This window comes from Macaca mulatta, chromosome 1, assembly GCF_049350105.2.
Source record: "Macaca mulatta isolate MMU2019108-1 chromosome 1, T2T-MMU8v2.0, whole genome shotgun sequence".
In the NCBI taxonomy this organism is placed as follows: Eukaryota; Metazoa; Chordata; class Mammalia; order Primates; family Cercopithecidae; genus Macaca; species Macaca mulatta.
In genome coordinates, this window is record NC_133406.1 from 114,331,560 (window position 1) to 114,389,136 (window position 57,577).

General features: G+C 41.5%; 5 protein-coding genes across 6 annotated transcripts; all 5 read right to left on the bottom strand.

Moving 5' to 3' along the window:
• Positions 1 to 4,445: 4,445 nt before the first annotated feature.
• Positions 4,446 to 4,815, bottom strand: LCE4A (late cornified envelope 4A). The gene has a single exon (XM_002801787.4). It carries the CDS (start codon positions 4,784 to 4,786, stop codon positions 4,505 to 4,507), a length of 282 nt encoding a protein of 93 aa, XP_002801833.2. The 5' UTR covers positions 4,787 to 4,815; the 3' UTR covers positions 4,446 to 4,504.
• Positions 4,816 to 14,464: 9,649 nt separating this feature from the next.
• LOC713212 (late cornified envelope protein 2A) lies at positions 14,465 to 15,549 on the bottom strand. The gene is made up of 2 exons (XM_001109444.5): positions 15,503 to 15,549; positions 14,465 to 15,001 (listed from the first exon to the last, which is right to left on the bottom strand). The coding sequence occupies exon 2, from the start codon at positions 14,979 to 14,981 to the stop codon at positions 14,685 to 14,687; it is 297 nt and encodes a 98-aa protein (XP_001109444.2). The 5' UTR covers positions 14,982 to 15,001; positions 15,503 to 15,549; the 3' UTR covers positions 14,465 to 14,684.
• Positions 15,550 to 25,242: 9,693 nt separating this feature from the next.
• LOC100424118 (late cornified envelope protein 2D) lies at positions 25,243 to 25,810 on the bottom strand. Its single transcript, XM_077987286.1, has one exon. It carries the CDS (start codon positions 25,792 to 25,794, stop codon positions 25,462 to 25,464), a length of 333 nt encoding a protein of 110 aa, XP_077843412.1. The 5' UTR covers positions 25,795 to 25,810; the 3' UTR covers positions 25,243 to 25,461.
• Positions 25,811 to 36,025: 10,215 nt separating this feature from the next.
• Positions 36,026 to 41,916, bottom strand: LOC107000957 (late cornified envelope protein 2B). 2 transcript variants are annotated; one of them, XR_013412464.1, is made up of 4 exons: positions 41,736 to 41,916; positions 40,166 to 40,278; positions 37,250 to 37,423; positions 36,026 to 36,580 (listed from the first exon to the last, which is right to left on the bottom strand). XR_013412464.1 is itself a non-coding variant. In XM_077987294.1 (2 exons), the coding sequence occupies exon 2, from the start codon at positions 36,557 to 36,559 to the stop codon at positions 36,251 to 36,253; it is 309 nt and encodes a 102-aa protein (XP_077843420.1). In that variant the 5' UTR covers positions 36,560 to 36,580; positions 37,250 to 37,372; the 3' UTR covers positions 36,026 to 36,250. The 2 variants fall into 2 exon arrangements, 1 of the variants encoding a protein (XP_077843420.1); XM_077987294.1 differs by lacking the exons at positions 40,166 to 40,278; positions 41,736 to 41,916 and having other exon boundaries at positions 37,250 to 37,372.
• Positions 41,917 to 47,833: 5,917 nt separating this feature from the next.
• On the bottom strand, positions 47,834 to 49,190 carry LOC100423831 (late cornified envelope protein 2D-like). Its single transcript, XM_002801786.4, has 2 exons — positions 49,062 to 49,190; positions 47,834 to 48,407 (listed from the first exon to the last, which is right to left on the bottom strand). The coding sequence occupies exon 2, from the start codon at positions 48,384 to 48,386 to the stop codon at positions 48,054 to 48,056; it is 333 nt and encodes a 110-aa protein (XP_002801832.2). The 5' UTR covers positions 48,387 to 48,407; positions 49,062 to 49,190; the 3' UTR covers positions 47,834 to 48,053.
• Positions 49,191 to 57,577: the final 8,387 nt, after the last annotated feature.

A 57,577-nucleotide genomic window follows, 5' to 3' on the forward strand; every position in this document is an offset into this window, starting at 1 on the left:
ATACAAGCTGATAGAATCAGAGACTTGTGGATTCATGGAAAACTGGTCCAGAGTAGTAGGCAGAGAGAATAATCTCCAAGGCAGAAAGTACTAAAATAGGTCATGGGGTCTGGCCCCTGCCAGAATGCAGTTGAATACCTATGTCATACAGCCTAATGGGCTGCTATTCTTAGAAAGATCGGCTAATCTTTGCAAGTTCTCTGAAAGTTAGGTACAGTGGCTCGTGCAATTCTAGTGACTCCAGAGGCTGAGGCAAGAGGATTGCTTGAGCGCATGAGTTCAAGGCTGCAGTGAGCTATGACGATGCCACTGCACTGGAGATCCTGTCTCCAGAAATTAAAATAAAATAAAATAATACAGGTCCTCTGTAGTGCCCCCGGTTAGCTTCTTTTGGGATTTACCATCAGGATAGTCAGGAACTGTATACTAGATTATCTCTGAGATCCCTTACAGCACCAATATCCATGAATCTTGGCATTCACTATACATTTGAAGCTGGGCCCCTTAGTGTGTGAACCAGACTCAGATTTTAACCCAGATCAGGGGATTAGACAGGGAGGTGCCCAAAAAGACATGTTGCTCTCTGACATCATGTTCTGGGTCTCTTCTCATCCTAGGAACTTTTCCTGATCAAAGAATGGGGACAATCTAAAGGTCAAATCTGGGTCCCTCCCCTTCTGGGGACAAGAAGGAGGAAGAAATGAGAAGCCATACACTGAAGAAAGGGAGTGCACAGGAATATTGGTACTTGGTGAGAAATCTCTCTACTGTGTCTGAGACCAGTGATCTCCACTCTTAGATTTTATGTCTATGTGTGTCTGCTTTAGGCTTAGCTCCAAGGCTTGCACCGGAGATCCCTTGCGATATTGCTGTGATAATTGGGGGTTCTTCCTAGACTATCAGGAGATTCTGTTGTAGAACCACAGAATGAAGGACAGAGGGCAGCCCCTATATTGTAACTGAGGCTCACAGAGAAGGGAAGAAACTTGCTTGAGGTCACACAGCCAGGCAGGAGCCGACTCTAGACAGAAATTTCTCAATCTCATCTAGGACATGTTCCGTAACCACACGTGGACACTGAGCTGGCTTTCTAGGGAGCTCCCTCACCTGCCTTCCTCCTTACCTCCATTCCCACTCACCACTTCCACCCAGACTACCACAAGAATAGCCAAGGAACATCTTGTAAAGGACATCCTCTATGGAGCAGAGAGGGTTTTCACATATGGAGGGGAAAAGTCATACAGGACTCCCACTGTGTGCAAATGTATGAGTCATCCAAACATGAGAATGCAAGCCCCACCTCGCTCAGAGTCACATGAGCTGTTTGCGCCGGGGACACGGCAAGACAGCACCAAACTCCTCTTGAGCACAGAGGTCAGTGAATATCAATGTCCAGATACTTCTCTTTCTCCTGGAATGGCCCACACTAGTGGGCCTCGAATGTCCACCAGCCTTTCCCTAACCCATTTATTCCTTTATAACATATACCAGGTAACTAGTCCCTCAGATTTACCTACAGTGTTGTAGAACTGTTTCATTGCATTTGATCTTACAACCACCTCCTGGATTTTCAGTGGAAGTTGTCTCTTCATCTTTTCATTTCAAGATGTAAAGGGATACAGAAAACTTTTACAGGTAGAACCCACTGGATTATGTCCCCTTGTGGACCCTTCTCAACTATTTTATCCATCCTCTCTGTGCAAATGGCCTATTCTGACCTTTATTTCAACCTCTTCAAGACCTTTACCCAAAAAGCCAGCTGAACTTTTCATATCTCCTTTCAGACAGTCCCAGTCCTAGTCATAGCTCTGCCAATTCCAAGATGTGTGACCTTAGATAATTAGCTATACATTCTGAAGCTGTTTTCTCATCTATAAAATGAAGACATTAATAGTAAGAGCATGTCATTCCTCTGCTCAAAAATGTTCGAATGAATTCTCATTCTGCTCATGGTAAAAACTAAAGTCCTTAAAAAGGCTTTCAAAAGGGATGCATGGACTGGACCCTATACCCTGTACTTCACTGATCTCGTGTCCCATCCTCTCCCCTCACTCTGACCCCACACCAGTCCGCTTGCAGTTTGTCTGATGCTCAGGCACAGTCCCACTGCAGGCCCTTTGCAGTTGCTTCTTCTCTACCCACACTGTTCCCCCAGATGCCCACATGGCTGACTTTGTCACTCAAATCTTTCCTCAAATGTGGCTCCTGTGAACCCTTCACTGGTGACCCAATTTAGCATTGTAATCCATACCTACTTGCCCTCCCTGTCCCTCTTCCAACCTTATTTCTCTCCTTAGAGTTTATCCTCATTTAATACATTATATATTTTACGTATGCATGTATTTTTCATTTTGTCCCATCAGAATGTGAACCCTATTGGGTGAGAACTTTCATTGCTTTTGTTCACTGCTCTGTCCACAGTGCCTTACTATACCTAATACTTGGTGCACTCAAAACATATTTGTCGGTTGCGTGAATAATACATATTTTTTAATTCATTTTGTTTGTCACCTGCCTTCTTTTCTTAGAATAAGTTCACTGAGGAAGAAATTTTTGGCTGTTTTGTTCACAAATATATTCTCAAATCTTAAAACTGCACTTGATAGATAGTAGGCACTTAATAAATACCGTTAGAATAAACAGACCAAGCAAATGTTAATATGAGATAAAGCAGGTGCCTAACATGAGTAAATGCTAACTGAATATTGGTTAGTTTTGCTGGTGTTGCTATTTCTTATCCCCCATCAACCATTTGTAGTCATTACAGTTGCATTTGGTTCTGAACAGCGACCAGAGCAGGGGAACAGGGTGAGGAGCAGGGCTCTTTCTTCACTTCAGATGGCCTATGTCCCAGAAAGCCTGTGACCTGCCACACCAGCCCCTGACCTCCAAAACCACTGGTCTCCACCCTTTCCCCCATCCCAATACGTCATTCTGGGGACTAGTGAACCAGAATTTCAAAGAGTGATCTTGGAGCTGTCACACCTGACTGCTGTCTGTGAGAATACGGCAAGAATGACAGTTTTGTTTCCGGTGCTCTCCTGAGCCAGCACAGCCATTTGGCAAGTCCTACGTCCTGCCCCAAATTCTTCCAGATCTCTGGTAATCCCTGAGTACCACTTTTACTTATTCGGCCCCTCCAAGACTTTTCTAACAAATTCCCTGCATTAGATCTTTCTGTGTTTAAACTAGTTCGACTGTGGCTCGAATGGTCTTTGTTTTCATGACCAGACAATGACATCTTGAAGCATATACATTATATATAATAAATAGTTTATAGTATAATCTTCTTCGGGGATAAGGTGAGAGGCACTTAACAACCAAAGAGAAATAAATATGTAATTTCAATTGGTGGTAAGTGCAAGAACAACAGCAGGAAAAACAACAAACCAAGTTTATTTCAACAGCGGTCTGCAAAGGCCCAAGGGTGCACACTGATGCCCACCTCAGTCTGCACTTTCTCCCAGTGAAATCATTTGAACTTCCTGCATGACCACAAGGCTAAGACAGGTCTGCAACTTGTGACCTATCATTACCAATGTGTCTGCCTCAGAGAAAGTCCTAAGTCAGCAGAGCTCTGTAACAAGGGGCTCCTTACCTTTAGGACAGAGTAGAGAGAACAAGGGAAATAGTACTTCATTGAATTCCAATTCTGACTTTTGGATACTGTAAATAGGCTTCTCGAAAAAGGAAACCTGGGACCCAATAGAACTTTATTTAACTAGACTCTTGTATGTGCACAACACAATTAGAACAGCTACAAAAATTAGTACACTTTTCTACATGGTTCCCAAATGGATGTGATGCTATTCTGCTTTCTTAATGTTAATCTTTTAAACACACACACACACACACACATACACACACACACACACAGAGAGAGAGAGACAGAGAGAAAGGGAATATTGCTTTAGAAAATGTATGGAGCAGTAAGTTCATTTTTTTAACTTAAGTAAATTAGATTTTTTCTGTCCAAACAACTTTAGTGACTTGGCTATTTCACCATTTTTTTTTTTTTAATTTAAGTTAGGCTTATCTTGGAATTCTAATCAATCCTTACTTACTGTTCTCACAAATACTGCAGAATTTTAGATTTTTGTGAAGTATGTGTACACAAATAAGTAATTCATTAAAGTTTAATTGGTTGATTTTTCTCTGTTCCAGTAAAAGCAATACATCTATCTATCTAGGGAAAAGGATTGGGTAAAAGTAAAGAAAAGTGGAATAAAAACCACCATCAAACTGGGACTTGAAAATTACTTGAAAGTAAATTTATTGTTGCAAAGCACGTCAGATAATTTTTCAATAATCTGAGAAATACAGATATTGACATAAAGCTAAAATAATGCAAATCCAAGGCCTGAAGTTGATGAGAAGCAAACCTGCATGTTTATTCAATTGATGGGGCTGCAAAAAGGAAAGGCAAGAGAGTGGAGGAGGTAAAACACCAGGCTGCAATGGGTCCTTCGCCCACTAATTCCTTCAGTGCTGCTCCTGGTCCAGGTCAGCAGCAGCCCTCTCTGGAGCAGCAGCCAGAACCCCCAGACTGCTGGCTGCTGCCACTGCCACAGCAATCGGAGCTCTGGGGTCTGTGGCAGTGGGGCCTGTGGCGTCTGTGGTGGCTCAGGCAGCAGCCACCTCCCCCAGAGCTGCAGCAGCCCCCAGAGCTGGAGCCACAGCAAGAAGGGATTGGAGGTGGGCATAGGGATGCACACTTTTGGGGGCATTTGAGGGGACACTTGGGGATAGGACACTTGGGAGGGGGCTGGCACTGCTGGCAGGACATCTTGGTGGGATTTCAATAAACCTGAATGACAAAATAGAAACATATACAGAAACTTAATATCAAGAGCCATTACATTTTTTCTATTTTAAAATCCTCTCCCAAGGTGATGAAGAGGAATATCTAAAATAAGGACATGTATAGAAACCTCTCTGAGACAGAGTATATCTTCATTACTTTTGTATCCCTAGAGCTTTCAATAATTCTTAGTATTTGTTAGGCAGTTTACAGGTGACTTCTGAACTAATAAAGCCAGCAAAATTTGAATGCCATCTCAAAGACATGTTAAATACATTGCAATTCTACCCACATGAATCTATCTAGAAATGGAATTTAGAAATTGGTAGAAAATCTGTTTAATAAATAATAATAAATTTGAGATCTGCACAGTTACAGAAAAGCTTCCTTCAGAGCAATGGGCTTAGCGCCAGCAGGCCAACCATTGTTAGGGCTGCAGCAATCCTAGGTCATTCATCATCTCCCTGTCTGATCACGGGGATAATCCTTCCCAGGTTGGTTCCTGCTTTGTTCAGAGTCAACTACTACTTCTGGCCTTCTGGCCTTGTCCACCATTTCTTCCTCCTACTCCTCCTCCACGCTTCACTCTTCCCCTTCCAGAATTACTCTCCATCTCCATCTTCATCCCGCTAGCGCCGCCCTCTGGATTCCTATAGAAACACTCATCCTGGGCCGAGACGCAGCCGCAGATGCGTCCCTTAGGAAGCAGAGCAGATGAGGAGCCAGCAGCAGGAACACACTTTATATGGATCCTGGGACTGGGCCTTGGATGAGCCATTCTAAGGGCAGGAGCAGGATGTGGTTGTTGCACATGTGCAGGGTCATGCCTGACATTCTCTTGCCTCCTGGTTTCACCTCCTCCTGAGCTGGATGATGAGCTTCCCAGGTAGCCTATTCAGCACTAGTGGGAGAGAGGGTGACTTTATGAGACTTTTTGTAAATCAGACCCTTTTCCCAGGCTAAAGTCTCAAGGTGTGGCAAGCAGAGGGGTTTAAGGCTATGGGTACTTACCTTTCAAGCCTCCCTCCTGAACACGCTTTACTCAGTCCCTCAGGAAGAACTTTGGCACCAAAGGCTCCAAGACTGCCCGAGATTTAGCCCCTAACATATTCCGGCCAAATTTCAGCCAGAGGCTGTGGACCTTTCCCAGGTCAGTCAATCCTGAGAGGCTGGTCTGGTACCTTAGGCCTCCTTACTCTTTCAGAGAGTATCCCCCATGCTTTTAGACCAGGCCAAGTCCCCAATCCTAACTGTGGAGAGAGATGCCCCTTGGTCAGTCACTCTTCTCTTTAGAATTTCTCTTCGAAGAACACTTCAGCCTGGAATTTAAAGGCTATCATATTTGTCTACTTCTCTTTGGGTTACCAAGGAACGTGTCACTATCAAGGGGCCTTTTGAGTAGGAGTTTCTGAGTTTTTCTGTGGTGTGTTGTGTATGTGATTCTGCCACATTTAAGTAGCTCATGAGCACAGGTCAGAGACTTGAGACTTCTACCAATTCAGGAACTTTTTGTGAAAGTATCTGTCAACCACACACACACACACACACACACACACACACACACACACAGAGACATGTTGCATTTATTGCAACTATATTTTTAAAAAAAGGACTGATTTTTTTTCCTCAACAAACATACAAGAAGATCATTACGAGGAAGGTAGTTTTCCTATCATAGAAAAAAATTCTTCCCTTTTACCCATCAAAACACTCTAAACCAACAAGAAAAAGAAATTTGGTGTGCGTTGCTCTAATTCTCAAAAGGTTTATATAGGATGCAACTCTTCATGCAACCCATTAAGATTGGTTTATTTCTCCTTACGTATATCATATATGATATATGTAGATACACATATAATCACGATGTACTTCTGGAAATACGTACTATGTAAAATAAATGCCTAACAATGACAAAGTTAGCTGATATGAATGAACATGAAGACATTGATAATGATGACAAGGAAGATGAGTAAATCTCCAGCCTATATTTCCCCTCTGTAAAGACAGAAATTACTTACTTTTATAGTAACTTCTGCTATTACTAACTCAGAAAATGAGCATTAGACAGCAGGAATGGAATTGTTGTGGAGGGCAGCTTTTCCAGCAAGTATTTTTGTAAGAATGTCCTCCCATTTTCCATCTCTCTCTCCCAGTCCAGTGCCCCATGTTGATGGTGTTTATGGCAAGCGAATCATCGCTACAGAGGGCTGTTGTAACAAGCAGTGACCTACCACATTTGAGCTCTTAATCTGGGACCAGCACTGCCTCAATTATGTGAGAAATACAGATGAATTAACCTTGTTCCTGTCCTCAGGACCTCACAGTAGAACTGGAGAAAGAAACAGAAACACCTAAGAAGTTAGATGGTGATGCTGAACCTCAACACAGAAGAAACACGGTGTGATTAAAGGAAAATTTCAGGGTTGACACCAGTGGTCTTAGTCGGCAGTCATAAAACAAAAAAATGCCAGGACTCAACTGTAGACTAATTAATTCAGAATTTCTGGGAATAGGGCCCCAGCACTGGTGTTTTTTAAAAGGTCCCAGTTGAATGTGTTGTGCAAACAGAGATGAAAACTATTGGTGTAGCCCTACTCTGTCCAATACAGTAGCCAATAATCACATGAGACAATAAAGCCCTTGAAATACAACTTGTCTGAATTGAGATGTGCCGTAGCATAATGCTGAGTTTGAAGACATAAAATTGCTTCAAATGTAAAATATCTCACTAATATTTTAGACTGATTACATGCTGAAATGCAAAATTATGGATATACTAGCCTAAATAAAATATAGTATTAAAATTAATTTTACCTAAATGACCTATAAATCAAAGATGAAGTCATAAGAAAAACTAGAAAATAGTTTTATTTGATTAAAAATGAAAACACAGACCATCAAAGCTTGTGGGATGCAGCTAAAGCAGTGCTTCCATCGCACTTAGAACAAAATCCATATCCTTACTGTGGTGTACAAGGCCCCGTCCAATCCTACTTCCATACTTGGGCATTATTGCCTAACTCACTTTATCTCAACCACTAGGCTCTGGCAGCTCTGCTCCACTTGCTAATCTTCTGATGTACCAAGCATACTTGTTACTCACAGCCTTTACACTTGTTCTTCCAGCTACCTGGAAGAATTCTCTTCATCTAAGTGGTAAATTGGTCCACTCTCTCATTTCACTGAGCCCTCTGCTTAAATGCCACCTCTCAACCCACCTTGACTATAATAGAAAACAAAACATAAACACCATTATTCTCCATCTCTACTCTGTTTGTTTACTTCATACCTGTCAACACGTTACAATTTATCTATTTGTAGTCTTTCTTTGAAATAGAATGAAGGCTCCATGAAAGCTGAGATTTAATCAGTTTTGGTCATTGCTCCACTCTCTTAATATGTTAATATGAAGAAATGTATTTTCTAATGATAAGCAAATCTTACATTCCTAGATTAATCAGTAATTGGACAAAATATATTCTTTTTTTCATACTGCTGATCTAATTACTTAGCATTTAGTTTGTAACTTTCATATATTTGTTTATAATTAATGTTAGTTTATCATTGTTTTGAGAAATTTGAGTTTAGGTGTGGTATAAATGTTGTATCTTCCAATCATTTATATGACTTGCAAGATTTTGTAAAGATAATTGATATGGTTTGGATATTTGTCCCCTCCCAATCTCATGTTGAAATGTGACTCCAAATATTGGAAGTTGGGACTGGTGGAAGGTGATGAGTTATGGGGTCAGATCCCTCATGAATGGTGTTCTGCACAAGGTAATGAGTGGTAATGAGATCTGGTTCATGGGATATCTATTTTTTTAAAGAGTATGACAACCCCCATGCACTTTTCTCCCCTTTCTCATCATGTGATATGCCAGCTTCCTCTTTGCCTTCCACCATGAGTGGGAGCTTTCTGAAGCTTCACCAGGAGCAGATGCCAGCACCATGCTTCTTGTGCAGCCTGCAAAACCATGAGCCAAATAAACCTTTTTTCTCTATAAATTACCCAGCCTCAGGTATTCCTTTATATCAATGTGGAACAAGCTAACACAATAATAATTATTTGTTCCTTGAGTTGGTATTAAAACTCTCTTTTTAATTCCTCTTAGTTTGATAATTACTGAGGCATAGTTTTTTAATTCTCTGTTTTAATACAAAATGGAAATCAATAAAGAAAGAAAACAAAAAAATCTCTAAACATATGGAAATTAAACAGTATACTCCTAGTCTAGGAGTTAAAGAGGAAATCTCAAAGAAAATTCTTAAAAATACTTAGAAATGAACAAAAATGAATATACAATATATAAATATGGGATTATTTATGGGCTGAATGTGTCCCTCACAAAAAAAAAGACTCATATATCCCCAATGTGATATTATTAAGAGAGGGACCTTTGGGATGTGACTAGATTATGAGGGTGGAGCCCTCATGAATGGGATTAGTGCCCTTATAAGAGGAAGTAGGAGAGAATTTTTCCCTGGCCATGTGAATATACAATGAGCAGATGGACATCTGCAAGCCAGAAAGAGTGCCCTCACCAGACACTGGATCTGCTATCACTTTGATTATGAACTTCCCAGCCCTCAGCACTGTAAGAAATAAATGTTTGTTGTTTAAGCCGCCCAGTCTATGATCCTTTGCTATTGTAACCAAAACTAACTAAGACAGAGAAACAGCCAAAGCAGTGTTAAGAGGAAAATTTTTAGCCCTAAGTGTTCACTGGAAACAAATAAATTCCACAAAACAGTAATCTAAGTCTCTGGCTCACGATACAAGACAAAGAGCAAAATACACCTGAAACAGATAGAAGAAAAAGTAAAGATGAAACAAAAATCAACCTAATTTAAACTAGAAAATAATATAAGAAATTATTGCAATAAGGCTCATTAACCAAAAATAAAATTTATAAACCTCTAGCAAGATTCACAAAAATAAAAAAAACGAAGACAAAAATCACCAATACCAGGAATAAAAAGTTTAGTATCACTACAGATCCTGCCGCCATTAAAAAGATAAGGGAATGCTACAAACACTTCTCTGCTCATGAATGCGACAGCTTTAAAAAAATGAGCCAATTTCTCTAAAACCACAAACTACTAAGACTAAGCTAAGATGAAATAAGTGATCTAGATAGTCCCAGAACCATTCAAGAAATTGAATTTATTGCTTAAAAGCTCTGGAAAAAAAATGTGTAAGCCCAGATGGATTCACTGGAGAATTCTACCAAACATGTTAAACAAAAATAACATTTGTTTTCCATACTTTCTTTCAGAAATTTCCACAATTTCTTTCAGAAAATAGAAGTAGGCAGAATATTCTCAACTCATTTAATGAGGCCCATCATTTCTCTGATATTATAATCAGATAAATATAGTACGAAAATAAAGAAAACTACAATATACCTTTTAAACTTAGACACTAAAATCATCAACAAAATACCAGCAGATCTCATCCAACAATATGTAAAAATAATTATACATAATGATCAACTGGGATTTATTTCAGGTATGCAAAGCAGGATCAGCATTTGAAAATTTATGAAACCCATTATATCAACAAGCTAAAACAGAAAAATCACACAATCATATCAATTGGTGCAGTTAAACACTTGACAAAATTCAGTACCAATTCATAATACAATCTCTTAGCAATTTAAAAATAGAGGGGAATTAGCTCCAATCGATAAAGACCATCTACGAAAACTCTACAGCTAACATCATACTTAGTTGTGAAAACCTGAATTCTTTCTCCCATGATTGAAAACAAGGCAAAAATGTCAGGTGTTCACTATCTCCATTTGCTGATGGCATATCTCAAGAAATCTAAGAAAAAACAAAAACTCTAGAACTAATAAATGAGTCAAAAAATGTTGCAAGGTACAAAGTCAACACAAGAAAACAAAACACATTTCTACAGGTTAACAGTGAACATGCCAAAAGTCTAATACCATTTATAATCCTTCCAAAAAAATGCTTAGGTATACACTGAGCAAAATATGGACAGAATTGGTATACTGAAAATCAGAAAACAATGATGAAAGAAATCAGGGAAGACCTAAATAAATGGAAAAATACACTGTGTTCAAGGATTGGAAGACAACAATAAAGATGCCAATTTTCCCCAAACTGAGCTAAAGGTTTAATACAATTCCCAATAAAATCTCAGCAAAGTTTTTTTTTTCCCCAAATTAAACTTGTTTAAATATTTATATTAAAAGGCATAGGCCTAAAGTAGATCAAATGGCCTTGCTAAATAAGAATAATTCTATCCAATATTAAGTCTACAGTAACCAAGATCGTATGGTACTGGTGTAGGGACACACACAGAGATCAATGGAATGGAATAGAGAACTCATAAACAGACCTACACAAATATGTTCAACTCATCTTTGACAAAAGTGCAAAAGAATTTAAGTGGAAGAATATCTTTTTCAACAAATGGTGTTGGAGCAATTGGACATCAACAGGTAAAAAGAAATTTTGAGCTAAACCCTACACTTTATACAAATGAACTCAAGTGGAAATGTAATGTCATTAAATAACTAAAGTAATCACTGAGTGGCAAAACATATCTGCATTACACATAACTAATAAAAGTCTGGTACCCAAAATGCAGAAATAAAATGCCTACCCATCTTTACAAAACAGAAACACATAATAGAAATATGAGCAAAGGGCTTGAAAATAAATCTAACAAAAGGGGAGGTTCAAATGGCCAATGAAAGATGCTCAACTTCATAAGTAATCTAGAAAATGCAAATTAAAGAGATGATAATAGATACTGACACTCACCCGATTAGCAAAATTAAAATGGTGTGCCAGTACCAGTAATGGTGAGGATGCAGAGCAGCAGAAATTATCATACAATACTGATCAGGATAAATATTAATGCAATCCCTCTGGAAAACATTTTGTTGTTATCCAGATAGATGAAAATATGTCTATCCAGTAATCGTACTTCTGGGGAAAAATAAAAACTTCCCAGATATGTCCCAGAAGACATATATAAGAATTTTCATAACAGAATTAGAATTATTTGTCAAAAACTAGACGCAAACTAAATGATCATCATCAGTAGAATAGATAAGTATGTTTTGGTATAGTGTAATATACTATTCAATAATGAAAATGAATAAGGTACAGATCAACATACAGTAGGGTTTACCTTCTCAACTGGACATTGAACAAAGAGAAACAAATTATATAAAACTGTGACTCCTTGTTTATAAAGCTTAAAAACTCAACTGGGAAGCATACATCGATGGCAAAACTACAATGAAAATTAAAAATTGTGACATGCTTACCTTTGGTGGGGGTGGAGAAGCATCTTGTGATTGGGGGACATGGGGCAACTCTGGAGTTCTAGCAGTCTTCTCTTTCTTATCCTCATTGTGGTTGGCATTATTTGTGTTTCTTTTTAAATTACATAAATATATTTTATTTATTCTTTTGTATGTAGATTATATCTCACAATAAAAATGAATATACTAACAAATTAGGAAGTAAAACAGCAAGCAAATAAAATCTTAGCAGAAAGTCTTGAAGACTATGTGTATAACTTAAGAACGTGAAAAAAAAAAAAACTCTTAACCAAGAAGTCTAAAACTTTCAAGATAAAAGAAAATTTAAAATTTAAAATTTCTTATAGCAAACAATATTACTATAAGCCAATATGGCTCATTAAAATATAAGGAGGAAGAGGAGAAGTACGCTGGCTAATTTTATGGAGACTTGACTGGGCCATAAGGTGCCCAGACATTTGGTCAAACATTACTCGGGCTGTTTCTATGTGGATGTTTTTGGATGAAATTAACATTTGAATTTGTAGACCGATTAAAGTAGATTACTCTTCCCTGTGTGAGTGGGCTTCATTCAATCAACTGATGACTAGAATAGAACAATAGGGCTGAGTAAGAGGAGATTTCTTCTGCCTGACTGCTTTGTGCTGGGATATTGATCTTATTGTGCTGGGATAGTGCTCAGATTGCAATTTCCACCATCAGCTCTCCTGGTTCTCAGGCCTTCAGACTCAGACTAGAACTATCCCCTCTTCTAGGTTTCCAGTTTTCCAACGACAGATCTTGAGATTTCTCAGCCTTCATAATCATAAATCCATTTCCAATTCTTATCATAAATTTGTATCTCTACCTATATCTGTAACTATATCTATATTTCTATCCAGACCTATATCTCCTACTGGTTCTGTTTCTTTGGAGAATACTGACTAATGCAGAGGGAAAATACTTAAGATAGACCAGAAAAAAAAAAAACCAAGGAGTATGCTGAAAAATAAGGCAGAGTATATGAATAGGTAGTTCGCAGAGAAACAAAAAAGAAAAAGTGTGTGCAATACATATATGAACGTAGACTCAGAATTAGCACTATGAGAATTTCAAATTAAACTAACAATGACATATAATTACCTATAGGAGTTGCAATATTTACAAAAAGGGGCAAAGAAAAGAAGCCTCAAGCATGATAGGGAGGGACTAGAGTGGAAGAACACAGGTGGAGATGTTAATTGGTACCCATTGGTGTCATGCAGAAGAAGGGATAGGATGCTTTATAAGCCCATTTTCAGCAGGGCCTTGCTCTGAACTGAGCCCATCATCTCACCACACGCACATCTCAGCCTGCTGATAGACTACTATTTGTAATTCCCCTGGTGGTGCCCTCACTCTTCCTCACGCTTCCTCCTCAAGGCACAGAGCGTCAGTCATCCAGACAAGCTGCTTCTCTGTCCTAAAATTATTTTAATATGAGTGCTGAGCTGAGACCAGAACCTAAGGAGGGCCAGACCCAGGCTGGGCTACATGCAGCTTATTTTACAGCTGCCTAAGAGTGGTTTTTCTTTTTTTGTTTATTTTGGTTTATGTTTTGTTTCATATATATTTTTTGAGAGTGGTATTTCTCATGATTCTCCTTCACACCCTCCAGGCCTGATCCTTTGCAGTGAGGCAGATACAGCAATAAAGGTGGGACATGGCCCAGAGCCCGGTTCCATACTGTGTCTCACTTAGCCATGGATTGAGTCACAGGGACTGAGCAGGCCCATACTGAGGTGTTCCTTCAGCCTTACATTGCTTAAGTATTTATTTAACCGTTGTTTCGTGGAGAGGCTGGAACATGAAAGAAAGCAAGAACTGGACAGACTCCTCCTCCCCGGAGAGTAGTTGAGTGACAATGAGTTGTCATTTAAACTTGCCCCTGAGGGTTCTGATTCTCATGCCAAGCATTTTAAATCTGATGAAAAGAATTCTGTTAAATAGACCTTTTTGCTCGGAGTGCAAAAGATTTTTCTAACTTTGTCATCATGGCCTGAAGAGAACATGAAAATAAGTTACATTCGGCATGGTGAGTTAAACTGAGCAAGCAGCACATGGCCAGCAGCGCTCAGCCCTGGGGCTATCAGTCTCTCCAGGCCCCTGCCTGGGCTGAGAGGGTCCACATCTCGCAGTCTCCGAGTGCACACGCGCAGTCCCATTGAGAAGCCCTACTGTGAGGCTGCTTTTTCAGGATTGCCCCTCTGGAGACTGCTTCCGGCATACCTCTTTCTCACGCCCCACTCTTACCAAAGCATCCTTAAAAGTGTATGGCTGGGGCACTGGACTTTAAGGGATTTGAAAAGAATAAAAGAATTGACAATGGCCAGGATACTTCACGAAGAGGCAGAAGAGCTTTATTGTTGTATAAGGTAAGGTGGGAAGGTAAGATCAGGATCCAGGATGGGTTCTTGGGCCATGACAACAGACAAAACACTTCACAAGGTGTGTCAGCCCAAAGGAAGGAGAAAAAGGGGCAGGAGAAGCATCATTCTGGGACAGGTCCTGGCTGCAAGTTTCTCCATAAGTGTTTCTCTGTGATGTTCGAGGTCTGGTCAGCAGCAGCCCCCAGAGCTGTGGCAGCAGCTAGAGCCCCCAGAGGGTTCACACTCACAGCAATCTGGGCTCTGGTGCCGGTGCCGGTGGAAGAGACGGGGCCTGTGGTGGCTCAGACAGCAACTGCCACCCCCAGAGCTCCAGCAGCCCCCAGAGCTGGAGCCGCAGCAGGAAGAGACTGGAGGTGGGCATGGGGCTGGGCACTGGGGTGGGCACTTTGGAGGACACTTGAGTGGGCATTTTGGGGGGCACTTGGGAGGGGGCTGGCACTGCTGCTGGTTTTGCTGGCAGGACATCTCAGTGCGACTTTTTCAACCTGAAAGTTGAAATAATCAAACCCTTTAGCTGTGAAAAGGCAAGGATGGCAATTTTATCTCTTTTAAAACTAAATCATATGGTGACGGTGAATAATATTCAGTGTGTGTATATGTATACACATACACACATATGTATCAACAAGTGAAAGAAAACAACTTAAATCTTTCCTGCTGAATGAAGATATATACTTGAAAATCAGATGCAATAAGAAGCTTCTTATTCTGTCTTTTAGTAGATAGGCAGTATCTTCAAATCTTCATAACCTTGAATAGAGTATTCACACCCAACAAAGTATCCATTTTTGAAATATAAGAATAAGCCCTTGATGAAACCGTCAGATACACATTTCTCATAGCCCAAGGCAAGATTTCCAGAAACTCAAGTCAGACTGTCTCTCTTTTCTGCACATAATAGCACAGAATCAAAGACATAACTCTCTGAAGCCTTCGTTCATCCTCCCATTCCCCTGTGCCCTCTGGTCTCCCAGGTTGCCACTCACCGTGGTCACACACAGCACAGACACGTCCCAGGGGAGTCAGAGCAGATGAGGTGCTGGAGCTGAGTATGTCTTTTATAGGCTCAGGCTTGGCTCTGGGAAGAGCAGGAGGTGGCTCTTGCACAACCAGGCATGTGCTGGGTCATTCCTGACATTCCCCTGCCTTCTTGTCCCTACAATCCAAGGAAGCACTGGGAGCTCCCAATACCTCCCTCCGGGACGAGGGTCTAAAGGAGCTTTAACCAGTCACAGCCTCTTCCAGGCCGGGTACCTGTGGAGCTGCCAGAAGATTCTTAAGGAACTCATGCCTGGACAAAGGCTCAAAGAGTGACTTCTAAGAACACCAGAGATCCTTGCCATAGCTTCTCTGTGGAAGTGTGCTATTCCAGTTTCTTCCCATCCCCGAGTATGGTTTTCCAAGCCTGCTTCCACAGCTAAGCAGGTTTCTTTGTGGCATTGAGTCAGAGACCAATTCCTTCATGGAATACTCCTCCCCTTCTGCTCAGACCCTCATTCCTGACCCCATGTCCCTGTGTAGCCCACAGAACCCTGCTAACAGGATTAATAAGTGATTCAAGATGGTTTCTTCAGATTTGGTGGTGATGATCATTGTGACTAAACTTCTTCACTTAGAAATTAAAATGTCTACTGTGTAACAAGGTAGTTTTTAAAATAAGGCAATAGTTTCTTGAACTGGACTCAGAAGAGCTCTGTGTTTATGAGCCCAGTCACCTCAAAGACTTTATTTAGACAATCTAAATCCTCAACTGTAAAACAGGCCTATTAGCACCTTCCTCTCTGAATTGTTGGTTCCATCAAGTGAGGCTTTAGCACATGATAAGGCACAAGGAAGACACTTAAACAAAGTCAATTTTTAAAAGAACAGGGGCAGGATGTGAGACAGAAAAATGGACAATATTCAGTTCCTGTCTTTGAAATTTTTATTTAAAAATATAGGTAGGCTAGCGAAGACTCTCTTAAGAATGTACAGTGTACATTCAGGATTTTGAGAAGTCTAATTATTTCTTGTCAAGAGGATGATGGGAATCAAATGATTTATTTAATCTTGTTGGTGAATGACAGGAGAGTAAGGAATCTGATACCATTTTGGATAAGATACATTCATCCATTAATCAATTTATTTCATCTATCCATCAAACATTTACTGACAACTTACTATATGGCATAAGTTAGAATACAGCTTTTGAAAAAGATAGTCCCTTCTTTCATATACCCTTGATCTAGAAGGTAGACGTATATGGTCTTTACATTTCTGTCATACTAAGAGATGCCCCATCTCCAATAGTTTTATTTTCTAGTCTCAGATGTAGTTCCCTACCCTTGAGGGTGTTCACATCAAGAGTAAAAAATGTTGATATCCAAACATAGCAGTTAATCAAAAAGATACTATTTTGTCAGCTATGAGGTATTCAGTGATCATCTATCCAAACACTTTGGTTTATAGAGGTGAATACCGTGTGTGTTGTGTGACCTCTAGGAATTCACAATTCAGTGGACATTCTGAAGACCTCTGTGAAATTTATGTGCATACAAAATGAGTCTATTTTCCAAGGAGATTGTTGGGAAACCGGATCACCTGACAATGCCTGAGGGGATGTCATGCCAGGTTCCTCATTCTCCTTGACAAAGATGGTAGTAACCACGAAGGAAGAGAATGGGATGGGCTGTGCCTTTATGAATGTGTGTGTGTGTGTGTGTGTGTGTGTGTGTGTGTAGGCAGCATGGGCATGAGTGTGCGTTTGCAAGGCCGGGAACAAGCACAGCAGTGTGGCCAAGGGTTGGAGAGAAGACCACAAAGCTGCTATGTGCCTCATTCACAGGAAGCCAGTCTCAGGAGACAAAATGTCCTTCCACATTTTTTATGATAAAATATATCAGCCACTGTTAGAGATCAGGCTTACAGCCTTTGACACCAGTAAGAATTCTAGGTAATCTTGGCTTTATGTCCACAGTCATTAAGTCACCAGAGCATGAGCTCGGGATCAGGTCTTACCCCTTGTTTCTTTTCCTGGGGAGTCTAGCAGTTGACTGTAGACTATTGATTAGATGGATGAATGAATGAATTAAATGTTATTAGAAGAATTACCTGGGAGTTATTTAAAGTACTTCCTTTAAGCCACCTCCACCTCCCCTTTGCCTAGAAAGTCACTAACCTGCAGTTTGATCCTGCCAAATGTCGTAAGAGGCAAATATTTTTGCTGTAACCTCAAACTAACTCTATCACAAAACCTACTGATCTCCAGAACATGTTCTCTCTTTGTGGTACTTCCTCTCTTATTCACCTGTCATGGGACCTTACCAATGTCACACATCCCTCTCCTTCAGCTTCTGCAAGTAGTAGGTTGATTATTTTATAGTTTCTTCTTGTAAAATGCATCTCTTAGCTCATTTCAACCTCTCCTTCCCACTGAAAACTGATAACCCCAGTCCTAAGCCACCAGCTCATAGAGCAGACCTGGAGGTGAGGTTGGGGACAATAGTTTCCTAACAAGGGATGGCTACATGGTGACCTGGATCCCTGAAACTATTGCCCAGTGGCAAGATTCCTACTGAAGCCATTTATAATGTTTGGACAGAAGAAGCTGGAATCTCCCATGATTTTCCAAAGGGACAGAAGAGGAGACAAGAATATCAAGAATATCTAGACATGTACATTTAATGTGTAAGAATCACACCCTGCTCCTCCTGGAGCCAGAATGAACCCTACAACCTGCTCCAGGACCCTCTATATGAGGCATCCTTGGCCCTGGTCCTGGTCCGTTATCTGTTTTTACTTCTCAGGTACCGGTCCTCTTCTTGGTCTATCATTATTGTGAGTTTATCCAGAGAAGCCAAGGAAGGGGCCCTAATCAGGAGTGGGGCAGACAAATAGAGAGCCCCTTTGGGAGACTGGATCTTCAGAAAGGACAGAAGGACATGGGGGGAGAGAAGGGCACGAGGAATAGAGGGTCATTTGTACAGTATGGGAACTAGCCCAGAAACATTAGTATGTCAGAGAAGGAAATTAGGGAATACCTGCTTTAAGTCTAGCTTGCTGAGAAGAACTTACTATAAGCTGTGTGAATTTCACACAGTAAATAGTGCAGGCCTTCCCAGTTTAACTGTAGAGAACTGCTTGAGATCACAGACTCTGTAGCTAAATCACCTAGATTTGGATTCTAAGAACCAGGTACTTGCTATGGAACCTTAAAAATGTTCCCAAAATTGTCTGTGACTCTGTTTTCTCATCTATGAAGTGTGTAAAATAACTGTAATTACCTAATAGCAATGTTGTATGAATTAAATAGTACATATCTTATAACAAGTAAAAAAGTTTAGAATTACATACTTCTACAATTACTGTACATAGTTCTGAACTAGGTGTGAAGATGGAGCAATCCAACCAGCATGGGGGTTGACTAGGACTGAAATCTCACCTAGCAAGGCCAAAGAGCAACCATGAAATAGTAACATAGGGAATGTCTTTCTTAATATTAATGGTTTTGTCAGTTGCTTACAAGCAGAGGGAGAATTGTTTAGAAAAAGAAAAGTATCCTTATTCTAGGTTTACACTTGTGTTGTGCTGAATTCACTTTCAGCTGAACTCACATTGACATATCCTGCCAACTGAGCCAGCAATAGTAAGAGTCCCTCCCAGGAGCTGGCCAATATGCTCATCCCTCAGTCTCCTGAGTTCTTTTTAGCACTGGGGGTAGTGCTGGTCCTGCTCTGGGAGCAGCTGCTTCTGGAGTTAGCACAGGCAACACACAGTCAGCCGACCTTGGTTTCAGAGCTGCTGCGGCAGCAGCGACAGAGCCTGGGGAGTCAGAGAGAGAGCAGCGCCACAGCTCTCAGATACTGCTGTGGATCTCAGAAGGTCCGAGTTGAGATAACCACACACAAGAATCCACCCTGGCCCCAAACTCCTTTTCTATTCCCCCCTCTTTCTGGGCTGACCCTTTGGGGACACAAGAGGGTGACCAGGTAGAATTTTCACTCCATTTGGAGATGAAAGTTCTCTCTGGGGATTCTGGCCCCGGTGACAATCCATTGACCTTTTCCTTTTCACAATGTGTTCTAGTTACTGTTGACTGTCTTCACTTGGGTCATGTTTCTAATAGCCCAACTCAGAGTTAATCATCTGCCATCTTCCCCCTCTAGATATATTTGAAAGACATGAAGCCATAACACCAAATATGGTTTCTGATTGCACAAAACACTTCTTCTCAGAGTCTCACCCTTTTCCTGCCCTTGAGAGATGATCCAGACCCCTGATCTTTGGCCCACCTCTGGGTGATGGGTGGATTAGAGGTGGGGAGACAGCAGAAGTAACCTGGAGTCTCCACCAGCCATCCATAAGCCAGGTCTTGTGCCTATCTTCAGGGAGCTCCCCACAGCACTCCAGACCTCAGCTGCAGGCAGTGAATTCCCCTGCCTAATCAACCTTCCTCACAGGCTTGCCTCAGTGCATACAGCAGAGCCCATAAAGGTGGAACTGTGGGCAGGACGTTCCTGAATGTTGTGTTAAGAGGTAAGTGAAGTGTACCCAAAGAGTCTGTGTCACTATTTCCAGAAACCCAGCAATCCAGATGTCTTTTCTCAGCAGGTCAAACTATATCCAGAACTACTTGATTGGATGTGTGCCCAATATACATGCTCCCTTCATTCTTAATGTACATCTTCAAATTCTGTCCAGAACCAAACCATGTCTAGATATTAAAATTTACACTTCTTCATCCTCCTTGTACATACAAGCAGCCAGGGAGATTTAGGAAGTCGTTGGGGCTTTAGGAAAGCGCACGTAAGAGGCTTTACAGGGGTCAGGGCCTTTTACCCACCGTTTCTCCTTCTTCCTAGCTGAAGCACAGCCTTGCAGATCAGAACTGTATCAGGCACCTCAAGATTACCAACTGCCTCCCAGGAAACAACCACTTAAAATGAAATAATGAGACAGAGGTGTATCCATCTCTGAAGACTCTGTGGAACCACTGCAACAGCCATGGACTACCAACTTCTGACTTCATCACATATGAGTGGAAATAGACTGCCTTCTTTTTAAAATTGCTGTCATTTTGAGTTCCTGTGATAGCAGAAGAAAATAACTTCTAACACACATGCACACGTGCCAAACACAAGGTAAGACGCAATGAAAAGCAAATAGTTATGCTGGAAATTATCCTGTGTATGGAAGGTTAGATAGAGAAAGGATTATGCTCACTAAAGGAGTACATGGAGGCCTGGATAGTAGGCCCACTGGGGATTGCTCCCACTTAAGGCAGAGGCCCCTGAAAGCAGACTCAGTGCCCATCTCTCTGCAGGCCAGCCTTCACCTATCCCAGGCAACCTTAGGTCCCCTGCTTTGTGTTCCATTTTATACTGTTTGGGTTTTTTTGTTTATTTTGTTTGCCGACATGTAAACACTAAAGACAAGGGAAAATTTCTTAACCAACTCAAAAAACCCTGAAGCTATAAAAGCAAAGAAAGTCATGTTTGAGTACATAAAAACTAAAAATGTTTCCATAGCAAAAGTTATTACAAACAGAGTCAATTAAATCTGATGCATTAAATATTTTAATAAAGGCAGATCAAGGTTCATATCCGTTATATATCAGAGCTCTTGAAAATTGAAAAGAAAATTTGAAATCATATTATGAAAGTTGTAGAAATGGCCAATGTGCATGTTTTTAGCAGAACAAAATTACTACTGGTCAGGGACTTGAAATTTCAGTTAATAATGAGACTAGCTGAGCAGAAGCTCTTTAGTTTAGTTAGATCCCATTTGTCAATTTGGGCTTTTGTTACAATTGCTTTTGCTGTTTTAGTCATGAAGCCTTTGCTGACGCCTATGTCCTGAATGGTATTGCCTAGGTTTTCTTCTAGGGTTTTTATACTTTCGGGTTTTACGTTTAAGTCTTTAATGTCCCTCTTGAGTTAATTTTTGTATAAGGTGTAAGGAAGGGGTCGAGTTTCTCTTTTCTGCATATGGTTAGCCAGTTTTTCCAGCACCATTTATTAAATAGGGAATCCTTTCCCCATTGCTTTTTTTTTTTTTTTTTTGGTCAGGTTTGTCGAAGATCAGATGGTCGTAGAGGTGTGGCGTTATTTCTGAGGCCTCTGTTTTGTTCCATTGCTCTACGTATCTGTTTAGGTATCAGTACCATGCTGTTTTGGTTACTGTAGCCCTGTAGTACCGTTTGAAGTCAGGTAGTGTGATGCCTCCAGCTTTGTTCCTTTTGCTTAGGGTTGTCTTGGCTATACGGGCTCTTTTTTGGTTCCATATGAAATTTAAAGTAGTTTTTTTGTAGTTCTGTGAAAAAAGTCAGTGGTAGCTTGATGGGAAGAGCATTGAATCTATAAATTACTCTGGGCAGTATGGCTGTTTTCAAGATATTGATTCTTCCTATCCATGAGCGTGGAATGTTTTCCATTTGTTTGTGTCCTCTCTTGTTTCCTTGAGCAGTGGTTTGTAGTTCTCCTTGAAGAATTCCTTCACCTCCCTTGTAAGTTATATTCCTAGGTATTTTATTTTCTTTGTAGCAATTGCGAATGGGAGTTCACTCATGGTTTGGCTCTCTGCTTGTCTATTATTGGTGTATAAGAATGCTTGTGATTTTTGCACATTGATTTTGTATCTTGAGACTTTGCTGAAGTTGTTTATCAGCTTAAAGAGTTTTTGGGCTGAGACGATAGGGTTTTCTGAATATACAGTCATGTCATCTGCAAAGAGATTCGATTTGATGTCCTCTCTTCCTATTTGAATACCCTTTATTTCCTTATCTTGCCTGATTGTTCTGGCCAGAACTTCCGATACTATGTTGAATAGGAGTGGTGAGAGAGGGCACCCTTGTCTTGTGCCGATTTTCAAAGGGAATGCTTCCAACTTTTGCCCATTCAGTATGATATTGGCTATGGGATTGTCATAAATTGCTCTTATTATTTTGAAATATGTTCCATCAATACCTAGCTTATTGAGAGTTTTTATCATGAAGGGGTGTTGAATTTTATCAAAGGCCTTTTCTGCATCTATTGAGATAATCATGTAGTTTTTGTCATTGGTTCTGTTTATGTGATGGATTATGTTTATTGATTTCTGTATGTTGAACCAGCCTTGCATCCCAGGGATGAAGCTGACTTAAATGTGGTGGATAAGCTTTTTGATGTGCTGCTGGAATCAGTTTGCCAGTATTTTATTGAGGATTTTTGCATTGATGTTCATCAGTGATATTGGCCTGAAATTTTCTATTTTTGTCGTGTCTCTGCCAGATTTTAAAATCAGGATGATGCTGGCCTCATAAAATGAGTTAGGGAAGATTCCCTCTTTTTCTATCGTTTGGAATAGTTTCAGAAGGAATGCTATCATCTTCTCTTTGTACCTCTGGTAGAATTTGACTGTGAATCTGTCTGGTTTTTTTTTTTTGGTTGGTAGTCTATTAATTATTGCCTCAATTTCAGAACTTGTTATCGGTCTATTCAGGGATTCGACTTCTTCCTAGTTTAGTATTGGGAGAGTTTCTGTGTCCAGGAATTTATCCATTTCTTCTAGATTTTCTAGTTTATTTGCATAGAGGTGTTGCATAGTATTCTTTGATGGTAGTTTGTATTTCTGTGTTATCAGTGGTGATACACTCTATCACTTTTTATTGTGTCTATTTGACTCTTCTCTCACTTCTTCTTTATTAGTCTGGCTAGTGTATTTTGTTAATCTTTTCAAAAAATAATGTCATCAGAGTGAATAGGCAACCTACAGAATGGGAGAAAATTTTTGCAATCTATCCATCTGACAAAGGTCTAATGTTCAGAATCTACAAGGAACTTAAACAAATTTTCAAGAATAAAGCAAACAACCCCATCAAAAAGTGGGCAAAGGGTATGAACAGACACTTCTCAAAAGAAAACATTTACGCGGTCAACAAACATATAAAAAAAAAAACTCATCATCACTGGTCATTAGAGAAATGCAAATCAAAACCACAATGAGATACCATCTCAGGCTAGTTAGAATGGTGATCATTAAAAAGTCTGGAAACAACTGATGCTCGAGAGGATGCAGAGAAATAGGAATGCTTTTACACCATTGGTGGGACTGTAAATTAGTTCACCCATTATGGAAAACAGTGTGGCGATTCCTCCAGTATATAGAACCAGAAATACTATTTGACCCAGCAATCCCATTAATGGGTATATATCCAAAGGATTATAAATCATTCTACTAGAAAGACACACGCACATGTAGGTTTATAGCACCACTGTTTATAATAGCAAAGACTTGGAACCAACCCAAATGCCCATCAATGATAGAGTGGATAAAGAAAATGTGGCACATATACACCATGGAATACTATGCAGCCATAAAAAGAATGAGTTTATGTCCTTTACAGGGACATGGATGAAGCTGGAAACCATCATCCTCAGCAAACTAACACAGGAACAGAAAACCAAACACCACATGTTCTCACTAATAAGTGGGAGCTGAACAATGAGAACACATAGACATAGGGCAGGGAATATCACACATTGGGGCATACTAGGGTTAGAGGTAAGAGGAGGGAGAGCATTAGGAAAAATACATAATGCATGCAGAGCTTAAAACCTAGATGATGGGTTCATAGGCACAGCAAACCACCATGGCACATATACACCTACATAACAAACCTGTACATTCAACCCACGTATCCCAGAACTTAAAGTAAAATAAAAAAAAAAAGAATGAGACTGGCAAAAATAATAAACAGCATTAAATCAAATAAAGTGACTCAGTGCAAAGGGTAATTTAAAATGCAGAGAATATGGAATCTCGGACTGGTTAAAGAGCTAGGTGTTTTTCTTAGCAGAAGTAAGGGTGAGGAGGCAGCTGAACATTTTAATAACAGACTCCGTCTCTGTCAGATTCTCTCTTCTCTGAATCAATTATCTTCATGTGGACACCTGTCAGCCTGAACCTAAGAAGCACTAGTCCTTATTTCCCCTGCTGTTTCCCTGTTTCCCTCCCCTTCTCCTATTAATACTAAAGATGCCCCACCCATCCTGGCACTTCTCCCCCCTCACATCTGAGGGTGGCTGGACAAAGAAGATAAACATTGAAGGAGAAAAGGTCTAATCTTCCCTACAGCATCTTGTACCATTTATTCACTGTATTTTCAAAGTGGAACCTCCATGTTTTTTGTAATAAAAATCTCCATCACTCCTCACTCACCTGCCCAGCACATAGGCCAAGTGGTAGGACAGCATCCTGGGACTCAGATCTAACACTGAGAGGAATTGAAGACAGGTGTCCGAGGCAGCAAGTCAAAGGGCTGATTTTAACCAGTCACTCTCCCTGAAAAGGAGTTCAGTGACTATGGGCTGTACTTTGCAGAATGAAGAGTCTCAACATTCATTTCAAGCATTTTATTCAACTATTGATTCTAACAGCAGGGAAGTTTTGCTTCATAGAGATGTGTCTTTCTCCATGGAGAAGAAGAAGTCTACAGAGGTTCCCAACCTCCCCAATGTCTGGAATACACAGAACATTAGAACATGTGTCTGGTTTAATGGACAGAAAGGCAAAGCTGCCATAGCCAGAGGTGACCCTCTTGGAGCTCCATCCACCCTGCATTTGGGGGAATTAGTTCCTCGGAGCAGCTTTTCATGTATCACCTACTCAGGTCCTGTCCTTGACCCATGAAGAGAATTTCTCTGAGGCACTGACCTTTGGAGGACATTTGAAATCTCAGAAGAGAAGAGAATGACCAAGACAATTTGTGAGTCAGAAATCAGAGCTTTATTATAGCATGAGGTAAAGGAGGAAAAGAAGACCTGCAATTGAGGTGCTCCATCGAGTGCCAAGTTCTTCCAGGGAAGCCCCATGAGTCTTGGTGGCCCCTGTCCACCCATGAATGGAATGAGAGGAAATGGAAAGAGTTAAGCATCAGGTTGTAGCAGGTTGTTGAACATTCTGTCCAAAGAGTTCTTCTTAGCCCAGGTTAGCAGCAGCCCCCAGAGCTGTGGCAGCAGCCAGAGCCCCCAGAAGGTTCACTCTCACAGCAATCTGGGCTCTGGTGCCGGCGCCGGTGGAAGAGATGGGGCCTGTGGTGGCTCAGGCAGCAGCCACCACTCCCAGAACTGCAGCAACCCCCAGAGCTGGGACCACAGCAGCCCCCAGAGCTGGGACCACAGCAGGAAGAGACTGCAGGGGAACATGGAGCTGGGCACTGGGGTGGGCATTTGGGGGGACACTTAGGTGGACATTTTGGGGTACACTTGGGAGGACACTTGGGAGGGGGCTGGCACTGCTGCTGGTTTTGCTGGCAAGACATCCTGGCAGAGTTTAGTGAGCCTAAAACATAATAATGAAACTCTTTAAATATTTAAAACCAACGATCATATTATACCTCTTCTGAAATCAATGCATGGGTGGGAGAAGAATTATATTTAGATTATACAGTCATATCAGTAATCTGAAAGAAACAACTTGAATCTTTCCTCCAAATGAAAGCACATACATTTAAAAATCCACAGAATGAGCTCCTTATTCTTCCTTTAGGGGGAAGCTGGGATTTCTCTATCCTCACAAGCCTGAGTAGAGTATTCACAGCTCCCTGAAATACCTATTTCCTTAATACAAGCCCTAAGGTCCAGCTAGGTGTTGCAGGACACACCAGGGTGTCCTCTGGAAAAAGATTTTGCAATGAAACCTCCAGATAAAAGGACTTGGCTTGAAGTATTAGCCAGTTTCCATGGTGGAAATATGCCCAACACGGCAGTTTTGAAGTTACTCATGTGAAGTCACTGAACAAGAATTGGAAAAGATGTGCACAGTTAGCTTTCCCCACCTATATGAGCTCCAGTAGGCCTCAGAGCCTCAATAGATTTGAGGCAGACTGGGTCCTATTCCTGCTCAGCATGGCAGAACACAAGCACACAACTCTCTTTCTCCAGCCTACCTCCATCCTCCCCATCCCTCTGCCCTGCTCATACCTCTCTGGTATCCCAGGTGGCCACTCACCCTGGTCACACGCAGGAGCACAGACACCTCCCTGGGGAGTCAGAGCAGATGAGGTGCTGAAGCCTGATGCGTCTTTTATAGGGCCCAGGCTTGGCTCTGAGAAGAGCAGGAGGTGGCTCTTGCACAACCAGGCACGTGCTGGGTCATTCCTGACATTCTTCTGCCTCCTTGTCCCTGCAATCCAAAGAGGCCTCAGGAGTTTCCAGGACTCCTCTCTGGGGCTGGGATCTGGGGAGGCTTTAGCCAGTCAGAGCCTCCACCAGGCGGGAGCCCTAAAGAGTTAACTTAGGGTACCCAAGGGACCCATGCCTGGATGAGATCCTGTTTCCTGCATCTTTTGTATTCGTGTCCTCTGAAGAAACATCAGTTCTGAGCCACAACATTCCCTGACCTTGTAAAAACGTTCCATTATGACTCCCTCTACCCTGAGCAGTTTATCTTCCATGTTCTGCTGTAGATCCAGCCGTTCCAGGGGGCTTCTACAGCCTTGGCTCTTTCTAGGCATCCTACTCCCTTGCCTAGGCTCTCAGCCCTTCCTCCTGGGCTCTGTGTTTCTGCTTTTCCTCCGACTCACCGTGGCAAGCAGATTCAGTGGATTAAATCTGAGTTGGTTCTGTGGTCTAGAGCAAAGAGTATGATTGAGAATAAACAATTCCTTCTAAAATCAGAACATTATTCTTAGTCAGAGGAATTGTACTGAATGTGGTACTGGAATCAGAAAAATTGCATATGCTAATTGAGGGATCTTTGGAAATTGCTAGAACAATTATCAACAATTGCTAGAATGTCACTATGATACTCACAATGAGTATCAGGTCTCATATGTAATGGCCGTTATAAACCAGGTATACCTATCTCACTGAGCTGTTTTTATTATTAAGTGATAAATAAGAAAGAGCTTAGTGTGACACTGTGTGCCTGATAGACACTTAATAAATATGTTTTTAAAAGAAAAACTAACGCCATGTATTGGATACTTACCCAGGTCTTATGTGGCATTCATTGTCCATATAGAACCCTTACAAGGCACTTAGCTTATTTGAAAACTCCCTTAGGAAGTGGACATCATTTCTTGTGGCTTCTGTGGAGAGGGAACTCCTTTCCTACCCTGAAGCAGAGGGTCAGAAAGGGGTCTACTTGTTCAGAGTTCTGATTCGGGGTTGCGCTAGACAGAGTTACCCATTCGTTTATTCATTTATTTTAAACAGATATACTGAGGATGAACTTTGAAAACCTTAGGCTAACTGAAATAAATCAATCCCAAAAGACTGCATTTCTTATGATCCTGTTTATATGAAATGTGTAGTCAACAAATCTGTGGAAATAGAAAGGGGGATGAGGCTTTAGCCAGTTATAGCCTCTCTCAGGCTGGATCCCTGAAGAGCTGACTTAGGGCATCTGAGGAACCAGAGCCTAGACAAGATTCTGTTCCCTGTATCTCATTTTACTTTTATGCACATCCTCTGAGGAAACATCAGTGGCTTCCAGGTACTTTAGCAGGCTGGGAGAAATTCGAAAATTACAACTAATGGATACAGGTTTTCTTTCTGGAGTAATGAAAATGTTCTGGAATTGTAGTGGTGATTGTCCAACTCTATGAATATACTGAAAACCACTGCATTAACACTTTAAATAAATGAACTATATAATATGTGAATTATGTCTCAATGAAAATGTTGAAATTAGAATTGAAAAAGATAGTTATTCACACCTCTGATTAAAACAGAAACAGACCACGCCTTCACACTGTCTAATGCCTACTTGGTGGGGGAGGGTGGATAGGTAGAAAGCATAGTTTCCCATTGTCTGCTTCTACCTGAGGGATTCTATTCACCTATTTATCCAATCTTATTTTCAGACCTGATTCTTGTTCTCAGAGAGCTTTTACCTCAAGGATAAAGTAAGTCCACAGTGTGACCAGAGCAGTGTATTCAAAAGGCATTCCTTGAAAGCCTACAACTTTCTTGGAGCACGTATGTCCAAACATACGGATATAGAGGTGAACAATAAGTAGCCCATGACCTCAAGGACTGCAGAATGTAGTGGCCTTTTTGAAGATGACTGCAGAAAAACTGGGTATCAAAGAAGTGATGTTTGGGGCCTGAACCTCCTGAGTCACTAATTCCCAATGTGATTGAAAGATGTTAGTTCATTCCACTGTCTTCATGGTGATATCACCCTCAGCTTCCTCATACTCTTTGACAAAGATATTTGTAACAATGTTGTAAGTGAGGAAGTAGGGGAGGCAAGCTTGTGTGTGTGTATGTGTGTGTGTGTGTGCACTGTGTGCATGTATGCTGTATTCATATAAAAATGTAAGTGAAATGAACATGTACATACTTGAGCATCTGGATTGAGTGGTTGAATAAGCAATGGAAGGACTAGTGGAAACCAATCCTCTGAGAAACCAGAACTGGGAGATAAACAGCTCTTTTTTGCCCACTTTTTTGCTCACTTTTCCCCTTTATATCTCAAAAAGTGGTAGGAATTGGTTCACAAGTCGGTGAAGAAACACCTGACTACAGGTATTCTTGCTTCTGTCTCCACAGTCTTCACACCATCATGTGTGATCTCTCTGAGCCAGGAGACCCATGGGTCACATTGCTCATGCTCCCTCAGGGACCACCCAAATACGTAATTGCCTCATGAATGTTTGCAGGATCAATGCATCATTTCAGGATCACATGAATGAGTACATAGGTGTCATGAGAAGAATGGCCTGGGGGTGATTTCAGACATTTCATCTGAAGTTCATGTTATCTGGAAAGTCACTCTCCTGTAGGCTGGTCTCTCTAAGTAGCTCCTTGATTTCTCTCCCTGGCAACTTAAGCTCCATATATTCCAGAAAAACACTTCCTACCAAATGTTGGAACTTTATTTTACCTACAGTACAAGAAAAGGCCTTACCATGTCTTTTTATTTGTCTCCCCTTATTTAATAGACTGACTAATCCAAAATTTTCCTGTACCATAACTTTTGATCTTTTTTTCAATATTGTCTAGCAGTGTCTAGTGCTAGACAGAGAGACAGGGAGGAGCACAGCGGAGGGGAGTTCTGGGCAAAGCAAGAATTGGCCCGTCTAGTATTTACATACATATTTATATGACCTAAAGTGGATCAGTTTTATACTTATCTTAATTCATCAATTCCATGATACAGTCTTCTAACGTTTGTTAACAGCCCTTAAATCAGTATATACCATATGATTGGTGGCACGTAATAGTTGAATTTGCAGCTTTTTTTCTTTCCTTGTGGTGCATGAAATAAGGGTGCCCCTTACAACTGATAGCCTCTTAAAGCTCAGAAATACAGTAGGTAGGAAGTAAGTATGTAGATATGAAATGAAATGCAGAATTGACATTGTTTAGTATTAGTTCTGTTTCTAAGAATGTCAGTTCTAACACTTTTAACTTGGAGTTATATGTTTCTTTACAGGTACTAATTCGATACTAATGTATTTTATAAACTGTCTGCCAGCACACCAAGAATAGGTTTAGAAGGGCAAAATTATTCTCGTCCTGGCTCTAATTTATCTGACACATTATTCAATTCATTTTGAAACTCAGATACCTTGCCAAAAAACCACCAGCAATGCCAGTGCCTTTAAAGGGCCCTCCACAGTGCCACTACAGTGCATAGCCCATGTTCACCTCCAAATCTTCTTGTGTGACCCCTGCATGGGAAGCAGCTACAGCAATCATCAGTTCCCAGAGCTCCAGCTACTGTGCGGTGTCAGCAGCCTTGTCTGTGCTGTGCTGACTATACCTCTGTGAAACCAAAGTCCAAAGGCCAAGGGCCTCCCCAGCCACGTGCTGCATTCCCTCTCTCCAGTCCTTCTAACATCACACCCTTGTTGAGACTCCCGGGGTTACCAGGTAGAAGTTTCTGTTTTCCCAATATTCTCCAAAGGTCTGTCCAGAAATTTGCCTTTATCCTAAGTGAAAATAAAACCATCATTTCATGTTCTTAGTGTGTCCTGGTCACTGTTGGCCCCTTGTCTGTCTCTTGGGTCATATCTCCAGTGACCTCCATGTATTCTCTCGGTCTCTGTGATGGTTAATTTTGCCCAGGCTATGCTATGGTACCCAGCTGTTTGATCAAACGGCAATCCACAGGTTTCTCTGTAAGTATTTAATCAGTAGACCGAGTAAGCAGATTATCTTCCCTAATGTGAGCCTCATCCAATAAGTTGAAGCCTTTAATAATGGAGACTGAGGTTTCCCAAAGAAGAAGAAATTATCCTCAAGACTGCAGTGTAGAAACTCTGCCTGTTTCCAGACTACTGCCTTGCAGAATTTAGACTCAACGTTGCAACATCAACTGTTATCTGAATTTCCAGCCAAGACTTTGGACTTGCCAGCCCACACAGTCATTGCATGAGTCAATTTCTTAAAATAAATTTCTCTCTCTCTTCTGTTTCTCTGCATAACCCTAGCCAATACAGTTCTACCTACCTCCCTGTCTTCCCCTGAGGTATAGGTTGAGTGGAGTTGTGCTTTTGGGTCAAATACTTCCATATGTGTATATACATATATACACCTACATGTGTGTACAAATGATAAAAATAACAGAAAGTAATAACTGATGCTTACTGACCATCTATTTTGTTCTATGTATATTTAACTGTTTTATACACATTATCTCATTTAATCTTCATACCAATCTTGTGATGTAGGTAGTATTAATATCCCCACTATACTAACTAGAAAACAAAGGCTCCTAGAGCTAAACAAATAGCCCAAGTTGACACAGCTGGGAATAAAGTTCAGAAAATTTAACCCAAAAAATTTCAATTATTTTAGCATAATGTCAACAGGTTTCTGAGAACAAGTTTACACACAGCATAGATACACTACCCCCCTCCCCACACACACACACACACACACACAATGTCAGACCATCTTTCTAGTCCAGATTGTCAATTATTTTGTTTGGTGGGGTGAATTTTCCAGATCATTTATAACTATGCTTTCTAAATCCCTCTCCCATGCAAATTCCCTGCCAACCTCATTGTGTACCTCTCTTTTATGCAATATCTATGCACTTACTTCTTAATCAAAACCAAGACAGAACCCATCATTTTTCATAACCCAGACAGCACTATTTATAGGCTATCATGGGATAAAACTATGTTAATTACATATGATCACTACATACACACACCAACACCCTCACTGCCTATGTCCATTTATGTCCAGTATTTCTATCTTTCTAATCATTGGAATTAGAAGAATTTCAGTGTTAGATGAATGGGACACATAAATTAAATATTATAATTTCAATCACTTCATATCTATGCCTTGGGATTCCCTGGAGCAAGGAACTATTTCCAAGGATTCTGTGCTGAGCAATTTAGGTAACTATTAAGCAGGTCTTATGAGAGTAAATGAGAGAAGGATATGATCAGATGAATTAGAAGAACTGAACATCTCTAAAGAAAAAACAATTTGAGGATTTTCTTGGACTGTCTCCCGTTAGTAAATTCAATAATCAGAGTTTATTAATTCACTCTCGTACACATCCAGCAAGTATTGTTGACTATGTGGCCAACTCTGAGGATACTACATAATATGAAAGAAATATAATCTCTGCCCACTGTGACTATATTCTTAAGAAAGGATGGAAGGACGTGGATGAAGATAACGGCATGAGAAATAGAGGCTCATTTTGTGCAGTGTGGGAACTAACACAGAAACATTAGTATATCAGGCAAGAAAAGAAGGGATAGCTGTTTTAAGTCTAGCTTGTTGAGAAGAACTTACCATAAGCTGTTTGAATTTCACACGCAGTAAATAGTGCATGCCTTCCCAGTTTAACTCCAGAGAACTGGTTGAGACCACACACTGTAGTTAAATCACCTAGATTTGGATTCTGAGAACCAGTTACTTGCCTTAAAACCTGAGAAATGTGCCCAAAATTGTCTGTGCATCTGTCTTTTCATATATGAAGTGTGGAAAATAGCTGTAATTTCCTAATAGCAATATTGTGTGAATTGTTATTTTGGTTGAGTTACACCCAAAACACTTATAAGAGTGCATATCTTATAACAAGTACAAAAGTTTAGAATTTCATAGTTTTACTCTTTCTGTACATAGTTCTGAATTAGGTGTGAAGATGGAGCAATGCAACCAGCGTGGGTGTGGACTAGGATTGAAAACTCATCTAGCAAGGTCAAGGAGCAACCACGAAATGGTAACATGGGGAATGTGTTTCTGAATATTAATGATTTTGTCAATTATTTACAAGCAGAGGGAGAATTGTTTAGAAAATGAAAAGTAGCCTTATTCTGGGTTTACACATGTGTTCTCTTCAGCTGAATTCACTTCCAGCTGAACTCAGGTTGAGACATCCTGTCAACTGAGCCAGCAACAGTAAGAGTCCCTCCAGGAGCCGGCCAATATACTTGTCCCTCAGGCTCCCGAGTTTTTCTTGGCACTGGGGGTAGTTTTGTTCCTGCTCTGGGAGCAGCTGCTCCTGGAGTTAGCACAGGCAAAACACAGTCCGCCGACCTTGGCTGCAGAGCTGCTGCAGCAGCAGCAACAGAGCCTGGAGAGTCAGCGAGAGAGCAGCGCCACAGCTCTCGGACACTGCTGTGGATCTCACAGGGTCCGAGTTGAGATAACCACACACACAAGCATCCATCCTGGCCCAAAACTCCTTTTCTACTCTACCGTATTCCTGGACTGACCCTCTGGGGACTCAAGAGGGTGACCAGGTAGAATTTTCACTCCATGTGGTGGTGAAAGTGCTCTCTGGGGATTCTGGCCCAGGTGACAATCCATCCACCTTTTCCTTTTCACAATGTGTTCTGGTTACTGTTGACTCTCCTCACTTGGGTCATATTTCAGATAACCCAGAGTTAATCATCTTTCACCCTCCTCCTCTAGATACCTTTGAAAGAGATGAAGCCATAACACCAAATATGGTGTCTGATTGCACAGCACAATTCTTCTCAGAGCCTCACCCTCTTCCTGCCCTTGAGAGATGATCCAGACCCCTGATCTTTGGCCCACTTCTGGGTGATGGGTGGATTAGAGGTGGGGAGACAGCAGAAGTAACTCTGAGCCTCTGCCAGGCATCCATAAGCCAGGTCTTGTGCCTGTCTTTGGGGAGCTCCCCACAGCACTCCAGACCTCAGCTGCAGGCAGTGAATTCCCCTGCCTAATCAACCTTCCATGCAGATTTGCCTCAGTGCATACAGCAGAGCCCATAAAGGTGGAACTGTGGGCAGGACGTTCCTGAATGTTGTGTTAACAGGTAAGAGAAGTGTACCCAGAGAGTCTGTGTCACTATTTCCAGAAACCCAGCAATCCAGCTGTCTTTACTCAGCATAAATATACTTTACGAACTAGATCAAGAACTACTTGATTGGATGTGTGCGCGATATACGTGCTCCGCTTCATTCTTAACTCACATCTTGAAATTTTATCCAGAACCACACTGCATCCAGATGTCAAAATTTATAATTCTGTATCCCTTCTGTACATACAAGCAGCCAGTGAGATTTAGGAAGTTCTTGGGGCTTTAGGAAACCTCGGGTAAAGGGCTGTATTGGGGTCAGGGCCTTTTACCCACCCTTTCTCTTTCTTCAGACCTGAAGTACAGCATTGCAGATCAAAGCTCCATCAGGCATCCTCAGATCACCAAATGTTTCCCAGGAAACAACCACTAATAATGAAATGACAAGACAGAGGGGTATCCATCTCTGAAGACTCCAGGGAACCACCGTACCAGCCGTGGACTACTGACCTCTGACTTCATCATATGTGAGTGGAAATAGCCTGCTCTCCTTTTTAAATTGCTGTGATTTTGAGTTCTTGTGATAGTAACAGAACGTAATTTCTAACACACATGCAAACACGCCAAACATAAGATAAGATGCAAGTAAAAACCAATAGTCAGATTGGAAATTATTCTGTGTATGGAAGTTTGGATGAAGCAAAGATTATGTTCACCACGAAAGGAGCACATGGGGGCCCAGATAGCAGATCCACTGGATAAGGGAAGGGCCGGTGAGTTGCTCTTACTTAAGGCAGAGGTCCCTGAAAGCACATTCAGGTGTCCACCCCTCCACAGGCCAGCCTTCACCTGCCCCAGGCAACCTTAGGTCCCTTGCTTGGAATTCCATTTTATACTATTCGGGTTTTTTTTTGTTTTGTTTTGTTTGCTGATATGTAAACACTAAGGACAAGGGAAAACTTCTTAACCAACTCAGGAAACCCTGAAGCTATGAAAGCAAAGAAAGTCATATTTGAGTATTTATAAACTACAAATATTTCCTTGGCAAAAGTTATTATAAACAGAGTCCATTAATTATTATGTATTCAATATTTTAATAAAGACAGATCAAGGTTAATATCCATGATATATCAAGAGCTCTTGAAAATTGAAAAGAAAATTTAAAATACTATTACAATTGTTGTAGAAATGGCCCATGTACGTATTTATGGAAGCTCAAAATTACTACTGGTCAGGGACTTGAAAATTGGTTAACAATGAGACTGGCAAAATAATAAAGAACATTAAGTCAAATAAACTGACAGTGCAGAGGGTGATTTAAAATGCAGTCAGTACAGAATCTCAGACTGGTTAATCAGCCAAGTTTTTGTCTTAGTGGCACTAAGGGTAAGTAAGAAGATAAACATATTATTAAGAGACTCCATCTCTGTCAAAATCCATCTTTGCTAAATCCATTATCTTCATGTGGACACCTGTCAGCCTGAACCTAAGAAGCACTAGCCCTTATTTCCCCTGCTGTGTCCCTGCTTCCCTCCCCTTCCTCTATTAATACTTAAGATGCCCCACCCATCCTGGCACTTCTCCCCCCTCACATCTGAGGGTGGCTTGGCAGAGAAGATAAGTATTGAAGGAGGAAAGGTCTTTTCTTTCCTACAGTGTCTGTTATTCTTTGTATTCTTATATTCCTTATATTCTTTGTATTTTCTAAGTAACTCTTCCATGTTTTTTCTATTTATTATCTCCATTACTCATCACTCCCCTGCCCAGCACGTGGGCCAAGTGGCAGGACAGCATCCTGGGGCTCAGATCTAACACTGAGAGGAAGTGAAGCCAGGTGTCCAAGGCAACAAGTCAAAAGGCTGATCTTCACCAGACTCACCCTCCCTGAAAAGGAGTTCAGTGACCACGGACTGTACTTAACAGGAGGAAGGGTCTCAACATCCGTTTCAAGCATTTTACCAACTATTGATTCTAACAGCAGGGAAGTATTGCTTCATTTAGATGTGTTCTTCTCCCTAGAGAAGAACAAGTCTGCAGAGCTTCCCAACCTTCCCAACGTCTGGAATAGACAGAAAATTAGAACATGTGTCTGGCTTAGTGGAGAGAAAGGCAAAGCTGCCATAGCCAGAGTTGACCCTCTTGGAGCTCCATCCACCCTGCCTTTGAGGGAATCAGTTCCTCGGAGCAGCTTTCCATGTATCACCTACTCATGTCTTCTCCTTGCCTCATAAAGAAAATTTCTCTGGGGCCCTGTCCTTTGGAGGACATTACAAATCTCAGAAGAAAATAGAATGACCAAGACATTTAGTGAGTCAGAAATCAGAGCTTTATTATAACATGAGATAAAGGAGGAAAAGAAGACTGCAATTGGGGTCCTCCATCAAGCACGAAGTTCTTCCAGGGAAGCGCCATGAGTCTTTGTGGTCTCTGCACACCAATGAATGGAATGAGAGGAAGGAGAAAGCGTATCCATCAGGCTGTAGCATGTTCTTGACCATTCAGTCCCAAGAGCTCCTCTGAAGACCAGGTCAGCAGCAGCTCCCAGAGCTGTGGCAGCAGCCAGAGCCCCCAGAAGGTTCACTCTCACAGCAATCTGGGCTCTGGTGCCGGCGCCGGTGGAAGAGACGGGGCCTGTGGTGGCTCACGCAGCAGCCACCACTCCCAGAACTGCAGCAACCCCCAGAGCTGGGACCACAGCAGGAAGAGACTGCAGGGGAACATGGAGCTGGGCACTGGGGTGGGCATTTGGGAGGACACTTAGGTGGACATTTTGGAGTACACTTGGGAGGACACTTGGGAGGGGGCTGGCACTGCTGCTGGTTTTGCTGGCAAGACATGCTGGCAGGAGTTTAGTCAACCTAAAAGATAATAATGAAACTCTAAATATTTCAAATGAAAGGTCATAATTATACCTCCTCTAAAATCAATGCATGTGTAGAAGAAGAATGATATTTAGATCATACAGTCACATCAGTAACCTGAAAGAAACGACTTGAATCTTTCCTCCAGATAAAAGTACATAGATTAAAAATCAACAGAATGAGCTTCTTCTTCTTCCTTTCAAGGGAAACTGGGATTGCTCTGTCCTCACAAGCCTGAGTAGAGTATTCACAGCTCCCTGAAGTACCTATTTCCTTAATACAAGCCCTAAGTACCAGCTGGGTGTTTCAGAATACACCAAGGGGTCCTCTGGAAAATATTTCACAATGAAACCTCCAGATAAAAGGGCCTGGCTTGAAGTATTTGCCAGTTTCCATGGTGGAAATATACCCAACATGGCAGTTTTGAAGTTACCGATGTGAAGTCACTGAGCACAGAATTGGAAAAGATGTGCACAGTTAGCTTTTCCCACCTAAATGAGCTCCAGTAGGCCTCAGAGCCTCAGTAGATTCAAGCCAGACTGAGTCCTATTCCTGCTCAGTATGGCAGAACACAAGCACACAACTCTCTCTCTCTCCAGCCTACCTCCATCCTCCCCATCCCTCTGCCCTGCTCGTACCTCTCTGGTATCCCAGGTTGCCACTCACCCTGGTCACACGCAGGAGCACAGACACGTCCCTGGGGAGTCTGAGCAGATGAGGTGCTGAAGCTGGATGTGTCTTTTATAGGGCCCAGGCTTGGCTCTGGGAAGAGCAGGAGGTGGCTCTTGCACAACCAGGCACGTGCTGGGTCATTCCTGACATTCTCCTGCCTCCTTGTCCCTGCAATCCAAAGAGGCCTCAGGAGCTTCCAGGACTCCTCTCTGGGGCTGGGGTCTAGAGAGGCTTTAGTCAGTCACAGCCTCCACCAGGTGGGAGCCCTAATGAGTTAAGTTAGGGTACACAAGGGACCCACACCTGGACAAGATTCTGTTCCCTGCATTTTTTAAATGCATGTCCTCTGAGGAAACATCAGTTCTGAGCCACAGCTTTCCCTGAACTTGTGGAAATGTTCCATTATGACTCCCTCCACCCTGAGCGGTTTCTTTTCCATTTTCTGTTGTAGATCCAGCCATCCCAGGGGGCTTCTACAGCCTTGGCTCTTTCTAGGCATCCCTCCCTTGCCTAGGCTCTCAGCCCTTCCTCCTGGCCTCTGGGTTTCTGCTTTTCCTCCGACTCACCATGGCAAGCAGATTCAGTGGATTAAACCTGAATTGATTCTGTCACCTAGAGCAAGGAGAATGATTGAGAATAAACAATTCCCTCTAAAATCTAAACATTTCCTTCAGTCGGAGGAATTGCATTGAATCTGCTACTGGAATCAGAAAAGCTGCATATGATAAATGGGTAATCTCTGGAAGCTGCTGGAACAATTATCAGTAATTGCTAGAGTATTACTATGATACTCACTTTGAGTATCACTTCTCATATGTAATGCCCGTTATAAACCAGATATACCTATCTCACTGAGCAGGTTGTAATATAAAGTGAGAAGTAAGAAAGAGCTAAGTATGACACTTTGTGCCTGATAGACCCTTAATACATATATGTTTAAAAGAAAAACTAAAGCCATGTGTTGGGTACTTGCCCAGGTCTTATGTGTCATTAATTGTCCGTATAGAGCCCTTACCCTCCAAGAGCTTAACTCAACCAGAAACTTAGATTATTCGAAACCTCTCTTGGGAAGTAGACATCTTTTCTTGGGGCTCCCATGGAGAGGGAACTCCTTTCCTACCAGGGGTCTGGTTATTCAGAGTTCTGATTCTGGGTTGCACTAGACAGAGTTACCCATTCATTTATTCATTTATTTTAAACAGATATATTGAGGGTGAACCTTGAAAACATTACACTAAGTGAAAGAAGCCAGTCACAAAAGACTGCACATTGTATGATGTTATTTATATGAAATGTGTAGAGTAGGCAAATCTGTGGAAATAGAAAGGAGATGAGGCTTTAGCCAGTTACAGAGTCTCCCAGGCTGGCCCCCTGAAGAGCTGACTTAGGGCATCGGAGGAACTAGAGCCTGGACAAGATTCTCTTCCCTGTATCTCCTTTTATGTTTATGCCTGTCCTCTAAGAAATATCAGCGTCTTCCAGGAGCTTTAGCGGGTTGGGAGAAATTGGGAAATTACTGCCAATGGATACAGGTTTTCTTTGTGGAGTAATGAAAATGTTCTAAAATGGTGGTGGTGATTGTCCAACTCTATGAATATACTGAAAACCACTGAATTTACACTTTAAACAAATGAACTATGCAATATGTGAATTACGTCTCAATAAAGATGTTAAAATTAAAATTGAAAAAGATCGATATTCACACCTCTGATTAACACAGAAAAACAGACTGTGCCTTCACATTGCTTAATGCCTACTTAGTGGGGGAGGGGAGGATGCAGAGAAAGCCCAGTTTCCCATTGTCAGTTTCTAACGGAGGGATTCTATTCTAGTTATCCAGTCGTATTATCAGATCTGATTCCTGCTCTCAGACAGCTTTTACCTGAAGGATAAAGTAAGTCAACAGTGTGACCAGAGCAGTGTATTCAAAAGGCATTCCTTGAAAGCCTACAACATTCTTGGAGCACGTATGTCCAGACACAGGGATATAGAGGTGAATAATAAGTAGCCCATGACCTCAAGGACTGCAGAATTTAGTGGCCTTTTTGAAGATGACTGCAGACAAATGGGCACCAAAGGAGATGATGTCTGGGTACTGAACCTCCTGAGTCACTATTTCCCAATGTGATTAGAACATGTTAGTTCATTCCACTGTCTTCATGGTGATATCACCCTCAGCTTCCTCATACTCTTTGACAAAGATACTCGTAACAATGTTGTAAGTAAGGATGTGGGGGAGGCAAGCTTGTGTGTGTGTGTGTGTGCGTGCGCGCACACTGTATGTGTGTATGCTGTATTTATATACAAATGTAGGTGAAATGAACATGCACATACATGAGCATCTGGATTGAATGGTTGAGTAAGCGATGGAAGAACTAATGGGATCTGATCCCCTGGGAAACCAGAATTGGGAGATAAGCAGCTCTTTAATATGTCGCCTTTGTCCCTTTATATCTGAGAAAATGTTGAGAATTGGTTCAGAAGTCAGTGAAGAGACACCTGCCTGCCTGTATTCTTGCTTCTGTTTCCACAGTCCACACCATCATAGGTGATCCCTCTGAGCCAGGAGACCCCATGTCACATTGTGCATATTCCCTCAGGGACCAGCCAAACACTTAATTGTCTCATGAATGTTGGCAGGATCAAGGCATGATTGCAGGACCACATGAATGAGTACGTAGGTGACATGAAAAGAATGACCCGGGATTGATTCCAGACATTTCATCTGAAGTTCACCTCATCTGAAAAGTCAGTCTCCTGAAAGCTGGTATTTCCAACTAGCTCCTTGAATTGTCTTTCTGGGAGCTTAAACTCCACATATTCCGGAAAATTATCCCCCACCAAATGCTGGAACTTTATTTTAGCCACAGTACAATAAAAAGTCTTACCATGTCCCTTGAAGTATCTCACCTTATTTAATAGATTCACTAACCCAAATTTTCTCTTTACTATATCTTTGTAGCCCCTTTCATCTTCTTGTCAATACTGTCTGGCAGTGTCTGATTTTGGCCCAGTTTCCACTCCTGAAAGGGTATGTGTGGATATAAAGGTTTATTGAATTGTAATTTCCAAAAAGTTAAAAGCATGACTCATATAAATATGTAGCAGGCATATAGTAAAGATTTGTTTCACTCGTTAATAAGAGAATCCGCATGATGGTAACGCTGGTTCAAAGAATAGGAAAGACCAAAGTATATACATTCAGTGAAAAAAATTCTGGAACAAGATTGCAAATTTAGATACAAAACTGGTTCAAGTTTTCAAAGGCAATGAAACAATTAGTTTACATTTTCTAGAGCACACAAAATGATTTTCAACTTCTAAATCTTCTATAAGTTAAATCTAGCTTTATAGTGTCTGGGCCTTAATCAATACCAAATATATTAAATAAAATCATACCACCATTTTTTTAAAAAACCTAGAGAGTCATATAAACCTTAGGCAAGGTTGTTAGTTACTAGGAAGAAGTAAAAATTTAAAAGACTAATCAGAAATCACCTTTTTGCTTAATTTTAAGTTTTGGATAAGTTTAACCCCCAATTTCCTAACAAGAGACGGTTCTGCAGAAAACTGGGACTTCAAAACCCAGGTCCACAATAACTTCTTGCTGAAGTCATATTGGCTGATATGACATCAGAGGGGCATGGATTCCAGGCAGAGAGTTGCTGGAGAATTCACGTGTCGTGGTCCTGCTAGAGCGGGGACTCACTTCAGATCTTGGTATTAGCATAGCTGATAAGAGATGTCCTAACACTGTCCCACATCTGTTTTGCCTCATCTGGGACCTGCCATTTTCCTTGCCTGGTTACCAGGGTGAGTTTACCCCTGGGAGCCATCAAACTGGCTCTCAGTAGAACCATATGGGAGTCTAAAGAGTGACACTGGGAGTGTGGAATATGAAAGGAGAAGAGGGCCCAGCGATAAGGAGGAGCACAGCAGAGGGGTATTCTGGGCAAAGCAAGAATTGGCCTGTCTGGTTTGTATATACATGTTTATATGACCTAAAAAGGATGGATTTTATACTTATCTTAATTCATCAATTCCATGATACACTCTTCTTACATTTGTTAACAGCCCTTAAATCAGCATATAACATATGACTGGTGGCATGTAATAGTTGAATTTGCAACATTTTTAAAATTCTTTGTGGTGCATGAAATAAGGGTGCCCCTTACAGCTGATAGCCTCTTTATGCTTATGAAATACAGTAGGTAGGAAATGGGTATGTAGATATGAAATGAAATGATGAGAGACAGAAATTGATATTGATTTAGCATTAGTTCTGTTTTCAGAAATGTCACTTCTAACACTTTTAACTTGGGGCTATATGTTTCTTCATAGGTACTATTAGATACTAATGTATTTTATAAACTGTCTGCCAGCACACCAAGAATAGGTTTAAAAGGGCAAAATTGTGCCCATATTGGCTCTAATTTATCTGACTTATTATTCAATTCATTTTCAAACTCAGAAACCTTACCAAAACACCACCGGTAATGCCAATGTCTTTAAAGGGCCCTCCACAGTGCCACTCCAGTGCACAGCCCATGTTCAACTCCAGTTCTTCTTGTGTGACTGATCCTGCATGGGAAGCAGCTCCAGCTTCATCAGCTCCCAGAGCTCCAGCTACGGTGCAGTGTCAGCAGCCTTGTCTGTGCTGTGCTGACTATACCTCTGTGAAACCAAAGTGCAAAGGCCAAGGGCCTCCCCAGTCACATGCTGCACTCCCTCTCTTCAGTCCTCCTAACACCACAGCCTTGCTGAGACTCCTGGGGTTGCCAGGTGGAAGATTCTGTTTTCCCAATATTCTCCAAAGGTCTGTCCAGAAATTTGCCTTTATCCTAAGTGAAAATAAAACCATCATTTCATGTTCCTAGTGTGTCCTGGTCACTGTTGACCCTCTGCAGTCTCTTGGATCGTGTCTCTAATGACTTCTATGTATCCTCTCAGTCTCTGTGATGGTTAATTTTGCCTAGGCTATTCTATGGTATCCAGTTGTTGATGAAACACCAGTCCAGATGTTGCTTTGTACATATGTAATCGGTAGACTGAGTAGGCTGATTATCTTTCCTAATGTGAGCCTCATCCAATCAGCAGAAGCCTTTAATAGCAGAGACTGAGGTTTCCAAAGAAGAAATTATCATCAACACTGCCATATAGAAACTCTGCCTGTTTCCAGACTACTGCCTTGCAGAATTTAGACTCAAGGCTGCAACATCAACTGTTACTTGAATTTCCAGCCTGCAGGCCTGCATGATCACCGCAATCATCATGCGATGACTGTGGGGTCTGGCAAGATTTCAGACTTGCCAGCCCCCACAGTCATCACATTAGCCAATTTCCTAAAATAAATTTCTCCCTCTGTCTCTTCTATTTCTCTGGAAATCCCTAACTAATACAGTTCTCCTTCCCTGCCTCCATATGTATATATACATATATACACACACGTCTGTACAAATGATAAAAATAACAGAATGTAATATATTAACTGAAGCTTATTGACCACCTGTTTTGTTCTAGGTCTTATTTGTTTTGTACACATTATCTCATTTAATCCTCATACCGATCCTGTGATGTAGGTAGTATTAATATCCCCACTATACTAATGAGAAAACAAAGGCTCCTAGAGCTAAGCAAATAGCCCAACTTCACACGCTGGGAATAAAGTTCAGAAAATTTAACCAAAAAAAATTTCGAGAACTTTAGTATAATGTCAACAGGTTTCTGAGAACTAATTTACACACAGCTTAGATACAGTACCATACACACACACACACGCACACACACACACACATACACACAATGTCAGGCCATCTGTCTGTCCCAGATAGCCAATTATTTTGTTTGGTGGGATGAATCTTCCAGTTTATTTATAACCATGCTTTCTAAATCTCTCTCTCATACCAAGTCCCTGGCAAACTCATTGTCCACGTAACCTCTCTCTTATGCAATATCTATGCACCTACTTCCCAATCAGAACAAAGACAGCACTTACCATTTTTCATGACCCAGACAGCACTATTTATAGGCTACCATGGGATAAGACTATGTTAATTACATATGATCACTACACACACACACAGAGCAGTGCCCACACTGCCTATGCCCGTTTGTATCCAGCATTTATATCATTTTAATCACTAGAATTAGAAAAATTGTAGTGTTATATGAGTAGGTTACATTAATTAAATATTATAATTGCAATCACTGCCTATCCATGCCTTGGGATTCCCTGGAGCAAGGAACTGTTTCCAAAGATCTGGTACTGAGCAAATTAGGTAAACATTAAGCAGCTTTATGAGAGTAAATGGGAGAAGGATATGAACAGGTGAATTAAAAGAACAGAACATCACTAAAGAGAAAAAAAAATGGAGGATTTTCTTGGACTGTCTTCCATTAGTAAGTTCAAGATTCAGAATTCAAAAATCACTCTCACATGCACTCAGCAAGTATTGTTGACTATGTGGCAAACTCTGCAGATACAACGTGATATGAAAGGAATATAATCTCTGCCCACTGTGACTATATTCTACAGAAAGGACAGAGGGACATGGGTGAAGAGAAGGGTATGAGAAATCGAGATTTCTTTTGTGCAGTATGGGAACTAGCCCAGAAACATTAGTATATCAGGCAAGAAAATTAGGGGATAGCTGCTTTAAGTCTAGCTTGTTGAGAAGATCTCACCATAAGCTATTTGAATTTCATGCATGGTAAATAATGCAGGCCTTTCCAGTTTAACTCCAGAGAACTGGTTCAGATCACAGACTAAGTAGCTATATAACCTAGAGTTAGATTCTGAGTACCAGGTGCTTGCTTTATAACCTTAGAAATGTTCTCAAATTGTCTGTGCCTCTGTTTTCTCATCTATGAAGTGTGGAAAATAACTGTAATGACCTAATAGCAATATTGTGTGAATTAATTGATCTTTTGATTGAGTTACACATAAAACATTTATAAGAGTACATATCTTATAACAAGTACAAAAGTTTAGAATTACCTAATTCTACAATTACTGTACAGAGTTCTGAATTAGGTGTGCAGCTGCAGCAATGCAACCAGCATGGGAGTTGACTAGGATTGAAATCTGACCTAGCAAGCCCAAAGAGCAACCATGAAATGGTAACACGGAGAATGTCTTTCTGAATATTAATAGTTTTGCCAATTAATTAGAAGCAGAGGGAGAATTGTTTAGAAAAAGAAAAGTATCCTTATTCTAGGTTTACACATGTGGTCTACTGCTGAATTCACTCTGAGCGTAACTCCTGTTGAGATATCCTGAAAACTGAGCTAGTAACAGGCTCCCTCCCAAGAGCCTGCCAATATGCTCATCCCGCAGTCTCAAGTTTTTCTTAGCACTGGAGATACTGTTGGTCCTGCTCCGGGAGCAGCTGCTCCTAGAGTTAGCACAGGCACCACAGAGCCAGCTGACTTTAACTGCGGAGCTGCTACAGCAGCAGCGACAGAGCCTGGGAGTCTGTGAGAGAGCAGCGCCACAGCTCTAGGGCACTGCTGTGAATCTCAGAGGGTCCGAGTTGAAATAACCACCCACTCAAGAATCCATCCTGGCCCACAACTACTTTTCTACTCTTCCCTCTTCTTGGGCTTGACCCTCTGGGGACACAAGAGGGTGACCAGGTAGAATTTTCACTTGATGTGAAGGTGAAAGTGCTCTCTGGGGATTCTGGCCCAGGTGACAATCCATCCACCTTCTCCTTTTCACAATGTGTTCTGGTTACTGTTGACTCTCTTCACTTGGGTCATATTTCAGATAACCCAACTCAGAGTTAATCATCTGTCACCCTCCAATTCTAGATATCTTTGAAAGAGATGCAGCCATAACACCAAATACGTTTTCTTCTTGCACACTTCTTCTCAGAGTCTCACCCTCTTTCTGCCCCTGAGAGATGATCCAGACCCCTGGTCCTTGGCCCACAGCTGGATGATTGATCGATTAGAGGTGGGGAGACAGGCAGAAGTAACTCTGAGCCTACCCAAGGTGTCCATAAGCCAGGTCTTGTGTCTCCAGGGAGCTCCCTACAACACTCCAGACCTCAGCTGCAAGCAGTGAATTCCCCTGCCTAATCAACCTTCCACGCAGGCTTGCCTCAGTGCATACAGCAGAGCTCATGGAGGTGAACTGTGGGTGGGACACTCCTGAATGCTTGTGTTAAGAGGTAAGTGAAGTGTAACCACAGAGTCTGTGTCACTATTTCCGGATAACCAGCAATCCAGCTGTCTTTACTCAGCAGGTCAAACTGTATAGAAAACTACTTAATTGGATGGTTCCCAATATACATGTCCCCTTCATTCTTAACTTGTATCTTTAAATTTTGGCCAGAACCAAACCATGTCCAGATATCAAAATTTACACTTTTCCATTCCCCTTGTATGCACAAGCAGCCAGTGAGATTTAAGAAATTGTTGGGACTTTAGGAAAGCTCAGGTATGAGACTTTACTGGGGTCAGGGCCTTTTACCCACCCATTCTCCTTCTTCCTACTTGAAGCACAGCCTTGCAGATCAGAGCTCCATCATGCACCCTGATATCACCAACTGCCTCCCAGGAAACAACTGCTAACAATGAATTGACAAGACAGAGGGGTATCCATCTCTGAAGACTCCAGGGAACCACCATACCAGCCATGGACTACTGACCTCTGACTTCATCATATATGAGTGGAAATAGCCTGCTTTCCTTTTTAAATTGCTATGATTTTGTGTTCCTCTGATAGCATCAGAACATAATTTCTAACACACCTGCACACATGCCAAATACAAGGTAAGATGCAACTAAAAACAAATGTTAGACTGGATAAAGAAAATGAGGCAGATATATACCATGGAATACTATGCAGCCATAAAAAAGGATGAGTTCATGTCCTTTGGGGGTACATGGATGAATCTGGAAACCATTGTTCTCAGCAAACTAACACAGGAACAGAAAACCAAACACTGCAGACGCCAGGTGTCTCATAATTGGGAGTTGAAAAATGAAAACACGTGGACACATGTAGGGGAACATCACACACCGGGGCCTGTCAGTGGGTAGGGGGCTAGGGGAGGGATAGCATTAGCAGAAATACCTAATGTACTTGACAGGTTGATGGGTGCAGCAAACCACCATGGCACATGTATACCTATGTAACAAACCTGCACGTTCTGCACATGTATCCCAGAACTTAAAGTATAATTATAAAAAAAAAAACAGTTAGATGGGAAATTATTCTGTGTATGGAGGGTTAGATAGAGAAAGGAAGTTGCTCACCATGAAAGGAACACATGGAGGCCCAGATAGCAGGCCCACTGGGGAAGGGAATGGCCGGTAGGTTGCTCTTACTTAAGGCAGAGGTCCCTGAAAGCAGACCCAGTGTCCACCTCTCTGTAGGCCAGTCTTCAACTGCCCCAGGCAACTTTAGGTCCCCTGCTTGGCATTCCATTTTGTACTGTTTGGTTTTTTCGTTTGTTTTGCTGCTCACATGTAAACACTAAGGACAGGGGAAAACTTCTTAACCAACTCAAGGAACCCTGAAGCTATAAAAGCAAAGAAAGTCATATTTGAGTATATAAAAACTAAAAACGTTTCCATAGCAAAAGCTATTATAAACAGATTCAATTAAATCTGATGATTAACTGTTTTAATAAAGACAGATCAAGGTTAATATCTTTGATGTATCAAGAGCTCTTGGAATTTGAAAAGAAAATTTAAAATCATATTATAAATTTTGTAGAAATGGCCAATGTACCTATTTTTGGAAGCTCAAAATTACTACTGGTCAGGGACTTGAAAATTCAGTCAAAAATGAGACTGGCAAAAATAATGAATAGCATCAAGTCAAATCAACTGACTCAGTGCAGAGGGTGATTTAAAATGCATAGAGTACAGAATCTCAGACTGGTTAAACAGTTGGGTGTTTGTCTTAGCAGCAGTAAGGATGAGGAGGGAGATGAACATCTTAATAAGAGACTCCATCTCTGTCAGAATCTCTCTGCACTGAATCCATCATCTTCATGTAGACACCTGTCAGCCTGAACCTAAGAAGCACTAGTCCTTATTTCCCCCTGCTGTGTCGCTTCTCCCTTAACACTGAGAGGAAGAGACACTAGGTGTCTGAGGGGCAAGTCAAAAGGCGGATTTTAAGCAGAGTCACCCTCCCAGGACGGAAGTTCACTGACCATGGGCTGTACTTTGCAGGAGGAGAGGTCTCAACTTTCGTTTCAAGCATTTTATTCAACTATTGATCCTAACAGCAGGGAAGTTTTGCTTCACAGAAGTGTGTTCTTCTCACTAGAGAAGAACAAGTCAACAGAGGTTCCCAACCTTCCCAATGTCTGGAATAGACAGAGAATTAGAACATGTGTCTGGCTTAGTGGAGAGAAAGGCAAAGCTGCCATAACCAGATGTGACCCTCTAGGATCTCCATCTATTCTCCAGTTGGGGTAATCAGTTCCTCGGAGCAGCCTTTCATGTATCAGCTACTCATGTCCTGTCCTTGCCTCATGAAGAGAATTTCTCTGAGGCTCTCACCTTTGGAAGACATTAGAAATCTCAGAAGGGAAGAGAATGACCAAGATATTTAGCGAGTCAGAAATCAGAGCTTTATCATAATATGAAGCAAAAGAGGAAGAGAAGGCTTCCATTTGGGGTGCTCCATCAAGCACGAAGTTCTTCCAGGGAAGCCCCATGAGTCTCTGCGGTCTCTGACGACCCATGAATGGAATGAGAGGAAGTGGAAAGAGTATCCATCAGGCTGTAGCATGTTCTTGACCATTCAGTCCCAAGAGCTCCTCTGAAGACCAGGTCAACAGCAGCCCCCAGAGCTGTGGCAGCAGCCAGAGCCCCCAGAAGGTTCACTCTCACAGCAATCTGGGCTCTGGTGCCGACGCCGGTGGAAGAGACGGGGCCTGTGGTGGCTCACGCAGCAGCCACCACTCCCAGAGCTGCAGCAACCCCCAGAGCTGGGACCACAGCAGCCCCCAGAGCTGGGACCACAGCAGGAAGAGACTGCAGGGGAACATGGAGCTGGGCACTGGGGTGGGCATTTGGGAGGACACTTAGGTGGACATTTTGGGGTACACTTGGGAGGACACTTGGGAGGAGGCTGGCACTGCTGCTGGTTTTGCTGGCAAGACATGCTGGCAGGAGTTTAGTCAACCTAAAAGATAATAATAAAACTATTTAAATATTTCAAAGCAAAGGTCATAAGTATACCTCTTCTAAAATCAATGCATGGATGAAGAAAAATGATAGTTAGATCATACAATCCCATCAGTAACCTGAAAGAAACAACTTGAATCTTTCCTCCAGATAAAAGTACATAGATTTAAAAAATCAACAGAATGAGCTTCTTATTCTTCCTTTCATGGGGAAACTGGGATTGCTCTGTCCTCACAAGCCTGAATAGAGTATTCACAGCTCCATGAAGTACCTGTTCTCTTAATACAAGCCCAGCACCCAGGTGGGTGTTGCAGACACGCCAGGGATCCTCTGGAAAATGTTTAGCCATGAAAACTCCAGGTAAAAGGGCCTGGCCTGAAGCAGTTGACAATTTCCATGGTGCAAATCTGCCCAAGATGGCGAACATGAAGTCATTGAAGACAGAGTTGGAAAAGATGGGCAGAGTTAGCTATTCCCTTCGATATGAGCTCCAGCAAGTCCCAGAGCTTCTAGAGATTTGAGGCAAACTGAGTCCTATTCCTGCTCAGCATGGCAGAACACAAGCACACAACTCTCTTTCTCCAGCCTACCTCCATCCTCCCCATCCCTCTGCCCTGCTCATACCTCTCTGGTATCCCAGGTGGCCACTCACCCTGGTCACACGCAGGAGCACAGACACCTCCCTGGGGAGTCAGAGCAGATGAGGTGCTGAAGCTGGATGTGTCTTTTATAGGGCCCAGGCTTGGCTCTGGGAAGAGCAGGAGGTGGCTCTTGCACAACCAGGCACGTGCTGGGTCATTCCTGACATTCTCCTGCCTCCTTGTCCCTGCAATCCAAAGAGGCCTCAGGAGCTTCCAGGACTCCTCTCTGGGGCTGGAGTCTAGGGAGGCTTTAGCCAGTCAGAGCCTCCACCAGGCGGAACCCTAAAGAGTTAACTTAGGGAACCCAAGGCACACATGCCTGGATATGGCTCTGTTGGTTGCATCTTTTTATGCATGTCCACTGAGGAAACATCAGTTCTGAGCCACAGCTTTCTCTGACCTTGTGGAAATGTTCCATTACAACTCCCTCCACCCTGAGCAGTTTCTCTTCCATGTTCTGCTGTGGATCCAGCCATCCCAGGAGGCTTCTACAGCCTTGGCTCTTTCTAGGCATCCCTCCCTTGCCTAGGCTCTTAGCCCTTCCTCCTGGCCTCTGAGTTTCTGCTTTTCCTCCGATTCATCATGACAAGCCATTCGCTGTATTAAATCTGAGTTGATTCTGTGGTCTAGAGCAAGGAGAATGATTGAGAATAAGCAATTCCCCTCTAAAATCTAAATGTTTCCTTTAGTCAAAGGAATTGTATTGAATCCATTACTGGAATCAGGAAACTTGCATATGCTAACTGGGTAGTCTATAGAAGCAGCTAGAACAATTAGTAACAATTGCTAGAGTGTCACTATGATACTATGAGTATCAGTTCTCATATGTAATGGCCGTTATAAACCAGGTATACCTATCTCACTGAGCTGTTTTTAATATTAAGTGAGAAATAAGAAAAAGTTTGATAGGACACTATGTGCCTGATAGGCCCTTAATAAATATGTGTTTCAAAGAAAACTAATGCCATGTATTGGGTACTTGCTCAGGTCTTATGTGTCATTAACACAATAGTTAGCTTCTAACTGAGGGATTCTATTCCCATTGTCAGCTTCTAACTGAGGGATTCTATTCTAGTTATCCAATCCTATTATCAGATCTGATTCCTGCTCTCAGACAGCTTTTACCTGAAGGATAAAGTAAGTCAACAGTGTGACCAGAGCAGTGTATTCAAAAGGCATTCCTTGAAAGCCTACAACATTCTTGGAGCATGTATGTCCAGACACAGGGATATAGAGGTGAATAATAAGTAGCCCATGACCTCAAGGACTGTAGAATTTAGTGGCCTTTTTGAAGATGACTGCAGACAAACATGGGCACCAAAGGAGATGACGTCTGGGGACTGAACCTCCTGAGTCACTATTTCCCAATATGATTCGAACATGTTAGTTCATTCCACTGTCTTCATGGTGATATCACCCTCAGCTTCCTCATACTCTTTGACAAAGATACTTGTAACAATGTTGTAAGTGAGGAAGTAGGGGGGGCAAACCTATGTTTGTGTGTGTGTGTGTGTGTGTGTGCACATGTGCGTGCGCACTGTATGTGTGTATGTTGTATTCATATAAAAGTGCAGGTGAAATGAACATGCACATACATGAGCATCTGGACTGAGTGGCTGAATGAGCAATGGAAGAACTAATGGGATCCGATCCCCTGGGAAACAAGAAATGGGATATAAGCAGCTCTTCAACGTATCCCCTTTGTCCGTTTATAACTCAGAAAATGTTGAGAATTGGTTCACAAGTCAGCGAAGAAACACCTGCCTGCAAGTATTCTTGCTTCTGTCTCCACAGTTCTCACACCATCATATGTGATGCCTCTGTGCCAGGAGAACCTGTGTTAAGTTGCCCATGTTCCCTCAGGGGCCAGCCAACCCTGAGGATCAATGCATGATTGCAAGACCTCATAAACGAGCACATAGGTGTCATGAGAAGAACATCCTGGTGGTGATTTCAGACATTTCATCAGAAGTTCACCTCATCTAGAAAGTCAGTATCCTGCAGGCTGGTCTCTCCATGTAGTTCCTTGATTTGTCTCCCTGGGAACTTAAACTCCATATATTCCAAAAAATTATTCCCCAGGAAATTCTGGAACTTTATTTTAGCCACAGTACAAGTAAAAGCTTTACAGGTATCTTGATGTATCTCACCTTATTTAATAGATTCACTAATCCAAATTTTCCCTTTACTATATCTTTGTAGGCCTTTTGATCTTCTTGTCAATACTGTCTGGCACTGTCTGGTTGGACCTGTTTTCACTCCCGAAAGAGTAAGTGTGGAGATAAGAGTTTATTTAACTATAATTTCAAAAAAGTTAAAAGTATATTTATATATGTTAATATATTACAGACATATATCAAAGATTTTTTCACTTGTTAGTAAGGGAACCAGCATGATAGTAATGCTGGTTCAAAGAATTGGAGATAACAAAGTATATACAGTCAGAGGAAAAACTTCTAAAACAAGATTGCAAATTTAGATACATACTGGTTACACTTTTAAAAGACAATGAAACCATGAGGTTATAAATCTTCTGTTAAGTCCAGTCTAGCTTTACAGAGTCTGGGCCTTAATCAACACCAAATATAGTAAGTAAAATCAACCCACCAATTTAAAAAAAAATTCCTAGAGTGTCCCCATAAATCTTAGGCAAGGTTGTTAATTACTGGGAAGAAGTAAAACTTTAAAAGACTGATCAGAAATCACTTTTTGGCTTAATTTTAAGTTCTGGACAATTTTATCCCCTAATTTTTAACAAGAAATGATTCCACAGGAAAGTGGGGCTTCAGAACCCAGGTCCAGAATGGCTCCTTGCTGAAGTCACATTTGGCTGATAGACATTAGAGGGGCATGAACTCCAGAATTCATGTGTCATGGTCCTGCTAGAACTGGGACTCATTTCAGATCTTAATATTAGCATAGCTTATAAGAGATGTTCTAATACTGCCCCGCATCTGTTTCGCCACGTCTGGGACCTGCCATTTTCCTTAGCTGGTTGCCCGGGTGAGTTTACCACTGGGCGCCATCGAACTGGCTCTTGACAGACCCATATGGGGATCTAAAGAGCAACAGCGGGAGTATGGAATATGAGAGGAGAAGAGGGCCCTGTGATTGGGAGCAGGACAGCAGAGGAGTATTCTGGGCAAAGCAAGAATTGGCCCGTCTAGTATTTACATACATATTTATATGACCTAAAGAAGATTGGTTTTATACTTATCTTAATTCATCAATTCCATGATACACTCTTCTTACATTTGTTAACAGCCCTTAAATCAGCATATAACATATGATTGGTGGCATGTAATAGTTGAATTTGCAACATTTTTCTCTTTCTTTATGGTGCATGAAATAAGGGTGCCCCTTACAACTGATAGCCTCTTAAAGCTCATGAAATACAGTAGGTAGGAATGGGATATGTAGATATGAAATGAAATGATGAGAGACAGAAATTGACATTGATTTAGCATTAGTTTTGTTTTCAGGAATGTTGCTTCTAACACTTTTAACTTGGAGTAATATGTTTCTTCACAGGTACTAATTAGATACTAATGCATTGTATAAACTATCTGCCAGCACACCATGAATAGGTTTAAAAGGGCAAAACTATTCCCTTCCTGGATCTAATTTATCTGAATTATTATTCAATTCACTTTCAAACTCAGATACTTTGACAAAACATCATCATCAATGCCAACACCTTTGAAGGGCACAGTGCCGCTCCAGTGCACAGCCCATGTTCATCTCCGGTTCTTCTTGTGTGACTGACCCCTGCATGGGAAGCAGCTCCAGCTTCATCAGCTCCCAGAGCTCCAGTTACTGTGCAGTGTCAGCAGCCTTGTCTGTGCTGTGCTGACTACACCTCTGTGGAACCAAAGTGCAAAGAGCAAAGACCAAGGACTTCCCCAGCCGAATGCTGTGCTCCATCTCTCCAGTCCTCCTAGTTTTATGCAACATCTATGCACTTACTTCCCAATAAAAACCAAGACAGAGCCCATCATTTTTCATGACCCAGACAGCACTCTTTATAGACTATCATGGGATAAAACTATGTTAATTACATATGATCACTACACACACACACCCCAACACCCTCACTGCCTATGTCCATTTATATCCAGTATTTCTATCTTCTTAATCACTGGAATTAGAAGAATTTCAGTTAGATGAATAGGTCACATTAAATATTATAATTGCAATCACTGCATATATATGCCTTGGGATTTCCCGGAGCAAGGAACTATTTCCAAAGATTCTGTGCTAAGCAAATTAGGTAATTATTAAGCAGGTCTTACAAGGGTAAATGAGAGAAAGATATGATCAGGTGAATTAAAAAAAACACAAAAAACAGAACATCTCTAAAGAGAAAACAATTTGAGGATTTCCTGAACTGTCCTCCATTAGTAAGTTCAAAAATCAGAGTTCATTAATTCACTCTCACATACATTCAGCAAGTATTGTTGACTATGTGGTCAACTCTGGAGATACAACATGATATGAAAGAAATATAATCTCTGCCCACTGTGACTATGTTTCAATGTAGAGACAGAAGCTTGACAAATAAAAGAAAATATATAATTACTAATTCTAAATGGTTCTCAACTTACGACAGTTGAACTTAGGATTTTTCAACTTTATTATTTCGGTAGAAATTATACTTGGGATTTTGAATTTTAATATTTTCCAAAGCTAGCAATACATCCTATGTCTGTGTTGATGCTTGGCACGCTGCTGCAGCTCCCAGTCAGCCATGGGGTTGCAAGAGTAAACAGTCAATACTCTATGGTATACGCTGTTGCCAGATGATCTTGCTCAACTGTTGGCTAATGTAAGTGTTCTGAGCCTGTTTAAGGAAGGCTAGGCTAAGCTTTGATGTTTGGTAGGTTAGTTATTTTAAATGTGTTTTTGGCTTAGGATATTTTCAACTCGCCATAGGTTTATCTGGATATAAACCCATTGTAAGTTGAGGAACACCTGTATAGGCATTCAGGTGGGTGGAACTATCCCACTGCAGGTTTTCAAATGTTGCTAGGAATTCCCGATGAGACCTAACCTTATTCCTCAAGGCCTTTCCTGATTGACTATTCTGGAGGTCCAACAGAGGTGGGTACTAAGATTGCTTAATAGCTCTCCACCACATCAGCCAGAAGGGTCTGTAGGCTGGAAAAACTGTAAACTGAGTGTCTTTGAGACATCCCCACCCCGAGGCTATAGGAGTGAAAAAGACAAGGAAGAACCACATAGGCATCCTTTCCGGATCACTGCACATTTGGAAATGGGCTTCTATTTTCATGTGTGGATGTCAAGAGGGCTTAATTCAATTAGCTTTACCTGTGCATGAGAAAGAACAAAGAATCAGAGCAGGGGATAATATGCTTCCTTCATTTGGACTCAGGGAAACCATGGCATTCCTCTGCAGAAATCCTCTTTTACATAACAGCTAGCTCAGCCACAGAGACTGAGCACAAAATTATAGATTTATCTCATATTTTATCATGAGAGCATTTGGGAAACAATGTCTTTTAATTTGCAAGGACATTTTCTTTCAGAGTCACTTAAACGACAATTATTTAAAGGAATATTTTGAATATATTATAGTAATATTTTCCCTGATACACCATTATATCCTTAATTTATTTATTTCAACAGTGTGTCCATATTTTAGGTTATTTATTTTGTCTTATTTTATTTATTAAAACAAAGCATTTATGTATTTTTAAAAGTTAATTTCTTTATGTTGGAAGGTTGATTTTTCTTCTATTCATCAAAAGTTAGGAACCTTAGCAATGTATTCAGGAAGAAGAAGTGGGAATTGGTAAGTAGATGGAAACATAAAATATTTAAAAATAGAAGCAAGGAAACTTGAAAATATTTATTGTGGCAAAGCAACTTGTTCAGAGCAATCACATCCAAACTTCAGGCGAGTAAATTTTGAGCCCAGCCCCAAGTCATTGTGCCAATGGCTGCTTCTGAGACACAGCTCAGGTGTAGCAATGCTCCGAGCCAAGCGCTCTTGAAAGGATGAAAGGCACTGATGAGCGAGACGCATGAGACGGGTGCAGGTCGTTGGTGTTTTGGTTTCTCAGGTGATGCTCAAAGTCCTGGTAGCAGCAGCCCCAAAGCAATAGCTGGAGCCCTGATGCCATCATCAGTGAGACCACAGCAGCTCCAGAGCTAGGCCCACAGCAGGAAGAGACTTGAACAGGGCACCTTAGGAGGTCCCTTAGGGGGACACTTTGGGGGGCACTTGGTAGTGAGCCCTTTAAAAAGAGGCTGGCACAGCTGCTGGGTTTGCTGGCAGGACATCTTGGTGGGAGTTCAGTCAACCTAAAAGCCAATACAGTTGTTTTACAGACTTGTTAAATGTTAGATCATTGTTTCCTCCTTTGGAATCTACCCTGGGGTTGCTGAAATATTGAACAAATCATAACCACACACACACACACACACACACACACACACACACACTCACTCAAGTCAAAGCCTCTATCTTGTTCATTTCTCTGTCTCTAAGATATGGCACAGTTCTTGTCACATAGATGATGTCCAATAAATATAGATTTCCCCCTGAAATGGAAGCACCATAAGAACAGCGATTATCCTCCCCTCTTTTGCATACTTCTGTATTCTAATGTCTAGAATAACACCAGGTAATTAATAGGAGCTCAATAAATAGCTGGTGATACAAGAATAATATATGAATGAATAAACGAATGAGATACAAGAATAATATATGAATGAACAAACGAACGAGAAAAGAAAGGTAGCCAAGAAGGGAGGGAGGAAGAGAGTGGGGAAGGGAAGGAGGGAGGGAATTATAGCTGAGGTAGAGGAAAGGATACCAGTTGGCATTTCATGGTAATATTGGGTATTGCCATTTTCTCTGGGTGCCTCTGCCATCTTCTCTAAGCATCTAGAAATGGATCTGTGAGATGTGAATAGCGTGGAATAATCCCTCCCCAGCCAGCTGACTCAGTTGCCAGAAGCCAGACATTGGCAAGAGTTTGGATTGGCTAATCCCTCTAATTCCCAGGGACTCCTAATTCCTAGGCTGGATCTTCCTAGGCAACATCTCTACTCCTATTACCCACTTTTCTCCTGTCTTTCCTTTCCCCCTGTGATTTTCAACAGCTACTTACCCTTTCAGTTGTGCTCTAAGTTCCAAAAGACCCACTCACACTGGTCAGACCCAGGTGTGGAGCAGGCAGACCTGAGGATGTCAGGGCAGATGAGAAGTGGGGTCCTGACACACATTTTATAGGCAGGCACTCGCCTGACTGGGCCTTAGTGAGCCATGGTTCTGGGTGGAGCAGGAAGTGGCTCCTCCCATACTGGGGCATCTGCAGGGTAATTCCTGACATTTCCCTCCCTGCCTCTTCAATCCATCCTTCCCGGGGAGATACTGAGTTACTCTTCTGAAGCTAGAGAACGAAATCTCACCAAAGTATATTATTTCCTAGGCTGCGACTCCATGAAGCAGCATGAGGATTCCTGACCCTTGAGACAAGAATCTGGTTTCTCAAGACTCTATGGTCCTGTTCCTTCTTGGAAATAAATAAATAAGTTTCCTCTCTTCCTAATTCAGTCTGTGATCCAGCTTCTCGCTCTCTTTCTCTTTTCAAAAACATACATTAACTATAAATTTTTAAACAGGACTGTTTAAAAATATTTTTTCAAAATAAGGGATCTATTACATTCATTGAATGTCGGTGTTCTCCGTGTCTATCAAAGATCTTCTGTAAGAATTGGATACTTACACTCTTTCCCTTCACAGAGTCTTCCTAATTTTAAGAAACTATGTTTTGCTCTTACATTTTACTCAAACATTTGACATTTCAATGCCTCTCTGCTAGCAAGAAAGAGTATAAATATCTAAGATTTCTTAAAACATCGGGTACAGTTGCTTTTGAATTATATAGACCTATTTTCATTTTATAGGTCACATTTTTCTGCCAGTAAAATTGTTACCAGTTCACAAAATGAAATAAGTACATTATTATTTCAGGATATTCTTTTAGTCCATCAGTTCCTCCATGTTAACCTATTAGAGATTTGTATCAGTCTGTGTCCATTCAGGAAAACAAAAACACTCCTTATTTTGACAGAAACAATAAGCATTGGATTAAACAGGTATTAGAGGATTGAAAAGGCAAATGGAGAATTCTAGCATCACACGGAGCAGCTATGGCCACACTAAGGATAGGGAACAAGGGAAAGGGGGTTGGACTTCTTGAAACCTAGAGACCCGCAGAGCGAGAACCCAAACTTCTGAGGTGGGACACTGGCTAGTGGGGCCTGTGCTTCTGAGGAAAGGAGAAGAGGATAGTTCTGGAAGTGTGGCGAAAGCTGGGAACAGGAACCAACTGCTACTGCCAGATTTAAAAAAAAAAAAAAAAAAAAAAAAAAAAAACTGTGAGGTGACTCTTACGGGCCTTTCTCTCCTGACTTCTGCGTCCTCTTGCGCCCCCTAGTGACAAGACTTAATAGAGGACTACCAGCAAAGTAGAACCACAGTTGCAAAGCCGAGGCC

Bases quoted from the DNA above. Each gene is read 5' to 3' on its own strand.
- LCE4A (XM_002801787.4), bottom strand. From the start codon at position 4,786: ATGTCCTGCCAGCAGTGCCAGCCCCCTCCCAAGTGTCCTATCCCCAAG.
- LOC713212 (XM_001109444.5), bottom strand. From the start codon at position 14,981: ATGTCCTGCCAGCAAAACCAGCAGCAGTGCCAGCCCCCTCCCAAGTGC.
- LOC100424118 (XM_077987286.1), bottom strand. From the start codon at position 25,794: ATGTCTTGCCAGCAAAACCAGCAGCAGTGCCAGCCCCCTCCCAAGTGT.
- LOC107000957 (XM_077987294.1), bottom strand. From the start codon at position 36,559: ATGTCTTGCCAGCAAAACCAGCAGCAGTGCCAGCCCCCTCCCAAGTGT.
- LOC100423831 (XM_002801786.4), bottom strand. From the start codon at position 48,386: ATGTCTTGCCAGCAAAACCAGCAGCAGTGCCAGCCTCCTCCCAAGTGT.